Below are 72,089 nucleotides of genomic sequence, written 5' to 3'. Positions count from 1 at the left end.
GCTGCTTGCTAAGTTATCAACTAACAATTCATGCTGATCAAAAGTAAGGCTAATGTATTCAGCTTTTAGACTCCTGAGATTAGAAATATTTGGTTAGATTACTTGTTGAGCTGGGAAATCGATTGTACTTATGTTTGAAGCTTGTTTGGGCCTTCTTTCAAGTGTGGCTGAGTCTGTTTTTACAATTTGTCTACAATGCTGTGTGGCCTGAAATTCCATTAGGACATAGAGCCAATTTATTTGTGTATAATAAGAGTACCTGGACTACAACTCATTTTGTAAGTAACTGAAAAGCCTATAGCCCTCCTGTAATTCAGCTCTGCAGTAAGAAAGCTATTACACTGTTTGTATGAGATAGCAACATACTAGTTAAAAATAAAAGGTAAAGTGAGCTGGGTCAGGGTAGGGGATGGGGGTGGGATCTCTGATGTTCAAAACTATTTTCTGGCTGCTGGATTAACTGATTATTTTGATCCAAATGCAAAATCAATATATGTATATTTTTATGTGACTCAGTTTAGGCCCCAAAAGAACTCTGAAAATGAGGCTAAACATTTGGATGGAAGCTACAGACTTCATGAAGCATAGGAGTTTAGAGACACACATTTCTTTTGTTTGCTTTATAATGTCATGCTTTAGTGTGAAGCTAAAACTTTGCTTTGAAGACAAAAATGTAATCTGCTTTTCCCATATTTAAAAAGTGCTTATATTGAATAATATAAAGGACATAATTCTCTCATAAGCGAGATCCTAAAGTACTAACTTACTATTCTTCATTTATAGCTCCCTGTGACAAGGAGCACTTTTTACTTTCATTTTCTAACTGGAGTAATTCAGTCATTGAGAGTTTAGTTACATGACTTTTAAAGGATGATGGGAATGAGCCATTTAGTTAGAAGAAATAGTTACCAGTCAGAATGCCTTAGTCTAAATTCAACCTTCTTTAGGAACTAAAGGGCACTGGTCACTTTTCCGCTGATTATGAAACATTAAGTCCTTGTCTGGACCAGCTTTCCACTTCTGGTGCTATTAGATAGTGATGAATATTTCATATGGCTAAAATTATTCCCTGATAGAAGCATATGCTGCATGTACAACTAATCAAATATTCAGCCAAGTCACCCAGTCTGTAAGACAAGAACTCTCCCTGATAAGGGGCTCCGTGTTTTCCAATAACTGGTAAAATTTCCTCTGAAATTTTGTGGGATGAATAACATTGTTGTTCATCACATTTTAAAAGTAAAATAGTAACAAATAATGTGAGCTACTTTATCTCAACTATTTTATCTTTTCCTTGCTGAAAGCCTCTAATGGAATTACTGTCTTCTTAGCTAACCAATTTGTAGAGTATGTGGGTAGTCGTATTCAATATTTATGAAATGCTCATTTTCTCATAGGACAGAGCTACTGATTTTTTTTCTATAAATGTCAGAATTTATTAATTGCTACTTGAACCTGTTGCATTTTCATTTTAAATTTTAAAATAGTAGAAGACCTGATGGTTATGTGTTCAAAGCAAAACCTAAAACATTGCTTGAAAATATCTAGCTTGAAAGCTTCATTATCTAGTAGAACACACATAGTAAGTTTCTGAAGAATGAGAAAAAGTTGCAGTTACTGTCAACATAATTAGGAAGACCTAAAAGAAGTTTCCCACGATTGTTGAAATTATGTATTTTCTAATTTACTATTGATACATAATAGATACACATATTTGGGGGCACATGCAATAATTTGATACCATTAATGTTTTTAATGAGTAGCTAACCCCCTCACATACAAGACAGCTTATATTATAGGTATTTGAAAAATAAGTAGATTCATGAACTTCATATTTATTCATGGGTAGAATAGTAGAATAGTATTATAAGAATGCTTATTTGTGGAATGACACTTCTCTGCAGAACATGAGCCTGGATTTGGTGTAGAAAGTACCATGCTCTCACTCAACACTAAGCAGAAAATAGAAGGCAATGTGAATAGCTTCTGGCTATTATATTTTTAGTGGTTACATTCGATTTAAAATCACTTACCATTTAGGGAAAGAGTTTGATCCAGGGGGTTGACTAGAAATTTTAAGAGGCTGAACTCGGATTTTAATCTCAGTTCGCAGTGGCCATAGGCAACTTGCCTCTATCCCAGAGGTAACCGAGAACGTTAACTGTTGTTAACGTACTCCAAGCCAATTAAATAAAATGAAATCTTATAAAGGTTAGGCCAGGAACCACTGATAGAGCAATGTGCTTTTTTCAGGGTAGTCATTATTATTAAATGGCAGATGGAGTAATAGAAATCAATACAAAAGGCTTCAATCTTCCACACAACGATTCCTAAGCACAGTAGTGCATTTTGGTACTAAAAGAGTAGCAAAGTTTTTCACTACTTCACTACGGCCAAAGCATCCTGAAAAGCGTTCGCTGTGGTGCCTGTATCCCAGCTTCCCAGTCTTCTTTCCAATGAGAAATCATAACAGCTTTGGGAGTGGAATGCTTAGATGACTTCCAAACTGGGTTCCAGGCTCCAAAGGCTGGGGAAGGCGGGAGCTGGTTGGAGGCCCCTAAACAAAAGCTGAGGTTGTGAAGCAGGGTCAGTGTCTGGCTTCCTACACAACTGGGTCCTGTAGGGTTTGTTTGCGTTGTCGGCCTCTTAGTCATTATTATTCCAATCAAACAAGTTTTCACGATGGTATTCCATATCCCGTTTTCATCACTACGTGAAATGTAGTACTGAAAGGGCCCGGCGTCTTTCACAGAACACAACAGGACATTGATAATTGTGCAGATCAGCTCCACTTCCAATCCCAGGCCTTGTTTCTTTATGATTTTTCTCCAGCAGACTTTCCCTCATCAGGGTGATGATATCTCACTTCACATATACCACTCACGACTTCTGTACAGTATAAAATACAAGCTCAAGCATGGGTAGAGGAAAAAAAGTGTAAGGGAATGAAACGAAAACAAAGAGAAATAGAAGGAAACAAAGATCTCTGAAAGATGAGCTCAGGTTTCATGGTGGTGATGATTAGTCTTGCAAAAACCTTGTGAGACCTGTGGAAGCATTTGCTTGTCTAAAATTCAGTTTTTTTCTTTCTTTTTTTATAAAAAGACATTTCAAAAAGAGCGGCTCTTCTCTCATTTGAAGGCTTGACTCTTCTCTGAAACAGTTCGGTGAGGTCAGGCGTTCAAGCACTGAGTCACATGCGGCAGAACCTAGCACATGGCGGACAGCTGACTCCACAGAACCAGGGACTTGGGTAAGTGCCCAGCACTGAAGCCACCTGAAGGGACTAAAAATGCTGCCTTTTTAACCAAGCATGGAAGACTCAGTTTAATTTAATAATGTTTTCTTTTTAACACACAAGAGAACCTCCAGGAAAACTAATTGTTGTGGTTCCAGTGATGGGTAACGTTTGGCTTGGGAATTGTCTTCCGTGTAGCAAAAGGAAGTGAAAAACATCTTCCCCTACTTGGGTACAGGAAGATAGAAAAAACATTGTATTTTGTAAATTTCAATCCATCCCAAATATCTTGATTATATTTCAAAGGACTGCATCTTTTGGCAGTTTCTTCAATCTTGAGGTTAAAGTCAAAAGTTGTGCAGGATTTGACACACCATTGTGTTTCAGACGTGAATTCCAGCCACAGAGTTTGTCAGCCGACCACAGCCCACAGATGTCATGAATGAAAGCAAACAGTTTATATTTTAGATTTCTTATCAGCATTCGATTGGACCAGAGAAACTGGCTGGATATATGTGGTATCACCTCTCATTATGATGATGATATGATAATTGACAATAATTATGGTGTGATTTTCTTTTAAATAAAAATTATTCTAATGATTAGCCTAGTATTGTTAAAATTGACACAAAATCTCACATAACCTGGGAGAAGTTATCTATGACTAAGAAGAAACATTGCGATTTCCATTTCTTGGGTGATTTCTAAGGCTTCTTCCATTCCAGTGGCTTATTCCATTTTGTCTGTGGTAAAACCAGTTACTTTTTGGTGTTAAGGAAGAGATCTTTGATTCACATATTTGAGATAATAATCTTCTTGGCTTTCAGGGTTGTGACATTATTCATTTTGGTCCTTTGAATTGTATTCTTACAATTCACTTTAAGGGTCAAAAATAAAGGAAAATCAAAACCAGTTCTAATCTGTCAGTTTAAATAAATTGGTAGCAACCACAAAGAGGTTGAATTTAGTTAAACATCCATCTTTATTATTCCATTTTTTGCTCACTAGTTTTCCCTCATGTGACACATTTCAGAACTTTCAGAATAATTGCACCTAGTTTTGTATTTTTAAGTTTCTCTGTGTAAGTTTTTATTTTTCTTTACTATTGTAATACTTAGCTAAATGTAAAAATCTAGAAATACGTTGTGTATACTTTCATTTTAGAGATTTTCAGAAACATCCTCAAAATAAAGTAGAGTTATCATTATTGTTAACAGCTGCATAATATAGTAACAAGATTATGGTAGAAATTACAGCAAATTCTACATTTCTTTGTTTCTCTCTCTCTTGTCTTTCATGGTTCTGAGAACTAAGGGAAAATGCTACATTTCTTTCAAGACATTTAGAGCTTTTATTCCCTTAAAAAGGCCTATAATAATGCAGAGGTAATAAACCATTGCTTTTTTTTTTTTTGCAAGGAATCCTTATTTTAAACATAACTTTTGAACCACCAAACTGTGAGCAGATGCTCAGATTGTAATCTATTCAGTTATATCAAACAGTAAGTGACTAAAGATACATGTTTTCATAGCTTTTTCAATAGCTTCAATCACATTAAGTTCATGAGTAGAGAATGATAATCTTTTGTATCATTTAAGTACCTATTAAAAATGTTTGCTTGCAAGGAATTCATTTTTTTATTAGTTTACAAAATCTGTGCTTTATTTATTTATTTATTTTGTATTTAAGCTGAAATGTAAAGTAGATCAAGACTATTAATTAAGCTTGATCCGGTTTGCTGTGTTTTTCTTCATTACAAAGTGGTGTAGCTGGAAGCCAGACACAACAGCTTAATCAAGACATGATAAAGTGAAGCACTAGGGTGGATTTTACAGATTCAGAGTCACTGCTGATTATTATTAGACGTCTTAGTTGATTTCAAGTGGGGAATTATAGGAATTTCAAACTCTCAAGACTTCAATGATGAGGTAAAGAAAGGTACATCTTACAAAAGCAGCTGATCAATTCTACCAGTTTGAATGAACATCATGGTATTTTATTGTTAATGGACAATGGCCTTTACGAAGGCTTACAGAAAACTGTATTAATGAGAAAGTACTAAAAGACAATATTTGCTGAAAGGAATTTCCTTAGAAATAGATTGTGTCCTGTTCCCCAGTTTTATATGTTGTACAGTTTATAACCATATTCTAATTGTTTATAGCAGGGTCGGCAAACTTTTTTCTAAAGGGCCAAATGGCAAATATTTTAGTTTTTGTTGGCTTTTGTTATGATTGCACAAATATGCCATTGTATCTCAAAAGCAGCCAAAGAAAATTTGAGTACAGATCAACTGTGTTCCAGTAACATTCTATTTATATATACTATTCTTTGAATTTCATATAATTTTCACTTTTTCATGCAAGGTTATTCTTCCTTTGATTTTTGTTAACCATTTGAGAAATGTGAAAACAAGTTTTAGCTAATGAGCCATACAAAAATAGGTGGTGGGCAGAATTTGCCTTGCCTGCTGTAGTTTACCAATCCCTTGGTTTAAATTTTAATTTTCTAGAACTCACAATAAGATATCCTAGAACATCAAGAAATATAAAAACCAAAATCATATACATAGAGCTTTATGGAATTTTTTCTTGGAAAGTGACAAAAATATTTTTAAAATTATGAAACCAAAATTTTTAAAAAGTGGCTAAGCTACAAGAACAGCCAAGTTAAAGTTATACTAACATAATGATTTGGTTATATCTATTGCCATATCTGTGAAAAATACCAATGCTAAACTTAAAAAATATATTTAGTTTGATTAAAAATTACCTAAGGCCAAGTGAAAATGTCAATGGCTTTGTTTGTTTGCAAAGTTAGGATTCTCTATAAAATGATATTTACTTGAAACTTTCACTAATGTTGTAAGTTCTTGAATCTAAAATTGCATCATTCAAAAAGTAAGAGAGGCTGAAGCGCACTTATTGTCTTCTACTAGAACTTAAAGTGTGATATTTGCTCATATGTGCTTACCTGAGAAAAGCCAGAGTTATAACTACACTGTCTCTCAGTTGAACAAGACAGGATATAAATCTTTACATTATGTAAGTTGTATTTTCAAATTAAATCATTTTTCTTTAGATAAGAAATATCATGGAATTGGAAAGAATTGATGGCCAACTTTTCTATTTCAAATGTAATTTTTCACAATTTTCATGTAATAAGTTATAATAATTGAATAATTTAAAAAACTACTCATCTTTTAGAAATTCAAAATTCTTATCAACAGAGTACACACGTTTAAAAATTTTTTGTGCATTTGAGTATTATGTATTTGTGCTCACGTATTTGAATTCTGGCAAGGCAATTCTAGTTAGAGACCTCTTGAATAAATATTTAAAATTAAGGTAATATATTTCTGTTTTCTAAAATTCTTCATCACTTCTATTAAAATGTGTGCCACTACTGTCAGTAAAGTGAAAGGGAGACTTCATGAAAGATAGTATTGTCGGCCGGGCGCGGTGGCTCAAGCCTGTAATCCCAGCACTTTGGGAGGCCGAGGCGGGTGGATCACGAGGTCAAGAGATCGAGACCATCCTGGTCAACATGGTGAAACCCCGTCTCTACTAAAAATACAAAAAATTAGCTGGGCGTGGTGGCACGTGCCTGTAATCCCAGCTACTCAGGAGACTGAGGCAGGAGAATTGCCTGAACCCAGGAGGCGGAGGTTGCGGTGAGCCGAGATCGCGCCATTGCACTCCAGCCTGAGAGCGAAACTCTGTCTCAAAAAAAAAAAAAAAAAAAAAAAAAAAAAAAAAAAAAAAAAGATAGTATTGTTTGACTCTTTTTAGTTTACAAAAATCAAAGTTATTTATGGGACACAAAAAGTACAGCTGAGCTTTGTTTGAAAAAGCGAAGCAATTAATTAAAGCTATGGACAGAACATAAAAACACGAATGAGACTTAAAAAAAACTGAACCTGTGAACTCAGTAATTTAAGCAATTTTTAATATGAGTTTTATCTACATAGGTATAATTTCAAATCAATTTCTAGACCCTACGTCCCATTTCCTGTTGTATTAAAAACATACAAAAATAAATATAAATTATTTCTAGTGATGGGTAGATTGATTGGGTGATTTTAGTTTGATTGATATCTAGACAAAATTGAAAAGTTTAATCAGTAATGGAATATTTAAACAAGAAAGCATTATCTTGAGGACTAAATGTTGATACACTTATTTTTCCTCATTTTGATGATATGGTACTATCCTTTTTGTGCCAAGATAATCGTTCATTTCACAAACATTACTTGAAAATCTGCAGTGGACCTGGCACTCTAGTATCTCCTGAATACAAAGGTGAATATAATATTCTTGCTGTCACGAAGCTTAGAGATTTACTAAGAATGAACGAAGATACACAAGAACAAAGATGTTCTTTCTAGGAAAGAACAAAATCTAAAGGGTGATTTTGTTTTTTTGGCAAAAGAAGACATTGCCAACGTCTGGAGGAGATATTGGCAATGTCTGGAGACATTTTGGGGTATCATGACTTGCGGGGAACTATTCCTGGTATGTAGAGGATAGAAGATGCTGTTAAATACCCTACAATGCTGTGATGGCGTTATCTGGCCCAAAACATCAACAGCGCTAGCTTTGAGAAATGCCGATCTAAATGCATAGCATTTTTAGAACTGCTACTAAAGTATGATGCATAGACTCTGATGAAAATACGGAAGAAGAAGTGATCAATTCTATGAGCAAGAAGGGATTGTTTTGATAGAGGAGTGTCTTGGAAGAAGAGCTTGGGAAGTCTTGAAATGCTGAATGGAGAGATGTCTTTGTAGAGGGCTGGTGGGCTTGGGAAGAGCTGCTTTATAGCTGGAAGCAGTAAAGTGAGCAAAGGTATGGATATATAAAATAACTTATTGAATTTGGGAACTGTAAGAAGTCTAGAGTGGATAAAATGGGCATGGGGAATAGAAACCTGATATTGGGCAGATAAGAACTTTTTGTTGTTGTTTTTTACGGTATGATGTAATTGGGGCTTTCTCCTGAATGATATTGAAAATAATAAAGGGTTTCAAGCAGGGACATGACATGATCAGGCAGTCTATTTATAAGATTCATCAGCCTTGGTGTGAAATGTCACAGTTATTAAAGGAGGCACAAAGTTTTGTACCATTTGATCAGAAAAGAGCCACAGGGAGAATGAGTCTCTCAATGGGAAGAAGAATCTCTTCTTTTTTCCCTACAAATGTTTTGCTTTTGATCCAATACTTTTCACTTTATTTGTGAGGACTCTATCAGAGAAATACAATCATTCTGAATTCATTTTCAGTGGGTTCATAGTGCATTATGTTGCTGATTGGCTGACTTCTTTGGGCCTAAACTGCCATGTTATAGCATCAGGGTTCATTGTCCTTTCTTGGAAGTTCAGATTTCAGATTCCAGCTATGGAGTAATGGTGAAGAAAAAGAAAATATGTTTTCCAATAACAAGAGACAGCTGGAAATGGAATCTCAACTCTAGCCAAACCTTATTTCTCTGTCTCAGTGGTTTTTAATACCAAAGCTTATTAGAATCACTGCAGGAGCAATTTGGACGTTCATATTTCTAAATCTCCTCAGTAATTCAAGTTAGCAATTACAATGGAGACCATTTATTACCTTAACGCAAGGAACTCTCCTATAAATACAGAGTATTAATCCTCCAATTTTACTTTGGCTTCTTAAAAATTTTTTGAAAGTTTTTTTCTCCAGTAAACTTACCTTCTTAATTATTAAAATAAATTTGCATTTTCTTTTTTTTTTAAAGATAGGGTTTCACCATGATGACCAGGCTGGTCTTGAACTCCTGACCTCAGGTGATCCACCTACCTCGGCCTCCCAAAGTGCTAGGATTACAGGCATGAGCCACTGTGCGCCCAGCCTCAAATTTGCATATTCTAAGAATGTACCAATTTTTAAAGAGTAGCTTTCTGACATTGTTATGGCACAAGGTAGACCTCAACTATAATTTCTCACCTAAAGTTCATTAGTTAGGTGACTCTCCCTCAAGTAGCAGGGAGATAACTAGAGATTTCAACACAGAGTTTTTCAACGGTGGTGGGCACACTCTTAAAAAGCCTTGTTTTGTGCTGCTCAGCTCTGTAATTGATTGATTAACATGGCTGGTATGTAGTGTGCTAGCCATGGAAAGCCTGGGAAAGGCTATACGTAGCTCATTCTCTATTCTTCAGCTATAGATCACATACTCCATCCTAGGTAGCTGCTTTGGAAATGGTTTTTTGTTTTGTTTTCTTTTGTTTTTACTAGAGTGCTACAAGATAAACTGTGTACCAATGCTAATTCATCCTCGTAAAAAGTAACCGATGATGTCAGCTTTAATCTGTTGTTTACAATTAGTCATTAATTATTTGCTCTATATAAGGGGATGATTTTTTTTTTTTAATCCATCAGGAAGCAGAAAGGAAACTAAGGTTCCATCTTGGTTCTCTATGAATTAATTACAACATTGCATCAACATGTAAAAGAGACAACACTATTGCTATAAATTGTCCTTGTCTCTCCAGACTCGAATATACATATTTTTTTGCATTTCCTTTCTCTGCCATCAAATTTTCCCTTTGCAAAAAAATATCATCTAGATACAAGTTTCCTTCTAGGTACCTTCCCGTTTTTCTCCTTTAATTCACAAATGAATTCCCTATATCAATTCCCTCTGCTTCTTTACCATAATATATATTTATAACAACCATCCTCCCAAGACACACACAAATAAAGAATCAAACTCTATAATCCTAGAACTTGGAAAATACATTTTCTCTCAACATTGTTCCTGTGAGTGTTCAGTCTTGGGATGCTAATTTCCTCTTGTTTGCTTCTTCTGAGAAGCCAATCAAAACTTGTCTGTGGGTGGGAAGGTTCAGTCCCTGAATACCATGTTGCTGTCTTGCTCTAAACCAGTAGCTTTTAAACTTAACTATGACTCAGAGTAAGTAAGATATGTTACGTAGTAATCTAATATATACACACCTATAAATACATAGAAAGCACATATATCTTTTGTAAATACAGTACATACACAGTGATCTCTAATATGTTCCATTCCATTCCAATCCTTTCTATTTGCTCCTGTACTATTCTGTTTCATGGAAAATGCTGTTCTTGACTCATCAACCAATATTCTAGCACATTATTCATTGCAAATTATTGTTCTAATCTAAACCCATGATTTTCAGCAGGGCCTGCAGAACAGAGAATTAGGAAAACTCTCCAGTGGTATGTAGGTAGTTTGAAAAATAGCTGTTTTTTTTGTTGTTGTTGTTTATTTTTCCATTACTTTGATTTCTTTTTAGTAAAGACAACTAATTTATTTAGATGTTCAAATATCACATATGGGGGAAATTCAACTATTTTATGTTCTTCAAATACATAATCCCTGCTCTTCTTCAAGTCCCATTTGTATTTCATCTTTGTTTTATGGCACTGACCAAGGAATAGACCAAACTAAACAGCTACTGTCATCCAATTGGCAACTAGTTGTGTATTTCCGGGTGACGTCTTTTTGTATAAGTGTTTGGGTAGAGACAGTTTTGCCATGATGAATCTTGGTTTTCATGCTGTTCCTGGTAGAACTTTTGCCAAAATATTATTAAAATGATTTATTATGTATTATAATATACAGAGAAAACAGGGGTCTTCATGCCTGTAAAGATTTTTGTTTAAATTTGCCAAAAATCCTGATTTACTAGTTGTAATGCAACATTATCTGCAATCTCAACCAAAATAATACATTCCTCTGCTCACCTCCTCCCTGCCCCTGGCCCCAGCCCCACTAAAGTAACTTTTCCTTTGACAGAGATCCATTTCTAGAGCAGCTTACCTTGCCTACTGTGGTTCACAGCTACTTCTAGAGCTTGCCTGGTGTTTCAGATTCCAAAGAACATTTTGGTTACTAAGATAGGAGCTGAAAGTTGTGGTAGAGTTATGTCTCACATCCCCCACTCTGATTATGGTAGGGATATAATTGTCTTAGAATTGTGTTCGTCTCATCCAAGACACAAACACTTGTTAGCTATCTTCCTAAGTAATAATTTTCCTCCTCTTCAATGAAAGAATGCCTTCATTCTCCGATATCTTGACATCATTTACTCTGATCATTTAAATAAGTTATTCTTATTTCTACTCATATGCCTTAACCCTACTAGGTAAAGGATTCAATATCCTTTGCAAAATTCTATAACTTAGTTATAGTTATTTAGTCCCTTAGATCAGGTAGGTCCTTATTTTACAGATAGCAAGAGAGGTAAAGTCAGTTATTCAAGGTACCACAGTTAGAATAAATTATCTATAGGTCACCCGTTTTTAAATTACTATTATGATAAATTTCAAATATACAAACATTGAAATAGCATAATTAGTATTATCTTTAACATTTTGACATATTTCCTACACACACACACACACACACACACACACACACACACACACATTTTTAAAAGAGCCATTTCAAAACAGAAATACTGCTACTACTAAAAGTCAGAATTCAGCTAGGCATGGTGGCTCACATCTGTAATTCCGGCACTTCAGGAGGCTGAGGCAGGAGGATCACCTGAGGTCAGTAGTTCGAGGCCAGCCTGACCAACATGGTGAAACCTCGTCTCCACTAAAAATACAAAAATTAGCTTGGTGTGGTGATGTACTTGCAATGCCATCTACACAAGAGGCTGAGGCAGGAGAATCACTTGAGCCTGGGAGGTGGGGAGGTTGCAGTGAGCCAAGATAGGGCCACTGCACTCCAGCCTGGGTGACAAAAGTGAAACTCTGTCTCAAAAAAAAAGTCAGAAATCTTACTTAATACTTTCCTTTTAATTACTAATTTTCAATGTAGGAATTTGTATAATGGTTATCTCCATTTGTCCATGAGTGATTTTATAAAATCCATAAAATAGAAACAATTAATATGGGGCTAATTGAAGTGTTTAAATGTAAGGGCTTAGATTTTAGGTTCTCTCAGATTTCAATATTGATTGTGAAGTAATACTTTTGCGTATATATGCAACTTGATCCAACTGGCTAAATCTTTTGTGGATCTGATTTCATCATGTCCAAAAGTACATTTTGTAGATGTAATTTTATTCTAGGAGATGTTTTTAGTTACCTTCTTTTATATTACTTATAGCAATCATACAACTATCTAAGAAAAACATTTAGCCACTTGGCATCAATTTCCAGATATAAAGAGCACAGGCAGCTCTGTTTGCTTCAACGCCTTCCTGAGTGATGTCATGAAGTTTAATATTACATCCCCCCAAACAAGTCAACAAATAATAATAATAATAACTCATGAATGTTAGTGAGAACAGGGTTGCAAATGTGCTTTAGGCAGAATAAAGTACTATTATAAAATACCAGCACCCGATTTATTTTGTGATTATTGTTTCCTAAAGGCCTTTGAAAAACAAAAATGTAGACTCAAAAAAGGAATAAAATAAAAACATACAAGCCATAGCAACTTATTTTTTTCACGTGATTTTAGTTTTACCATTTTTTTCTGGAAGGCAGGGCAAAATCATCCAAAAGCAGAAGGGCTAATGTTTTTCTTTGGCAACATTGAGATTAGGTTGTAAGATCTCTTGCTGGTGTTCTCTCTTGTACAATGATAAGAGGTAGATTTGAGGGTTTTGGGAATGCATCACCTGCCACCTCTTCAGTTGCCATGGATGAAGCAAGAAGACAAGGAAAGATCTCTAAATCTTTTTGGAATAGTACAGCGTACGTTCTGATACAGGAGTTGGTATTTGAAGGCAGGTCCCAGGGAATGTATTGCCATTTTATCCCCCTAGTGCCTAGAGTTTCATAGGCACTTTACCTCACTCATCATCATCTCACTCATCTTCTAGGCCAATACTTCATTTCACATGTGAAGTAATTGGCAGTAAGGCCCAGCATGTGACATCCCCAAGTGGATACACGTAATTAGTCACAGAATGAAAATTAGAGTCCAAGCCTACAGTTATATTTCTTCAAGGGTGTGCTCGAGTATATGGCATAAATGACATGTTATATGAAATACAGAAAACATGAAAACACAAATATCTCGGTGAGCCTCTAGAAGTTGTTGGCAGGCTCAGCCCACTGTTTATGATAGTAAAACATTGTTTTCTTTTCTGAAAAACTTCCACTATCCCTAGATCATAAAGATCATTTCCTATACTAACTTTGGCAAGTTTTATCGTTGTTAATGCAATTATTATAAAGCTGAAGTGTTTCCCTTTGATCATAATGTTTTTGAGGGAAGAAACAGATATTCTATGCAATGAGTGAAGTCACGTCAAACTGGTGTTTTTATTAACAAACTCAACTATATATTCTCAGAAAAAAGAGAAGTGCAATTAATGAAAATAGTATGTGTAGTCTTTCTGTTGTTCCAATGAATTTATTTATGACCCTGTATAAATGTGAGAGAATATCAAACTGATTTGCTTCCACTGGTTTCAGTTCCCATAGAACTCTCTTAGTGTGAGCATCTCATCCTGTAGACTGTGATTTTACTGCTTAAAGATTTGAATCTTACATCTAACAAGGCTCCTGAAGCAAAGCAACCACTTACTTTGTGTTCACTGTGAGATGTTTTTGATGCCCTACACTGAATTATTTAAAAATATATTCTAAAGTGTTAAGAATTAATAGTCCAAATAGCTAGGCTCAAATCTAGTTCTCAAGATTTTAAGTCGGAATTCTGATTTTTAGACAAATTCAGGGGTACCACCCCCGAAAAACAAGCCATCTGAAACGCTCTGGAATGCTAGTATCGCAGCACGCGCAGCTGGACCCAGGACGGTCCAGCTCAGTGTGGGGAAGGGCGGCCCCCACTATCGAGGCTATCAACAATAATTTTTAAGTGGTCTTTGAAAAATGCTGCATTTTATATGCAAAAGGAGCTAATTGATGTACTGAAAAAAAAATCAAACATACTGCATTTTTAGTACGGGCAGTTTAATATGTTTACAGGAGTTTAATTATCTGCTTTTTAAAAATCTCAAGCATTTAATCCTTAAAATTAAAAAAATTTAAATTTGTTAAATCTTAGGTTTTATTAAATAGCTTAGGCTTTATTATATATATATATATATATGTATGTGTGTGTGTGTATATATATATATATATATAGATAGATAGATAGATAGATAGATAGATAGACTAACCAGATACTTAAGTAGGTCAAATTCTCTAACACATTTGAACTGCAAAAAAAACCAACATGTGTAGATTCTTTAACTTTAAAACAATTATCTAATTGTTGATTCTTTTAAACCTATGCTTACATATGCCTGGGTTAAGTGATGCTCATCCACTTGAAATGCATTTATCTTCTAAACTAACTGAAATTACTTATTAGTCAAAGGTTTTGGCTGGGTCCATGACTAGATTCTTATTTGCAGCCATCATACAGTGTAACCCTATTTATAGTCCACATGAGGACTTAATAAATGAGGGCAGCTCCTTTCATTGATGTTATAGCCCACACAACTCATCTAGCGCATGTAATCAAAGTATCTAACATCCCTTAGATACAAGTGACACATTACCCAATTCTCTCTGCAACCACGCAGCTTTTAATGTTTGATTAAACTTTGCATTTCTTGATTCTTAACATATTTGAATAATTTGCCATGCCACTTTATTTCTGATTTGACAGGATCTTGCATTTTCTCCCATTCTTCTAGTCTGGTAGGACCATGAAATTCTTTTTTTTTTTTTTTTTTGAAACGGAGTTTTGCTCTTGTTACCCAGGCTGGAGTGCAATGGCGCGATCTCGGCTCACCTCAGCCTCCGCCTCCTGGGTTCAGGCAATTCTCCTGCCTCAGCCTCCTGAGTAGCTGGGATTACAGGCACGCGCCACCATGCCCCAGCTAATTTTTTGTATTTTTAGTAGAGACGGGGTTTCACCATGTTGACCAGGAAGGTCTCGATCTGTCGACCTCGTGATCCACCCGCCTCGGCCTCCCAAAGTGCTGGGATTACAGGCTTGAGCCACCGCGCCCGGATGGACCATGAAATTCTTATAGATTTAAAATGGTATCTGAGGAGTGGGAATTTCTATATACAAGAAAGTAAAGGAATATAACAACCAAATGTAATACATAATCCTTTTCACTTAGTTATAGTATCTCTTTGGCCTCTTTTGGGGGGTTCCTGGATTGGAGGGAAAAGCTATGTAATATATTTTTTAAGAATTGAGACAGTTTCACCATGACTTGGTATTGGATGCTCTTATGAATTGATTGTAATTTTCTTGAGATTGATAATGCCATTGTAGTTATGTGGAGAAGGGCCTTATTCTTGTGAGATGTGTGCTGGAATATGGATCAAAATGTCTAAAACTAACTTCCAAATGATTCAGGATCCACCACCACCACAACAGATAGATGGATGGATAGATAGATGTGTATGTGTATGAATAGATACATAGATTAAAAAAGATGAGAAATATAATATCTGATTGGAATGTCCATATCTCAAGGCTATATTAGACTCTGTTATAATCCTATTTTCTGAGAATATAACTTGTGAATCCTTCTTGATTCCTTTTTCATACTCGCTCTGCACTTAGAATTCAACAAGTCCTATTATTTCCTTTTCAAAATAATATGTTAAATATGCTTAATTTAATGCACCCCTGGTATTATAACCCTAGCACTCAATTCAAAGGTCGTCAGTGATTTTCCCCTCCACTTAGGAGAAAATCCTCTGCTGCCTACATGGGCACTTAACTTCTGGCCCGCTCCTCCTAACTCAGGACGATGGACTTTATTCTGCAAAAGTTTCACAAAGTATTGACTGTTTTGACATTTGAGGACCTGTGGTCACGTGGCGCACACTACCTAGTGTGCCCTGCTCCCGCCCTCGTCTGACTACCTCAAATCAGTCCTTCAATAGTTTTCAACCATCGCATTTCTCAGAAAGTCTTTCTTTGACACCTGCCATCTAAATCAGGTTCTTCTGTGCTTTACTTTTCTTTCATAGCATTTGCCTAATGTATTTGTAAAACTTTTTTTTAATGTTTGTGGTTTTTAATTTAATAACTCCCTCTGTCTTTAGTCTGTTAGTTCTGTGTGGCTAAAGGCTATGTTTGTTTTGCTTACTACCAACTCCCCAAGACCCCGGGTTCAAAATATGTGAAATAAATAAATAAATACATTAATTAATTAACAGAAATCTCAGAGAGGAGTACTATTAGAAAGGGAGCTGTTTTAGTCTTAGGAAGGGTTGACAAAGATGTGAAACTATATTTCCATTATTCATTGTCGGTCCTCACAAACATACTTTTGAACGTTGGGGAGTGAGTTTATATTCAGCCAAATGATATTGGCATTGTGTCCCTTGTGATTGATTTCTGTGGTATTCCTTCTCATAAATATTTTGCCTATCACCTCTACTGAGAGAAATATGTTTATTCTGAAATAATCATACCAATAGTCAAATTTTAATTAGAAGGAAATGAGCAATTAAGATAACTAGTAAAATTATTTTATTATTAATTTGTTTGATTACACCTCATGAAAGGAGGCAGGAAGTCAATACTCTAGTGTATCTTCAAAGATGCTTCAGAAGAATAAAATATGCAAGTATCTTGAAAAGGAACCTGGTGAATCATTAAGGAAAAGCTTTTAAAGGAACATAGTTCAATCTATCATTTCACTTACTCCCCAAAACTAAGGTGCTACAATAAATGTTCTAAACTAAACACTGTAGATCATTTAAATGCTGTAGATTACTTGAGAAAACCCTCAACAGAAAGACAAATGAAGAAGGCAGGCAAAGGGAAATAAATGAACACTCACTTTGTGTCAGAGAAAACTGGAGTAGGTTTTTCTCTAAGGAGCAGCCTTTAGCATTCATATTTCCTTATGGTATACATCAGCATCTTAAGAGCCATAAAATTTCTCAATGTCTTCTTGATGGCTAAACATATTTCCTTCTTTGTTTGAGGCATTATTCTGAAAGTACATGGTGTGTTTTATTCTTTGTTTAGCAAGACAAGGACATTCTACACTAAAGAATGTTTATGTACATAATAATAAATATTTCCGGTGAAGGTCTTATATTTTCATTTTAAAAAATATATATGTTGCATCTGATGTCCATGTGCAGGATAAAGATAAAGAATATAGACCTTCAGTCTAGACACCCCATCAGAAACATGTTTCTTTATTAAACAGTTGTGATCCTTAGCACTTTAAAACTAATGATTTAGGGCCGGGGAGATGGCTCATGCCTGTATTCCCAGTGCTTTGGGAGGCCAGAGTGGGTGGATCACCTGAGTTCAGGAGTTCAAGACCAGCCTGGCCAACTTGGTGAAACCCTGCCTCTACTAAAAAGACAAAAATTAGCTGGGCGTGGTGGTGGGAGCCGAGACTGTGCCATTACATTCCAGCCTGGGTGACAAGAGCGAAATTCTGTCTCAAAAACAAACAAACAATAAATAAAAAAAAAAAAACCACTGATGATTTTGGAGGGCAAGTTAATATGTACTTTTCCTGGAGAAAAGACTGTGTAACATGATGATTCTTAACTGGGCAATACAGTTGACCTACTTGCGTGGCTTTAGTGCCTCTTTACCTGGGTTCTATTAGTTGCGTCCAGTGCTGGATTAGAGCTTAAATTTTGATGTCTGTTAAAATACACACATGTTTTTCTCCTTTTACCAAAGAACTTTTAATGTTTCCAGTAGTTTAAACCTTAATGAACTGTCATGATCTTTTCAAGAGCAGGCTTGAGTAGGTGACGCAGAAGCACCAGATAGGAGGCCATGCACCTGCAGGAGAGGCAGCCTGTGGAAAGTAGCTGCTCAGTAAACGCAGAGGAGACCCAGCAATGAGAGGATCAGGACATCACTGATGCCAAATAACTCATTTTATATTTTCGTGAATCTGTATGATAAAAACTCAGCTTTAGCTGAGTGGGAGGAACCTGCATAAATCTTGGATCGATGTTTAACATTTGAAGGAGGACATTTAGTTTGAATTTTCTCTTTTTCTTTCCAACTATAACAACAGATCAGCCGACATCAAGGCAATAAAATTAAGGAAGTTTAAAAGTTTGATAAATCATTGAGCTCATTTGTCCCTGCACGAGTTATTTCTTGAGAGCAGATAAAGGCACTTTTGAACATGTTCACTTTTTTCAGGTCACGGGGGTGCTATTTAATAAATTACTTTTCTCAGGCACTAAGAGCCACCTTTATTCATCTGAAAAGGTTAATGCAGATTTTTAAAGTGTCCTGGTTATTCCCAAAGAGTAATTTATGCACTAGGAAAGTCTGTTTTATTTGGGAAGTACCTAAATAGCAAGAAGAAAAAAGAAAGTGAGGTACAAATTATAGACACGTAGATCTGGTTGTTTATAATCAATATCCTCTCAGAAGCTTCATTTATATGGGTTAATTTTATACATATATACATACATATATAGACCACTTTATTTAAAATTTTAATATTTCTTCCCTTCTACCTTAGAACTTCCTACTATTCTTCTTGCTCTGTTCTTCATAGCACTTATCACAAATAGATTCTTTATTTTACTTATAGATTTTGGTTTCTTCTGACTTCCCTTAGAAATTAGAATGTAAATTCTATGCAGATATGCAGATAAAAATTTTTCTAATTGCTGTATCTCAGCCTCCCTTCATCCCCTGGAGAATACCAGACTCATATAAACATTCAATAATGATTTGATCAGTGTATACGAGAATAAATGAATACTGATCAAATTTACCAAGAAATGGCCAAATTTCCATTTTATTTAGCATTATATGCATCGTTTTCTGGATGGTGGTGACACATCATAGTTGAGAGTGACTTCTGGAGTCGTCTTGGGCGTGAATCCTGAATTTAACACTGGCCATCTGCTTAGTGTTGGGCAAATGAGTTCACATTTCTGTGCCTTTGTTTTCTCATCTCCAGTATAAGGAGAATAAATTGCCTATCTCATAGTTACGAAACATGTATAAAGGACTTAAAACATTCTAGTACACGGGCAGTTCTTAAAACTTATAAATATGATCATTAAATCAATTTTTGAAAAGAACAATATTCTTTATGCACTCACTGCCCAAGTGAAAGGGTCATGAAAATTATGTAGATATTAAAACTATTTTGTCTCAGTAATCTGAATCATTTAATTCAGAGCATATTTTAAGCATACATTATTAATATAATTTACTTTCTGAAAATTAGTAGGACATTAATTTTATTTGTTTGACAAACTCCAATCAAGTCAAACAGAGTAATGTAATAATTCCAAATGTCCAGCTCATTTTTGAATTCTGCATTGCCATTTACTATGTCTGTGACCCCGGGAGAGTCAATTAAAATCTTTAAGCTTTGGTTTTCACATTTTTATAATGAGTAAAAATTAAATCTGTGTAATTAGTTGAATATTAAACATAGCACAGTGCCTGGTACATACAGCAAGAGATCTCAATAAAAAGATTAAACAAATAATATTTTATGTTAAAATCTAAAGAACAATGTTTGTGAACTAAACATTGTAAATCTAAAGAACTATATCAATTAATGTAATTGAGTAGGAATTGAAAATGAATGCTATTTTTCTGACTCCAAATTTAATTCTAAGCAAAGAAATTAAGAGAGTTACATGTTGGAAGAAGTTATTTCTTTGATACGAAAGATATTGACAAATGGAACAGCAACTCACTTAGCATATGACTGTCTATTAGTAACAGTTGTTGAGATGAAGGTGTCTCTTTTTCTCATAAACGCTCATGAATTTCTTAAAATTCAACATTGTACTTATAATCCTCCTTTTTCTCCCCATCCCCATCACTTTAAACTTATAAAGGTTCTAAGTAAGAAACACATACAAAATTCTTGTGCACACATATCTTCAAGGCCATTATTATCTCAGAATGTGTGATGAATATTTTGTAATATCGGAGGTATGAGGCATCTTGTAAACCACTATTAGACTCCAAGCAGAGGCACCAGTTGCTACACTTAGATGTGGTGGAGAAGGTTAAAAAGGATTGTGCTCGGATTCTCTATCAAGAGTTTGCTGGAGCCACAGTAGGACTGCGAGCACCTCAGATCATTCCAGAGTGAACCACAGGAATCAAGTCCTTCACTCTGAAAACAAACTCCACTAAACCGTTGTAACCAGATCAGGACTAAAATACACATGTCTGGAATTGCACCTAAGAGCTAGGGAGCCTGAGCAGCCAGGAGAATATGTTTTGAGGAATGTAAAGAGTGCTAACATAATCCCCCAATCCCAAACAATTCAATTTCAGAAAAGAATTTAGGGACTGTGGTAAAATAGCATCTCTAAGCTTGCTACTGCAAGATGATGCTCAGGTTTTCGATGTGCAAAGGAAATGATGAAGGTAGGGTTGAGAATGGGAAATCTGCAAGATAAGAGTTCATCAGTTTGTTTTAACTTGTAGGTGAACTATAAAGAACCTCCAGACATCTTGAAAATGTCATAAGCTCTTCCAAAATGATAGATTCAAAATATGGATACTGCCTCTATAAGAGATATGGGTGTCCTTTTAAAATCTCTTTCCTAATGGGCCTTAAGATTAAAACACAGATCAGCATAAATCTCATTGTAAATCAGGTAGATATTCAACTAATTAGGGATGCCACTAGCCCATGAGACACTTTGGATTTTAGCTTAGCTCTAGAACATATGGCTAGTCCAAAGAAATTCAGACCTAGTCACCGTTTTCCTCCATTGGATGCCCTAGTGGAGGGTACAATCTGCACATCAATATGCAGTGGCCTTGGAAATAAGATTTCAATGCCTTCTGTATGTCAAACTATAATATTCTTTATGTACTTATACTTTATAAAGTCTATGATCATCATCATCTTTAAATAACAAATCTAGAGAATGGCTAAGAAGGGATTTGTTTGAATCCACACCTGCTAACATAAAAATCAATATATTTCTGTTAAAGAAAGCTACCTTCTACTTCCACCTCTTACTCATTAAAAAAAATGGTTAGGGTATTAATCACCATGAAAGTGCTGTAGCTTTTGTGAAAGAGTGTGGGACAGTGGCATGCCTTTTTAAGATGACCTCAGGTGTGATTTAAAGCCTTAAGGCTAAGAGTTTACTACTTGGTCTCAGTGAGCTGTTTCAATTAACATGAGATTTTCATTCATTTTTGGTCAACACAAACATGTCTAGTTTAGGCAATAATTATTTTTTCTGTTTTCACAATGAGAAATAAAGGCTTCTCTCTGTCTTTTTTTTTTTTTAAAGTAATTTTATTCCTTATAATGCCCTATTACAACATGTATCTATAAAGCAAATTTTATTAATTATGTAAAAATTTATTTGCTCATTATAAGATGAACAGATCTATTAAAAAGCTAAAGAAAACAGCTAATGATAAAAAGGAATCAAGAAAACCTTAAATTTGTTTAATAACAGATTAAATTTAGGTAGCTTGTTCAACAAACTTTATTATCAGGAAGACTTTGGGTTGAATTCTGGTTCCTCCACTTAATTTTCATGTCATTTAAACTTCCTGAGGCTCATTTTTTTTTCTCTGTACATGCAGTAATAATTCTAACCTCATGATCATTATAAAACATATAAATGAGAAGCTAAGGAAAGTTATCTGGCACAAAGTGCCTTCTTTGTGCAAAGTATACATTCAATAAGTGTTATTTTCTCCTGTAAAGAAATATATTAGCTAGAAAGCATTTCAGAACCACAAAATAACTCACCAACTTAAATTCCTGATTCTGTAATTTCTTAGGAGCCACCTCTATGTTGGGGACAACAGTGTGCGTCTAGAGTCTCCAATGCCTTGGGACCCATCATGAGAAGGAAGTGGTGGGCATGGAATAAGTGTGGGTACAGTGGAGTATATTGCTTAGAAACAGGCTTCTTTCTTTTCTAGTGTCTTCCAAAGACCCGAAAAGAACAAAGCTGTCTTAATTCTATTTGAAGTATCTTGAGGAGCTGGATAATGATGGCATACGTATGGTCAGGGGAGCCTAGGGTCTAGGTCAGTCAGTGGTGTGAGCCCTTTGCTTATGGACTGTCACAGGCAATCAGAATTAACCAGGCATGTGGCTGTTCTCCCCAACATCTTTAGGTCTGTTTCTGAGTAGTATGTTGTAGTGCTGAAGGAAGGAAGTACCTGCAGAATTAGTATTTTTTTCAGTCTATTTTTGAGAGTAAGCATGCCTTTCTTTCCCACATCCTCTCCGAAGTGACTTTATTCACTGTAAACTTGTTATTCTGAAATGATGATTCAAAAGCAAGATGTGTTTCCTTCCCTTTTCTAAAGACTTGATTAATTATCTAAGGGCAGGTCTTTAAGGAGAGCTAAAAAACCATTTTTCCTTTCAAACTCAAGCTTTTAAAATGCACTAAATTATTTGGGTAAACCATTTGCAATGTTTTTAGCTTTTTATGCATAGACCAAAACCACCAACCCCAAATATTTTTTTTTCAGTGCACAAACTATGCTCTAAGTTAGATATTTCTAAAAGATGTGTTAACTCTTATCAGCCCAATAAACGAGCATCCAAGAAAAAGAATTATTAAACACAAGACTGATTGGTGTTTAAGTATTAAAGCCCATTTCTATTTAACTGTTCAACCCACACTGATATATTTAAAAACATCTTCCATTACTTTCACCTAAGATTCAACATTTTATTATGTCTGTATCAGCTTTTACTGCCCACCAAGGAGCAGTCATAGGAGGAACTGCAATCTTGCTCACACACACAGTATTTTCCAATTCTTCCTTTTGCTTTATCACTATGTTTCCTAAGAAAATGATACGCAAACCATGGATTTTGAAAAGTAGCAGTAGTCTGGAATTCTTCTGTTGGGGGAATTTTTTTTTCTTTCTGTTGAGGGAAAGTTGTTATTTGGTCATTAAAATTATTGAGAGTCCTCTTAGAATCAAGGATTCAACATTTAAATTCCTCTGACTTTATATTTGTTGGTATTATAAAATGTAGACTCATCTCCAAATTAGTCAGTCTGCCTAGTTATGCTGTTCCAATCTGCTAGACACTTGGTTTGAGTTCTCCCCATGCATAATAAAGAATTTTCCTTTTGTAAATTTTATGATTTATACCTTAGCTCTTCTACTATGGAAATCTAGCTTTGTCTTCCGTAGCCAACTGAAGCCAGCAATGAAAACAATATTGAAATATTATAACCAAAAGATCTGCCTTTATTACTGATAATCCTCAGTTATTTCCTGAGCTTTGGCTGTATGGATGTAGACTGCTTATCCAACAGTGAGCTGAGATCAGCCTCAATTTTTCCAGCAAGTAGGAGTGAAGGAGTAAGTAGGAGTGTCCACATGACAAATATTTCTTTTCTAGGTTTTGCAATGGAACAAATATGGTTGCTGCTGCTTCTAACAATTAGAGTGCTTCCAGGGTCTGCTCAGTTCAATGGCTACAACTGTGATGCCAACCTCCACAGTAGATTTCCTGGTAAGTGTAAACCTAATCTGTTCTCTAATTGCTTCTGGAAGAATGTTTATATTTGAAGAGCAATTCATTTAAATACATATGGAGAATGGAGGCCTATCTCTTTACATTAAGTGGATATTAACAAATGGCAAATGACGAGACATTTTTCTGGAGCTGTAAATTACATCCACATTAACATACGAAGTGTTCATCACAGTTATGATTATAATGGCTGCTCCCATATATGAAAAATATTGCCTCATGTATAAAAAATTGGGAGGTACTAATTTCATTCAAAATTTGCAAAGTTTGTGCCTTTTCAATGAATTAATTCAGACTTTTAAAAACTGCTCTTATGTGCTAATATATTTACATAGGAATAATCTTAAGAAAATGATTGTGAAATTTTGTACAATAAAAAAGACCACTATTTCAATGAAGTGATGATTACCACCAAAGTACACAGGTCAGTTTCAGAATGAATTTCCCAGGAACCCATCAGCATTATGACAAATATGAGATTTTGACAATATTGATGGGAATGTCCCACAGGTTTCTAAAACCTGCACTCAATAAGAAGTTACTCAATGTTTTACCTAAGTAGTCATCATTTTATATTAGCTAAAGTTATGGAACCCCAGTTCAACATTTACAAAATAAAGATGAGATGACTGAAAACACTTTTCGAAGTCTGTCATGCAAACTGAACCTCTTTGGGCATGGCTTACATTCTGAAAACCTGCCAGTCCTTCCGTGTTTGGAGCATGCCAGGAAACTGCAAGTCTGCAGAGAGCAATCAGTAGGTAGTTACAGAGATGAAGTGCCATTTCTACAACAGAGCATACGTCAGAAGTTGTCTGAATGTCTTCATGAACTCAGACCTTGGATGTAAGTGCTTGGTTTGTTAGGTGAAATATGAAGGTCATGGTGGGAATGACTAAAGGAATTCTAGAAAAATATGCTAAGGCAGGGTTGTGAATAGCTTTGAATATCACAAATGAGCTTTTTATTTACATTTATTATTATGGAAAATTTTAACCATATATGAAAGTAAATGTTAGTAGGAAGAACACTTATACTGATCATCCAGCATTGTCAGTTATCAACACATAAATTTTCTTTGATCCCTGTCCTTACCACTCATGGTATATGAATTTATAATACATTTATGAATAATAATAAACGTATTATTCATGCTTTGGTGTTTATATGTGATGGAAAAGAACTTAAAAATCATCATCCTTTACGTATATATCCTATCAGCCCAACAGTAATTTCTTAATATCATTAAATTCAGCCAAGTTGCCTCTAAAATCTTCATACCGAGTATTTGTTGATATAGCTTTTATTTCATTTTGTTTTATAATGGTTCTGTCCTTTGCTTTTACAAAATGCTGTTGAGCTCTTTCAGCAGTTTGCTCATTTGTCTTGTAGAGTTCTGACCCTGGATTTGGCCAACTGTAACCCTCAGGTGTCATTGGACACTCTCCTCTTTCCCTGACGACCCTGTAAACTAGTTAGAGCTAGAAGTTTGAATAAATTTAAGCTCCCTTATTTTGGTGAGAATGTGTGTTATATAGTGTAATGAAAAGTGTTTTCTCTTCATTTTGTAGGCAGTCGAGAGTCATGGAATCTTTGTAAACGTACCTTTTAAAAGGTGTGATGTGGAAGAGACATTAGGAGAAGTATGAGAGATAGAATCGAGTCAAAATAGACTAGAGGCAGAGAGAAATATCCTGACGGCAGTGGTAGTGGAAGCACTACAAGGGGGCAATTATTAAGAGATATTTGTGTGGTAGACTCAGCAGGAATTGAGAATTGATTTGATTTGGCGGGTAAGAGAAAGGCAAGAGTAGAGGATGTTTTGAACTGGTACAAGTAGATGATGATGCTGTTGATTGATCCAAGGACACGTGCATGTTTTAGAAAGGAAGTTCAAGTTTGGAAATAATGGGCTTGAGGCATTTTGGAATGTACAGTGGCAATTTCTTTCTATTCAGCAGTAGGAAATATGGAGCTGGGCCTGAGAAGAGGGATCAAAACTGACGATAGCTGTATGAGAGCTGATTCCTCGTGCAGTGGGTAATCAATGAGTAGGAAGTAGGAAAATAAAATGTATGAAAATAGACTGCTAGTTAGATAACGTTTGTTTTTAAAAGAAAAAGAAGGAGGAAGAAACAACCTGAGCCAGGAATTGAAAACAATTCCTGGGACTACAGAGGCCTGAGCATACATGAGTAAAGGGAAAGTTTTCAAAAAATGGAACTACTAATAAAGAAATAATTGATGAAATGAGAAGAGAAAATATTGAAGTGATCAATGGTACAGGGGAAGGAGTTAACCTTGGAAAAGTAGTAGTTGTTTGTTTAAGAGACAAAGAGAGATAAAGACATGGTTGGAGAAGGTGAGAGATGCAACTGTGTGCACTCCCTCAGTGTCGTGGAAGGCAGCGGCTCTCATTGGAGTCACTGGGGGCCTGGGAAGGATGGTCAAGCAGTGACCCTGTTGTGAATGGATAAGAAGGCCAAGTAATAAAAAGATTGCTCAGCAGAGAAGATCTGGCCGGTGTGGGAGTTATATACTTGCAAAGGTGAATAAGGAAGGTTAAAGAGCGATGAATTGACTAGGACAGGAAAAAGAAGTATTTATCATAAAGTGGATTTTTAAAAAATCATGTTAAAATGCCTCTTTGTGATGGCATCTACTGACCACCTGCATCAAAATCAGATGGGTTAGTTGTTAAAAGTGGGGACTCCCCTGTTTCACCTCAAACAGGTGAGGTCATAATCTATGAATGTGGTCTTGGAAATCTGTGTTTTAAATTCTGCAGGGGAATCTAACGTACATTTATGGTTAAGAACAACTAATAGTGTATTCTATTATTTTCTTGAGTCTATTATTCCAATTAAAAGCACAATTATTTGTTGGAGAAATAAACCTAAAAACAAAATTTTCCAACCCAGAAATCCTCTCTGCCTAGATGGTAGAGAAAAGTAGAGAAATAAAAACACTTTCGTCATTAAATAAGCATTAAACTAGACTGTGATGTGCAGCATAGGTAATTGGTAAGAGATTACAAAAACAGGAAGAAATCTTACCCTTTTATACAGCCAAGCAGAGACAAATCATTACATATGTTTTCAATATAGAGAATAACGAGTCCTCAAGTAAGAGGACTTGACGGGACCATTTGTCACACACATGAACCCCCACTTTACGTGGTAAGTAGGGTGACCATTTGTGTGAGCTGACTTATTTTCTCCAGAAGAAAAGTTAACTTCTCATATCTTTATGAAAGGAAGTAGTTTTGCAATTTGGAGCAAGGCTCACATCAGAGTTAGGCTCCTACCCCACCGCAGAAACTGAGACATAATGTACCCTCTCCCTTGATGTTTACATTTCAAAGAGATGGCTCTCAGATCCTTGAGAAAGACATTCCTGAGTCATAAAGCTTACAAGAATCCAATCTAGTTTTCAAAAGGATTGGTACACACTTCAAAGAGAGGAGACAGTACTTCTAATTACAAGTTTTCTAAAGTAAACGCTCTAAGAAAAAGGGAGGGAGAAGTCTCTTCCTCTATTTTCGAAGATATTTGTACTTTATATTTTTTCTGACACACATTAGCACTTTAGATATTATCTGGCTTAGACCACAAACACCCAAACTTTCCGGACGTATATTCATAAACGCATATAGCCATTACCACACACATGCACATGTGCGCGCGCACACACACACACACACACCACACAGTTACAATGTTAAAATTTGTATTTAAAAAACACGAAATTCATATTTTAAAGAACAAATATTAACGAAATTCAAATAATGCTGAAGTCCCAGGAGAGACTTTATATTTAGATGCGAATTATTTAACTCATTTTTTTGGAGGTTGTTTGAGAAAAGATCAGAGTGAGCAAATAAAGCCTAAAGATTAATTGCTTACTGCCCTCTTGACTCTCAGTATCTCTTGCACATTGGGATCACTCTTGATGTCATCAGAAGCTCCACAAGCTACTCAGAGCATAAGCAATGGGATGGAATGAGAATGAGCCTGGCAAAGGAAAGGAGCTATCTAAATGTAAAGCAATGTTAATAATGATGAGAGTAATCATCTCACCCTAACTGACCTTTGCTGTTTCATGACATTAGAACTATTTTCTTTAATTTCCATGGCATTTATCGTGGAGCCAAGAGAAGCACCATGGTCTAATTCATTTAAATTTAAAGGAATGCTATTTAATTTTAGAGGGAGTTAACTCTTGGTTATCCAAGCTAATGGCAAAAAGCAGGCTCATGAACCATCAAAATTATGGTTGTGATGATTCTAGAATAAAACTCAAAGTGTAGTTGACTCTTAGAATACCAAGGAATTATTTGGTTTAAGTAAAACATACAGAGGAATGTACTTGGCCTTTGTGACTGATGGATATTTTCTGAAATCAGTCCCCCTTATTTGGAAGTATATGAGAATTAGGCTAAACTTTCTGGCCTCTAAAGAAATATTTAATGATAAAGGCATATCCAAGGAGAAAAATGGGCTTATAGCACAAGGAACTTCAAGGTTTGACACTGTAATGACACTCTGACATGAACTAAGTAGTCATGGGAAGGTGGATATGAGTCAGTGTATCATAACATGTGATTTGACATTGTGTTGTAAATAATACTATTAAGAAAACAAGCACTAAGTTCTATGTATTGAGTACCAGGCACGTCACAAAATTCTTTCATTTCTTACAACAAACTTATAAAATCTTTTTAAGACCTCTCTTTACAGTAGGAAAACTGAGGGCATGATTTTGTTAAATATTGCAAATCTACAAATTGGTAGAGATATAAAACTGGGATTCTTTCCCTTAAACAATGATGTATAAAAACGAAATTTGAATACTCAGTTTAAAAAATGATATAGGTATGGAGACTGTCAATGGAAATTACCACATTTAAGGATATGAAAAGCATGTGTTCGGAGAATTTGTTTAGTCTTTTCAAGACCTGCTTGACTAAGGAAATCTTTTTTTCAGTAGTATTTTTAATATTTTAATATTCAATGGACACAAGTGTTTCACAGGAGGTAAAATTGAGAATCAATGATTTAACAATAGAGTTCATGAGTGAGTTCAGCAGAATGAACTGTCAAATTTTGTGTTAGGCTTTGCTTAACCATTGCATTGTTCTCTGTCCAAAGTAAGAGAGGTTAGCAGAATAATTATCCCAGGGAATATGTTCTGGCCCTCTGTGTAGAAAGGAAAAGCCAATTCTCCTTTTTTTTTTTTTTTTTTTTTTTTGAGACGGAGTTTCGCTCTTGTTACCCAGGCTGGAGTGCAATGGCGCGGTCTCGGCTCACCACAACCTCCGCCTCCTGGGCTCAGGCAATTCTCCTGCCTCAGCCTCCTGAGTAGCTGGGATTACAGGCATGTGCCACCACGCCCAGCTAGTTTTTGCATTTTTAGTAGAGACGGGGTTTCACCATGTTGACCAGGATGGTCTCGATCTCTCGACCTCGTGATCCACCCGCCTTGGCCTCCCAAAGTGCTGGGATTACAGGCTTGAGCCACTGCACCTGGCTCTCCTTTATTCTTACTTAGTGATAGTTTTTGGTCTCCAAGTTGTCAAGAGGATGCCTGCTTTCCACTTTCCACCTGTGACTGCAATTTCTACAGCAGATGAGGCAAAACAACAGATCCAGGCAGCTATTGCTGATCCCATTCTGATTTATTTACAATGGTAAGGTGCAGTGGAGAAGACCACAGTTATCAAGTTCAATTGCGGTCTTCTCCCATATTTTAATAACAGTGTTGCTTATTGTGCGAATTTTCACCTTTTCTGTTTTTCGTAAATAAAGCCCATTTGCCTTTTTTTTTTCCTGCCTGAAAAAGATGACCAAACTTTTCTGGTTCCAAAGAACATGGAGCAGCAAGTGAGATTATAAGTCTGCGAAGCTTGCCTCAGACTGCATATGAATTTCCTACAGCACTGGGAACAACAGCTTGCATTTGCTAACGAGAAACAGATGTTGTGATGAAAAACTGAGGTAGCACAAAACCTGTTCAATATACAGAGGAAACTTGAATTCCTAATCCACTTTAAGTTCCTCATCAGCTGTTGGTATTTTGGGTAGATGAAATACCAACACCCCTTTAGGACTTCTAGCTCTTTTAGCACCAAAACCTCAATCTTATATAAAAACTTGGTAAGAGCAAATTTTAACTTCCAAAAATGAGTAAAAACAACATATGTAGCATCTGTTCCCTAGGCAATGTGTAAGCCTGTGTAGTACCAAACATTGCCACTCTCATTTTAGAGATGAAAGCAGAACTGATATATAAATTATTATTATGATCTACAAAGATGATATAAATTAGTATTGGAATATTTATTGGAGCCCAGAATGTAAATTATTTCCAGATGAGATTTTCTACCATGCAACAAAGCACTCTGCAGCATACAGAAAAGGTTCCTCTCACTGTATTGAATAACTTGCTGTTTATACTATCAGTTTTAAACCAATACTACTTTTAAGTGCCTACAAAACAGTGCATCAATACTAATGTGATGATACTCACAAGAATCTCTGCATCGGAACTGAACAGAGCATCCTGCCTGCTCGCTGTGGACTACCCAGCCCACCCTCATGCTCTCCAATTGCTTTCGAGTCCCCAAGATGGCATGTCACACATGCTCAGCAAAGATCCACTTAGGTTCTTTGCTCTGGACTCCTTGACCACAGTGCCACAGGCACCACCACTGCCAGAAATGCTTTTCATGAAAACACTGCTCCAGTCGGTGTAGCTGCCTTTTGACATGGGCTGCTCTGTTTCCTCCAGGTCTTAAACTGCTATGGTTTACAGAATGAAAACGAGGTGGTGGTAAGAGAAGAGGCCGATCCTGTTCCCAGTTTTGTTTTACACGTTGTCACTGGAGCACTGAAGTAGGCTTACTTAGATTCAGCCTCACAGAGCATTTTATGAGACTACTTTCCTTGAGATTCAAAACCAGTCAGTTCTTTAGACAAGAAAGAGATTCAGATGCAATTCTACTCCCTTCGTGATTCTTGTCTCTCTCCCTCCTGTCCGTTTTACAACTAAACTTTTCTCTCCTGTAAGCATGTAAATCAGACAAATAGATATTTGGTAGGTGGCTTAAACCCACCAGGTGAAATCCACCTATGAGCTTTCTTCTGTCCAGTCAAAATACAAAGCTGTGACTTAGCACCTGACTTGACTGAGAAGTAACGTCCACATCACCTGGAAACTTGTAAGAAATTCAGAAACTCAGGCCCCAATTCAGATCTGCTGAATCAGAATCTGCATTTTTATGATTCTTTGGTGATTCATCTGCATGGTAAAGTATAGGAAGTGCTGATTAGAACATGATACCCGTGATGGTCTGCTAGCTTTATGTTATTACAAAATCACACAGTATTTACGGTAACCCCAGCTGGCCATCATGCACCTTCTTACTCCTCATAGTAACAGGTATCAACAAATCTATCACTGTTAGAAATTCATTTTTAATGAGGCGAGGTAACTAGTCAACAAGTCTAATGCACTTAGAGAGATAAACTTCATATAAACAAATTGCAATAATCTATTAATTGTATATAATTGAATGAGTTGCATTTTGTCAATCTGAAGTTAGACATTAAGGATTTTTATGCTCATTGAAAACTCTGAAAACAGAGGTATCATCATAGGCAGTTGGCAGAATCCTCATAGATGAACACTCAGGATGAACCCAAATCAACTGTGCATTTATTTTGTTTGTAAATGTTGAAACTTGATATTAAAGACTTACAACCCACAGAGGGTTGTTTATTAAAGAATTGAAATAAATGTATTTTAATAAACATTTGCTGAGTATTTGTTACATGCTGTAGGAAAACCTAGAACTCTGTTAGTTTATAATTTAATAGGAAAGCAAATATTCACTCTCAGGCATAATGTGAGACAGTAGACCCATAGTTAAAGTCAGATGGGATAGAACATGAGAGGATGGTCACACACCATTGGAAAAATTACAGACAGGCTCATCAAAGGTCAACTTTGATATTATTTTCCTGCTTTAAGTTTATTTCTCTTCTTATCTGAATACCCTCACTGGTAATTTCAGCTATTACTGCTGCTTATTATTGATATACTGAGTCTTTGGTGATTCTCAAATTTGTATTTCTTATTTTCTGTCCCCAAATATTAGACTCATGTTTCCAACCACGTGCTGCACATTTCTGCTTGAATGTCTCATGTGTAACTCAGCCTCTCAAAAACCGAGCTTATCATCTTCCTCCTTCCTAAATTTTTTATCTTAGGGAATAATCCACCCATGCACCAAAGCTAGAAACCTACACATCAGTGACATCCCTTTTTCTTCATGCAATCTTCTGATCACTTTTTTATAGAATCTAACCAGTTGGAACTATTTTATTTCTTCCTAACAATCCTTTTCAAACACCTCCTTGCTACCAAGACAAGATAGTTTATAATGTTGCTTACAAATCTGTAGTATATCATTATCAGACTGTATTGTAATGGTTTATTTTTCTTCTGTCTTCTTTATTCAGTAAGCTCCTTGAAGAAATGGGGTCTTTTGTCAATGTTGGTATCTCAAAGTCTAGCACAGAGACTGGCACATGCTATGTATACAATAAATGCTTTCCTGAAACACGTTGTCGGTATGAAGTGGGATGTAGCTTACATTTTGAAAATAAGTAGAACCATTTGCCTCTAGACTAGTAGTAACCTGGTGGTACTGATTTTGCATGTTCGATTCTTATGCATCCCATGTTTTTTTTTTTTGAGATGGAGTCTCACTCTGTTGCCAGGCTGGAGTGCAGTGGCACAATCTTGGCTCACTGCAACCTCTACCTCCTCGGTTCAAGTGATTCTCATGCCTCAGCCTCCTGAGTAGCTAGGATTATAGGCACCTGCCACCCCACCCAGCTATGTTTGCATTTTTAGTAGAAATGCAAACCGTGTTGGCCAGGATGATCTCAATCTCCTGAGCTCATGATCCATCTGCCTAGGCCTCCTAAAGTTCCGGGATTACTGGTGTGAGCCACTGCATCCAGCCTCCCCATCTTTCTTCATTTACACTATGCACTGATCTGCAGAATTTCTTTTCGTACAGATGTTTACTTTTTCAGATCAATGATGAAGGAACATCTTGAGTCATTGTTCTATAGTGCTGAGTACCAGCCTACAGTCAAAGTTTGGAGTGTTGCCATCTTTGTATTAATAATTGTATTAATCGTACTTATTACCCTGTTTTAATTGTACTTTAAGTTCTTGGTACAAGTGAAGAATGTGCAGGTTTGTTACATAGGTATACACAATAACTGGAGAATATTCAACGTTCTGATGCTAGTGAAGGGAAATGAAGGTTTCAACAGTATTGAGATGATCTGAAAATGAGGCAGTCTATCAAAAGCCTCACCATTAGCCTCATTTGAATGTTGTTAGCTTTAAGCAAGTTGAGTATAAAATTGCTAAAACAACAACAAAGTTAGACCTACTTATTAGATATGTAAATTATATACTGCAAATATATTTTCAGTTAATTGTGTCTAATGGCAAAGGTGTAACTAAATATTTTAGGACTAGAACTTCATTGGGGGTAAAGAAGTTGAATGAATCCTTATTCATATATAGAGGACTGGATCAGTTCCTTCTTTATGTCCATTTGTGTGGAACCGCATTCTATGAACCCCAAAGCAGGGCATATTTTATACATGGAGAGACAGATGGCTGATGATGTGACAGGATATTTAAAATTTGCAAAATTTTAGAAAATCTGAGATACAGAAAACCATTGCCAGAAAGAAGGACAAGAGAGTACAGAACATTATTTTTACCCTATTCAGTTGAATATTCCATTATTTTTAATTTCTATGAAAAGCCTAGCTTGATTAATATTAGGGAAAAAAACATTGCAGTTTTGGAAATGTAACTGCACATAAACTCTGTCAGCAGGCTGCCATTTGACATACTTAGTATCTTTAGACATAAAACATTAAAAATCAAACGGCTAAAGATATCTACTCATTAGGTTGTTTAATACTCTTGAACATCATAATTCAAGCCAGGGATTGGACAGTAAAAGGCTTAAAAAATGTAGTTGTTGAGAGCAACTCTTATTCAGTAACTGAAAAAATACTCTCTCCTTTTGGCAGAAATTGTCCTTTGGCAACAGAAAGTATCCTTCTTTTCTCCTCCGCAAAGCCTCAAAAATGGTGAAGTTGAGCTGAATGGATGCCTTAATTCCTCCAACCAGGAAAAGGATATGTTTCTCTGAAATACAGTGAAAAGTCCTTAGAAAACCAGGTTAGGAAAGATTTGAACAGATCTCTTTTCTTACACTGCAAAAAGCATTTAGTTTGTCATCATATCTTGAAGTGGGATCAGCTTGTAGCAGATTCAGTTTCCTTGCTGGAATTACAAATTGGGTATAAAGCAGGAAACAGAGAAGAGCGCTACATCTGGTCACAGTAATTATTTGCCATTTGTTAAGATATTTTAAGCATTAATTAATCCCCTTAAACAGAGCTGAGGAAACTAGTCTTTAGTTGGTTTATGTTGAGAAGTGATACCTCTCTTTTGTGACAGATTTATTAATAGGCATTCACTTTGGTACATTTATGGTATATCAAGTAGAGCAATGATACTTGTTTGATTTCACCAAGCATAAAATGAATTTGTGGTGAACTCTCCAATAACTGAGGATTTGATTTGACATTCAGGTTGATGGTATCTTAGAGAGGCCATTTTGCAGGTAAAGGTTCCTTGTGATCTCACCTGTGCCTAACACATGTCCTCATTGACTTCTATTTCTTCCTTTGTGTTTTAATTACAAATGGATGAGAACTACCTGGCTCCCAACCAGCCAGAGCATATTTCATTATTCACATTTGTTCCCTCCGTGTTACAAAATTTCCCCTCCTTTACCTAGCTAACTCCTACTGATACTTCAAGACTGAGCTAATGGCATCTTCTCCGGGAAGCCATTCGTAACCAGCTGGTCTGGCAAATCTCCACGCAATCTTTACCTCAATGTGGGTCACGCTAATGTAATGTGTCTGCTTCCCCGAATGGACTGTAATATACAAGAGTCCCCTTTATCTGCAGTTTCATTTTCGATGATTTCAGTTCCTGTGGTCAACTGTGGTCAGAAAATATTAAATTTTCTGGAAAATTCCAGAAATAAACAACTCATGCATTTTAAATGGCGTGCCTTTGTGAGTCGTGTAAAGAAATCTCATGCTATGCAGCTCCATCCTGCCCAGGACGTGAGTCATTCCTTTGTCCAGCTTATCCGTGGTATGTTGGCTCCCTATCGACTAATCAATTAGGAGCCATCTTGGTTATCAGATTGACTGTTGCAGATTTGCATTGCCATGTTCAAGTAATCCTGATTTTACTTAATAATACTTTATTCATAATAATTATTAGTATTATTGTTAATTTCTTACTGTGCCTAATTTATAAAAGCAACTTTATCGTATGTATGTATGTATACAAAAAAAATATAGTATATATAAGGTTCATTACAATCTGTGGTTCAGGTACCCAATGGGAGTCCTGGAATGCATTCCCTATAAGACAAGAGAGGGAGAGAGGGCTCCTTTGCTTGGAAATATGACCACTATGTTTTGAATCCTCAATGCAGTCTGTTGCTCCAGTACTTCATGTGATTAAGTAGCTAATTACTCACTGGAGTATATTGGTTAATATAAAACCTTTCCTGCCTCTGGGACTTACAGTTTATCAAGAAAAATATACAAATACATATAATGATTCTAAGGCAATACAATAGCATAAAACAGAGTGGCATACCTTAGACTTGGGATCATGTCAAATATTTGGGTAAATAAAATTTGAAACCTGAAGAATGAGTAGAAGTTACTTAGGCAAAGCCTTTGGGGTAGCTGCAGCATTGCAAATAGAATTTTTTTGTGTGTGTGCACACCTGTATTATGTTTTAGAAATGTCCACAGTACTTTAGTGAGGAATAATTTACATATAGTAAGATGTGACAATCTTCAGGGTACTGCTTGAAATGTTAACATAGGTATATACTTATATAACCTCCACCCAAATCAAGATAGAGAACATTTTTATCTCTTCCCCAATTTTTCTTGTGCCCCTATTCTAGACAATTCCACCCCAGAGAGTAATTACTTTTCTAATTTCTATCGCTCAATATGACACATTTAAAGACATGAAAAATGTTCAGAGTCACATATTTAGGTAGCCAGGTTGATAGAAGAGAGAGAGAGGGAGGAGAATGCAGAGGTAGGCAGGTAACAAATTGTGGAGAGTCTTGAGGATCTAGTTCAAGATTTGGGCTTTTGGCCTATGTGAAAATGTAGCTGTTGAAAATCTGAGCATGAGGGTGACAGGACTGGATTGATGTATCAACAGCTGTGCTACTTGAAGGACATTAAGACTGGAGATACAGGAACCAATTAGGAAGCCAGTGCAATATTCCAGGGGAGAGATAATAATGGTATGAGCAAAGGAATAGCATGCAGATAGACAAAAATCAGTGATTTAAGATATATTTTGAAGTTTATAGATGCTCATAAACATTTGTTAAAATAAACAGTATTATTTTAGAAAAAAGTATCATTTAAAAATTCAATTTGCATTTAAATAGTTAATGTAGCTGAAGGCTATGGAGATAGTCCCTTAATTTTAAATGATGTTTATTATTTTCTAGGTTGGCAAAGTATACCTTATAATTAATTCATTATTTTTCCACCAACGAAGGGAATATTGCATAGAATTTTCTATAACACCTAGCATATTGCCTTTTGGCCATGAAAAAGATTTTTCATACTTCTTTATAGGCAATTTTAATGAGTTTAAACTTATTACAAAACATAGACATTTCCATATTGCTTATTCACATTCCCCAAATGTGACTGACTTTGCTAGAAGAAAAATACCAGTATGTATATATCTTTAAAGAGCTATGCTATTGAACATTTCTACTATTAGATTATGACTGAATTATTTAAGCTAATTAATTCTATGCTAAAAACCTTGAATGAAACTTACACACTACTTAGGTGGACATACCACCATTCACCAAAAATACGTGTTATTTTGTTTGATTTTCCTCCTTTGAACAATCAAGGTCATCTCCCCATTGAAAAGCATAATCATTTTTTGTTCGTTTGTTTCTACATTTTGAAAACTCGACACTTGTTTCAGACTCTTTATCCAATTGGTATAACAGAGTGATAAAATGTGGTAAAATTGCTCTCTTAGTTTTCTAGGGATGCTGTAACAAAGTGCCACAAACAATGCGATTTAAGACAACAGAAACTTGTGTCCTGGGGTGATTTAAAACTCAGAAATGTATTGCTTCACAGTTCTGGATGTCAGAAGTTCAAAGTCCAGGTGGGACCATGCTCCTGCTGAGAGTCTGGGAAGAATCCTTTCTTGTCTCTTCCTAACTCCCAGTGGTTTTCCTGCAACCTCGGTGTGCCTAGGCTTGTAGCTGCCCCATTGCAGTCCTCTGCCCTCACACGGTCTCTCCCTGTGTCTCTCTCTGTCTCTTCGTTGGATGCTTCTTTTAGAAGGACACCAATCATATTAAATTACAGGTTCACTCTACCCCAGTATTACCTCATCTTACCTAATTTAATCTGCAACAATCTATTTCCAAATAAAGCCTAAGGTACTGAGGGTTAGGGCTTCAGTATATCTTTTTTTTGGGGGGGACATAATTAAACCCATAGCAGTTACCAAAGCTGCTGATGAATGTGGAATAATCTGCCACTAGGGAATTACCTACCAGTCACTCACTCCATTTCCTTTATATATTTTCTACATTACTACATTACATATAGAAAAATAACTAGAGATACCAAGAGCTCGTGTGTGTGTGTGTGTGTGTATGTGTGTTTGTGTGTGTGTGTGTGTGTGTGTGTGTGTGCATGCTCACTTCTATGGACATGGATTAGACCCCATCACTGATAACAGATGGAGTCGTGGAGATCAATGCAAATTGTGTTTTACATTTCCATGTTTAGGTCATTTTTTTACTGAGGCATGCATAGTCATTGCCAAAATTTTCTTAGAGTGAGCTGTGCATTTTGTTCATGATATCAGCACTATTTTTCATTCCCTTTCTCTCCAGTGTGATTTAATTTAGGCAAAATAAAATTGAATTCTGATGGATGGCTTTTATTTATACAACCCGTAAGATGGGTTACCAAATACCAAAGTGCTTGACAATTTGGTTTAGGGTGGATTTCCACTGCTGCCTCCTTACGCTTGGGAATATGCATCATCTGTAATGATGCTCACTACTCTTGACAGGTGATCTGAATAATCCGGTTGCTCTAGTTCTGAATTTCCTCAGTAACCTGATTTGTTTCCATTCAGTTCTCTGGTCATTTGGCAATATTCGATCGATACTTAATGTACATTCACTGGACACCAAGCACAAGAAAACAGAGGTGAACCCTAATCTTTACACTCAAAAGATCTCTCCTTAAATAACTAAATAAAGGGCTATTTTTCTTGGTTACTTTTCTTAATAGCTTGCACATTGGATTATGGTGTATCAAGTATAAAAATGAGTTCAACAGACAAAGGAGATGAATAAATAGGGGTATGTTAAAGTTATTCATGATTCTGTGTTTGTGATTCATACCTGTTTTTGTATATTTTTATTTCAGCTGAAAGAGACATCAGTGTCTATTGTGGGGTGCAGGCCATTACGATGAAGATTAACTTTTGCACGGTACTTTTCTCGGGTTACTCGGAAACAGATCTGGCACTGAATGGAAGGCATGGGGACTCCCACTGCAGAGGGTTCATCAATAACAACACCTTTCCAGCAGTGGTCATTTTTATCATCAATCTCAGCACCTTGGAGGGCTGTGGAAACAACTTGGTGGTAAGATTAGTGTGAAATTCTGTGCTAGGTCTGGGGTCATAAATAAAAATCTCCCCATTTCATGAAAGAATAAGATGCCCAATCTATCTCTTAAGAAAAAAAAATACAGTGAAATTGAACAAATAACTTTCCTTTGCCTGTTTGAGGCATGCACTCCCGAATACACAATTCTATCTTCCAATAATGGTTCTGTTTATAGTAGTGGGGCAGTCAAGGGGCCTGAGGTCAGCTGTGCTCCTCTAAGCAGCATGATTTTGCATGAGTGACGTTGATGGATCTGTCTTTACAGTGTAGCATTAGCCATATTCCCCATGCTTTATAAGAAAGTATCTGACCATTCAAACAATGTTTGTTCCAGTGAGTCTGGCAGTGAGCCACTTGGCTTGCTGAGTTAGTGACCTCATTTAGAAAAAGGATGAAAGAAAGGGACGCTTGTAATCTTCTTTCATGCTTACCATTGAATGATCAATGCGAGTGCTTTGTAGCAAGGGGCTGTCAGTATTTCTGGTACAATATTCTTAAATGTGTGGGACTGTCCTTTGAATTTCAAAATGTTTATCATATCCAGTTTTACCATGAAATCCCAGTAGCACACTCTCTGTAATCATTGTGAAAATGGAAACATCTCTTTAAACATTTCCACCCTGAATTAGAAATACTAGTTTGTAGCATTCATTTGTTTATGAATGCGTTGAACACCAAAATAGAATTGAATAAGGAATTGACTTTCCAGTGAACTAAAATTAATTGAAGTGAGTATATTGTGATTTGAAGGGAGTATTAGTTGAATAGTTATACTGAAATTCATTTACTATTTTTTATTTTGCTTATTTAAATATAATCGTATTGGTAAATTAACAAATATGAAAAAGGAAATGCAATAAACATGATCACTTAGCCCAGGGAGGGAGATATTGACTTTTCTCTTTACAAGTTATTATTTTGTATTAAGGAGAAAGGATTGATTATTCCAAGGCCAGGGTTTCTAAGACTTGGTGGGAGATGGAAGACAGAGAAAATAGATTTCTCTGAATCTTCTTTATCTTTTCCCAGAGGGCTTTTAGAATATTGTGCCCATGACCATTTCTAAACCTGCAGCTTGAGTATTGTTGACTCTTTTTATTAAAAACGTTTATTCAACTCTGTGAGTTGTGTGCAGAGAGGTTATAAAGTGGGCCTAAGGGAGAGTGATGCAGGTTGATTATTACAAGTCCCTGTTCTGTGTGGAGGGAAAGAGCCTATGTGGAGATGAGCAGCATTTCCACATCTCCCACCATGCCCTGAAGCCTTTCCTTCGCTTTCTTGTCTGAATGAGTCATCTTACCCTGCTGCCTAGAAAGTGATTCAGGAGAAAAGCAAGGAAAAGTGTGCAATGCGTGTGCTGTTTACCTTTTTAAAAGGCTAAGTCTGCTATAAAAATTACTAGGCCGGGTGCGGTGGCTCATGCCTATAATCCCGGCGCTTTTGGGGGCCGAGGTGGGCCGATCACCTAAAGTCAGGTGTTCGAGACCAGCCTGGCCAACATGATGAAACCCTGTGTCTACTAAATATACAAAAAATGCTCCAGGCGTGGTGGCGTGTGTCTGTGGTCCCACCTACTTGGGAGGCTGAGGAAGAAAAATAACTTGAACTGGGGAGGCGGAGGTTGCAGTGAGCTGAGATCATACCACTGCTCTCCAGCTTGGGCGACAGAGTGAGACTTTGTCTCAGACAAAAAAAAAAAAAGAAAGAAATTGCTGTATGTATGTATGTGTGTCTTTTTTTTTAATAGACAGAATTGGTTTGTTTAGCTATTGAATCAAGTAAGTACTGGGAGGAGGGGAAGATTTGCTTATCTTTCATTTTTTGCCTTAGATTCTACCAGCTTTGGCAACTGCTCTAAGGGAGTTCCTGCATGGGAAAAAATTAGGTAGGCTACTAAGTCATTGGATTGCAATCAAGATGTTTTCATTCGTAAAGATTCTTGTCCCATTTATAAATTAACGAGGAAATTGCTACAGCTTTACTCATGTGCTGTTAGGTTCATGCATTAAGTTTACTGTTGTTGAAAATCATCATAGATCTTAGTAATACAGTAGTGTCTGCTAAAATATTTATTGAGTGCCCTCTTGCATTTGACAAGGTAGAAGAAGCTAGAAGAACTCTCTGGTATTATGAAGGTCAAAGAATTATTGATTATTCCTAAAATGGTGGATCTAAAATTTTAGTAAGACTGGAGAATTCAGTGAAAGATAAGCAGACCCAAGGAAATATACAGGGATAACATTTTTACATAACTTCTGGAAGTTCATGAACCCCCAAATCTATCTATAAACTATTATCCTAGAAGTTGATAAGCATCTTTATGAACCAGGAGAGAAAGACCCTGAGAAGACTAATCCTCAGAAAATGTATGACCTTCATTCATTTGTTCAAAAATCATTTCGGGGGCCCAAGATGCTGGTAACTGTGATATGCCGAGTTTGCAAAAGTGGACAAAATGGTCCCTGCCCACAAAGAGCGTCAATGATGGTTAAGGGAACTTCCCAGAGAACAGGCTGCCTTTGCTCTGCCTACTAATATGATAGAGATAAACACTGCATGTGGGGAGTCAGGGGAAATTCCTAGGGAAGGTGAGATCTTGAGGAGGATGTCACTTTCACCATAGGATACGTTATTGGAAAGTGGGGAGAGTGACAGACAGCATTATTGTCAAAAGTTGGAGCCTGGAGATATGAAGCTAACAGGGAAAAAGGATCAGATTAACAGGGTTTTTTTTTTTTTTTTTTCAGCCATGCCAGAGAATTTTGCCGTCACCCATAAGTGTTTTCAGATTACTTATTGTAACCCTCTGAACCTATAATCACTCTTCTTTCTTTTTTATAAAGTATAAGTAAAATGTCTTTGGTAAATATGAAGTTTCATTTATACATGTCCCTTATAAATTGCATTTGGATTGTATGATTTCAAAACCTTCTCATTTTACAGTTGAACTAGACCCTAGAATTGATCTTGCTTACTGTTTTATTTTGCATATGAAGTGCCTGGATGTATATATAACCATTCAATCATTAAACCGCATCTACCGTTCTAACAGGTATCCACAATTTCTGGAGTCAGTGCTTATGGAAATGCAACTTCAGTACAAATAGGAAATATTTCAGGATACATTGATACTCCAGACCCACCAACAATCATCAGCTATCTACCTGGGCTTCTTTACAAATTTAGCTGTAGTTATCCATTGGAATACCTGGTTAATAATACCCAGCTTGCTTCGTAAGTTTGCATTTTATTCCTGCTTTCTCATGTTGAATTTTTGCTTCAGTCATTTCATATCTTTCAGGGACTTAGAAAGGTAGCAGGATTTATTGAAAATAGTTAAACTGAAATAATGTAATGGGAAGCATATTAGGTCATATATATATATATATATATATATATATATATATATATATGAATGATGATCCATAAGAAACCCAAACCATTTTTTCCCCAAATTAAGCTAATTCAGACTAGCCACTTGTCTTTCTTGGGTTATCTTCACTCCCTTTGCCCAAGAGCTTTGAGAGCTTTTGCAGCCCTGAAAACCCTGTAGTGTCCCCAGTGTGTTGGCATTTGGTAACTACATTGCTGAGTTTTGCTTGGCTTCCCTTTCTACCATATGCTTTCACTGCTGGGCTCCGCTGCCCCAGATCCTGGGATCTCCATTCCTCTGTTGGGCGGTCAGCTGGATGGGTGCTGATGATTCTCCTAGAACCATGGCATCGCTGATGGACATGGAGCTCCAGATATGGACTGAGGGTTTAATTTAGCCTTTTGTTTATATCCATGTATTCATTCTTTCCCAAAGCACATACTCCAGGAGAGGACAGTGTCCACATTACAATATAATCGCCTGGATTTATTGAATATTTTTGACAAAATGGGATGATTAAGTGAATGCTTTCTCCAATTTTAGGATTTGCTATTATTAAGTCTCGGTTATTGCTTAATCTTAGTGATGAGGAAATGTGGAGGCTACATTGTACTTTAGTGAAAAAATATTCATAGCTGGTTTTAATGGTACAGTGATGACAAAGGCCTTGGTCAGAAGCAAGGCTTTGATGTGGAACATGAGAAAGGAAAGGCTTTGAGTCAAAACAATATGGGTATACAGGGAAACGTCTCTTACTCTGCCCCCACTCTCCCCACACTGAACACATTCCTGAGCTTTATTCAGATCCAGGGAAATTCATTGATCATTCAATTTCTCCCTTACCCACTCTTTACCATCCAATGTTCTGGCAATGAACAAAGTAGAACAAATTCTCTGATCTCATGAAACTTCTATTCTAATGAAATTGATGAAAGTGTATTTGTATCAGATTCAAGCCTTTATCTGCCGAAAGTCTAAGAGTAATGCAAAACAAACAAAAAAAATTACTTTAAAAATAAAATGATCATAAAGCACAGCTTGTCTTTACTTGTTCCGTCTTGCTTTTTATTATTTTATCCGTTCAGAGATTTAAACAGTATAGCAACTCCAAGCATAATTAACAGGATGTCAGAATTATTCAGGAGTTTTAGTGCTTTAAATGTAACGTCTAGATACCGCTTTTACTTTAGCATCTCATGAGTGCTTTCCTTTTTCTAAATGTGTTTTAGGTCCTCAGCTGCTATTTCTGTGAAAGAGAACAATGGTACCTTTGTCAGCACCTTGAACCTTCTCCTTTATAATGTAAGTTGATGGGTGAAGGATGTTATTTTCTCTTTCACTGTTGTGAGGAGTCATTTCTGTGAATGGCTTTTATATAAAAATCTACTGAAAGCCACATTAACCCTGTTATGTCTTGATAACCATTATCTATTTTTGCTATCATTCTCTTATATCTTAGTGATAAGGTGTAATAACATCTCCGCTAAATTTTCTTAAAGTTGATAAGTGATTTAAATTTTATTTCAAAAATGTGATTTTAAATAATAACTTCAAATGTCTATCTACGTTTATGTATTTATTTGTTTAATTAGGTAGGGGTGTGTGAGTAGCTATAGTTAGCTTCAAGATTTGGGAACCATCTTGGTTGAGACCATCCTGGTCAACATGGTGAAACCCCGTCTCTACTAAAAATACAAAAACTAGCTGGGCATGGTGGCGCATGCCTGTAATCCCAGCTACTCGGGAGGCTGAGGCAGGAGAATTGCCTGAACCCAGGAGGCGGAGGTTGCGGTGAGCCGAGATCGCGCCATTGCACTCCAGCCTGGGTAACAAGAGTGAAACTCTGCCTCAAAAAAAAAAAAAATATTGGGGTAATAATTTTTTTTATGTGTGATACAAAGATTTCAACAGTACAAATGGTGTTTCCCTTGAAGGTATGCTTGGTGATGAATGTGTTAATATTTTTGACATGGGTTTTGGCTGATAACAATTCTGTCACATCTGAAATAATTTCGATTGACTACATAGCATTGTCTAAATTTTTGTCATGTAAATATTGACAGTGGCAGCAAAATGTAAAAAATACATGGATTTCTATTTATAACTGTAACATTAATTCCCCAAATGATATTTTCATGTTGATTAAAAATTTTTATTCATACATTTTAATTGCCTGATTTAAATTTCAATTTTTCAATCTATCAACCAACATTTTTGTAAATTATGAATCTGATTTTTGCATTATTATTCATGCCATCATGGCACTGAGTTATAATTCATGCAACTGATTTCAAAGTCAGTGCTTTATACTTTGAATATAATGAGCTATAAATATTGTAGTAGGACATTTTCCAAAGGCATTAAAAAAATCATGTTTATAAGTTTGCAGTCTGACATCACAGAGTTCTAAACAACAAATTAAAATGTGTTAGAATCAACATTGCCTTTCTGTCATTTCTAAACTTTCTTCTGCAAAGAGAAGCTGCCAAGATACTTGGTTCTGTAATACTCAGCAAATGTGCGCCAATATCTGTTTTTGATATGGCCAGACATCTACTATTGTTGTTAAGAATATTTATAGAACTTTAAACTGGAAAATTTCTGTCTGTTAATTTACATGCATAAGATCTCTGAGGTAGAGTTGAGATTACTAGTTGGATTTAATATTATTTATTGTAATTGAGTGAGACAAGGATGAGAATTCCTGATTCTAAAAAAGAAAAATATATATCCATATGACATTTAATGATACTATTATATTCTGTGAAATTAAACTATTCTCTCATTGAAGTAGCAGAAAATCAAAATTTAGAAGTGTGGATTTCAGGAAAACTTTGTTACTAAGGTCTTTCTTTTATTATTAGAGATGGTATTGTAGCCTGTTGCTAACAAAGTATGAACCTTCAAGGAATCTCTGAAATTTTAATGCTTAAAAATGTCTATAATTTGATGATAACCTTAATATTTTAATTATACAGTAACCAACTTTTTGATACTGGACTACAAGTGAAATAGACGTTGTCCAAATACTTATTTTAAATCAGCTATAGAGCAGTTTTAGTTTGACAGAAAAGTTGATCAGAAAATAGAGATCCTTCCCACACATAACCACCACCCTTGGACACATTTTTTTTTTTCTATTATGTACATCTTCTATTAGGGTAATACATTTGTTAGAACTGATAAACCAATATTGATACATTGTTAACCAAAGTCCATAGTTGACATTTCTTTTATGTTTAGGCTACTCTTCCTCTTGTACATGCTATGGGTTTTGACAAATATAAAATGGCATTTGTGCATCATTTCTGTATCATATGGAAGAGTTTCAATACCTCAAACAAAATTTTTTTAACACAGCGTCATCATAGTATTTTCCATGTTACAGGATATTTAAAAATTAGTAATTTACATGAGAAAAAAATTGGGGTATACTTTCATTAGTTGATCCAAAATCATATTTATCATTTGTTTGGAATATTAACATGTAGCTAGCCAGATGTGATTTTTATTGTAGCATTCCAAATAAAATATTATAATCTTTAGAAGCCATTAATTCCTATTTCACACCCAAAGTTTTTACTTCTAACCCTTGAGGATAATGAAAACTTATATTATATTCTTACTGCTTTCATTTTATGATTTGTTATTTGGAGAGGAAAAGTCGTACCCAATTCGATGTAGCACCATAGTTTATTTTATGTGTTCTGTGATTTATGTATAAGTATCTGAGGGTAGATTATATTTAGAAAACCAATGACTTCTATCAACTATGTGATTTTCACTGCAAACTACTAGTTGAACTGTGTCTTTATTTGGCGTGATATAAATATGTCAGTTTTGTTCATTGTGGAAATGGAAAGTAGGGATGCCTTTGTGTACTGGAATTCTACCGAAAAGTTAGATTCTTCTAAGAGACTGGACCATCAGCAAATTTTAGATAAGGTTATTATAATTGTGAACATTTTGAAACTATTGGTGAAAAATTAAAATGGATATAATTGATTTTAGGACCAATATATTACTGAGCAAAAGCCACCATACAAATTGAAGTTGAAAATTACCTCTTAGAAGAAATTTCAGTAGGAAAAAATTGATGATTTATAATTAGACTATGGCTGGATCATACACCACTTGCAAAATGACTCAGCAATATAATATTGTAAAGAAAGTAAGCATTCTTCTGGACAATATTGATGCAAATATAAGATGAAAGGGCCGTATAGTTAATGAAGTGTAGATTACTTAGAGAATTTGGAAAAGGGAGCCTGAAAGATAATCATATAAAAATACTCCCTATCAGACATGGTTAGAGGAGCCATTATCATTTATCGCCAAAATACAGAAACCAAAAGACAGAAAAGGATCACTTTTTAAGTATAACGTATCTCTTATCTATTTGGTTTTATTTGGGAATAAAATTTTCCATATTCACATTTTTTTTTCAAAAGTAAAGCATCCAAACTATTACTGTTTAAATTATACAATTCAAAATACATTGCTTTCTTCCAAGCCTTTTAAAGAGAGTATGGTTGATATGTTGTCTTTCCTGATGACTTTAAGATTTTATAAGGAGTATTAAAAACTTTTCTTTGCTGCCAAACAGCAATGTCTTCAGAATTACTAAGTTTAGAGAAACAATTGGCCTGTGTGTTAAATGATGTAACTGCTTAAACTTGGAGGGCTTTTCTGGTTTGATTTTGCACTCTATTTTTTCTGGTTTTCTTCATTATCAAATTATACCTGCCACTTCTTAATTTCTACTTTGATGCTTTAATCTACCGTGGGTTTGAGAATGATACAAATAAGCTCTCTAGAATTGGTCTAAAATAAGGGTTGAAAAGCAAAAATGAAGTCCTGAGATACCCTTTTATGAGTGACCCCTAAGGAATTTGTGCAGGAACTATATGGCATGTATTTTAGCAGCTTGGAGAGTGTGTTTGTCTCAAAAGCTGACTCTTGCCCTATAAAAAATATAATGTGCATATACCTCATTTTGGTTTCCTGTGTATTATTATTTAAAGTTCGTATCTTGAAGATATTGTTATATTCTAGAAATTTGGTTCTTCTGTACTTTCTCCTATTATGCCTAGAAGAAAATTTCTGTTCTTGTATGACTTTGAAATTGTCTTACTTTGGTTTTCAATTAAATTTTAACAATTTCAAATTGCCAGGTAAGTGATTTGGGGGAAATAAAATATTAGCAGAAGTATAAGACCTACAGTGTCGACAGCAAAGGGCTTAAATTGAAGCAGATGTAATTTAAATAAACTGAATATTAGCCTCTAGTATAATTCAAATAAATGAAATATTTATTTAAGTAAACTAAATATTGACCATTGAATATTAACCAAACTGAATATTAACCAATAACCACTGGTTATAATTTAGATATAATAACTAATGACCACTGAATATAATTTAGATACACTGAACATTAGCCACCATATATGATAAACTATGAAAAAAAAGATTTATACATGGAATCAATTGTTACAGGGATATGGCTTAGTAACAGTTCTGCCAAGAAACCAGAGGGTTACCTAAATCCTTTTTGGATTGATTCTGTAGATTCACGTTTATTTATTTTCTCTTTTATTTTCTGACATTGTTGTTTTGAGTGGTAAGTGTGCTGTTGTTGGGAAAGTAATGATAGATTGTTTATTGTTTCATCATTAGGATTCAACCTACAATCAGCAGTTAATTATCCCCAGTATAGGATTACCTTTGAAAACCAAAGTATTTGCAGCTGTACAAGCCACTAATCTGGATGGCAGGTATTTTCAAACTCTTATCTTTTTTAGGTTAAAACACTTTCACTGCCTAAACCCTCATGAGTCATAAAGTTAGCCCATTGACTTTTAAACTCAGTTTGAAAAATATTGTCATTACCACAGCATTTAGGCATGCTACTAAAAAGAAACAACAAATGACAAAGTTTAAGAGGTGACACTCGTGTTTTGTCATTACTTGGAAAATAACAAGTCTTCCCATAAAGAAGGCGAGTGGTTCCTGGAAGGCAGCATGGGGAGATCTGGGATGCCGGAATGTTCTATTTCTTCATCAGAAAGATGATTAACCAGATATAGTCATTTTTGTGAACACTTGATTTGCTTGCTTTTCCATATGTACGTTACTCTTCAATATAAATTTATTAAAGAATGAAAGGACTCTTTGCTAAGAGTCTGTGTCAAAATTACATAAAATGGTCCCCAGTAATATCTCTGTTAAAAAAAAAAAACTATTAAATTTTAGATAATACTTAAGAGAATTCAGAGCAATCAAACTGAAAAGGAACTCAAGCTGAAGATCTAATCCTGCCCTACAAAAAATGTAATGTGAAATAGTTTATTTTGGGTTGCTCATGTATTATTATTTAAACTTTGCATCCTGAAGAGATTGGTATACTCTAGAAATTTAGTTCATCTTTATGGTCCCTCTTCCAGTCCAGAAGAATACTTCTATTCTTGCATGAGTCTTCAAAACTGTCAATTAGCAATGCAGGATTTTTTCCATTTTATTGGCATTTACTTCCCATGGATTAGTATTTTTTTTTTATAACATCAGAGTTGGAATGGGCTAATATATAAATGTGAGCAAAATCTACCCTTCTCGGGGAAGGCTGTGGTTGTGTACGTACCTCATGGCTTTCTCCTCCCTAACACAGTATCTTCTGTGGACTCCATAATCACCAAACCACGATTCTGGTATATAATTGATGCTCTAAACTCCCTTGCAGTAGTTGGTATTATAATATCTTCTGATTCTGTTAGGGACAGTAATGTCTAGAAATTAAAGGCTATTGTTTATTGTGAACACATAAGCAGCTATGTAGGTCATTTTAAAGTTTGCTTCTCAGACTTTGACCATTCAGTTGTCTTGTACACAGTTTTTTTTAATGACATTAGCCTTGACTCTCCTTAATGTGAAATTGACAATTTGGTGCGGATTTTTTTAAACACTGAGTTCAGGAGACAGTTATTACTTTTAAAATTTTTTTATGGGTACATAGTAGATGTAACTATTTATGGGGTACTTGGGATGTTTTGATACAGGAATGCATGTGAAATAAGTAGGATGGGGTAGAGAAAGTTTTAATAAACAAGAAACCTCTGCAAATAACAAGTTATTAACAGTTATATTCCATGGGATAGGAAGTTTGTCGATATTTACTTCCCTTGTATTAGTAACTGACACCCAAAAGGAAATTCTGACTCTAGATTATATTTGCTTACATTCTTTCAGATGGAATGTTTTAATGGATTATTGCTACACAACCCCATCAGGAAACCCAAATGATGACATTCGATATGACCTCTTCCTTAGGTAAGACTTAGCTGTCTAAGTATTGTATATCAATACAATACTTTGTAAATTACAAAGCATTTTGTAATTACAAAGTCAGGTAAATTACAAAGCACTTTTATAGCTTATGAATTTCAAGTTTTACATTTTGAACTTTGAGTCCTTATAAAACTGAAAGTATAAAAGCTGAGAGTACTTTTCAACACAAAATGCTGATAAGGCTATTGCTGAATCAGAGTTGTAAGTTTGGTCCACCAAAGATGTTTTATTCATGTTTAGGAGATACGGGAATATATCACTGTCTTAGGAAAATCATGGTTAGGATATTATTCTCAAGAAAAGAAAGGCAATTGAGGTTACTATTTATCTGCAGCTAGACTATCTTGTCTGTCGAAAGGAGAGTAAAATTAAAGCAATGGTCTGGATAATTTAGACCCCAAAATACTTTTGTTCATTTATCAGTATTTAGGATAAAACTATAATATAACCTACCAATCCTTCTTTTATTAGAGACAATAACTTCAACCTCGTTCCCCAATAGACAGTGATAGAGTGAAGGTAATCTACATTTGCGGAAAGAGGACATTGGTCATAAAACCATTAAATCATCCTAGTTCCTTTTCAGCATTTTTATCTGACAGCAGAACAGACTTGAGAGTCAAGCAATGTCTTCTAATCATGCTTATAAAATGCAGTTGACTCGGATCACTGCAGCTTATTGACACATGTTGGAAGTAATATAATGGGAAACCAAAAGAATATACTTTATTGGCTAATCAAGGGCAAGACGATGTACAGAGGGTATGGTCAAACTGTTACTCTTACGTATCCTATTTCTGGAAATGTTACTTTGGGTAAAATTTTTGGGAAAAAAATGTCAGTATGTATCGAAAGCCTTAAAAGTTTCATATTCTTTGATTCCAGCTTTACAAATTGTGAAGTGTATTTTTAAATATTTATGATGTTCTGGTCTATCAGTGATATTTAAAGTAGTAAAACATGGGAACAAATTGTATATTCGGAAATAAGGGAAGAGCTAGGTGAATTATGGACAACCAGTAAGTTGAGAGTCCATATGGGTATTACCTTCACATAAAGTTACATATTAGATAGAAAAAATGGTTGGCTTTCCTTACCTTCTTCCTTTTTGCCTTATTGGTATTTCTATCTTTGAAAATATGTGATTATTTAACATTTAAAGGTATTACAATATCAAGGAAAAGGATCATCATATATAATTGTATGTATACCTTTAAAACTTTGGAGTCATGAAACTGTCTTCTGCCCAAATAGTAGAAACCACAAAATAACATACTGAAAATTTCATTACATAAGAATAAAACTGTACACACACTCACACACACACACAATATCCAAAGCCAAATAACGAATTGACAAAATTTACAACTTATACAACAAACCGGTAAGTACTTTTCTTTTCTTTTTTTTGCACTGAACTGTGGAGTATATTTCATTAATATTTATGTAAAAGTAAAATCTTATTATTATTGTTTTAATAATAATTTTATTATTAAAATAATGTTTTATTAAACAAAATTTAATAAAATTTTGCTTTAGGTTCTGGGCTGCATGTGCAGGTCTTGCGGGACTGTTACATCGGTATACATACACATGCCATGCATGGGGGTTTGCTGCCTCCATCCCCCCATCACCTACATTAGGTATTTCTCCTAATGTTATCCTTCCTGTCCACACCCTGCTATCCCTCCGCTAGCCCCACAACCCCCAACAGATCCCAGTGTGTGATGCTTCCCTCCCTGTGTCCATGTGTTCTCATTGCTCCATACTCACCATTGAGTGAGAACATGTGGTGTTTGGTTTTCTGTTCCAGTGTCAGTTTGCTGAGGATGATGGTTTCCAGATTCATCCATATCTCTGCAAAGGACATGAACTCATCTTTTTTTATGGCTGCATAGTATTGCATGGTGTAGATGTGCCACATTTTCTTTATCCAGTCTATCATTGATGGGCATTTGGGTTGGTTCCAAGTCTTTGCTATTGTAAACAGTGCCTCAGTGAACATACGGGTGCATGTATCTTCATAATAGAACAATTTATAATCCTTTGGGTATATATCCAGTAATGGGACTGCTGGGTCAAATGGAATTTCTATTTCTAGGTCCTTCAGGAATCACCACACTGTCTTGCACAATGGTTGAACTAATTTACACTCCCACCAAAAGTGTAAAAGTGTTCCTATTTCTCCACATCCTCTCCAGCATCTGTTGTCTCTTGATTTTTTAATGATTGCCATTCTAACTGGTGTGAGATGGTATCTCAATGTGGTTTTGATTTGCATTTCTCTAATGACCAGTGATGATGAGCATTTTTTCATATGATTGTTGGCCACATAAATATCTTCTTTTGCACAGTGTCTATTCATACCTTTCACCTACTTTTTGATGGGGTTGTTTTATCTTGTATATTTGTTTTAGTTCTTTGTAGATTCTGGATATTAGCCCTTTGTCAGATGGGTAGATTGCAAAATTTTTTTCCCATTCTGTTGGTTGCTGGCTTGCTCTAATGATTGTTTCTTTTGTTCAGAAGCTTTTAAGTTTAATTAGATCCCATTTGTCTATTTTGGCTTTTGTTTCCATTGCTTTTGGTGTTTTAGTCATGAAGTCCTTGCTTATGCCTACATCCTGAATGGTTTTGCCTAGGTTTTCTTCTAGGGCTTTCATGGTGTTAGGTCTTATGCTTAAATCTTTAACCAATATGGCGGTAATTTTTATATAAGGTGAAAGGAAGGGGTCCAGTTTCAGCTTTCTGCACATGGCTAGCTAGTTTTCCCCACACCATTTATTAAACAGGGAATCCTTTCTCCATTGCTTGTTTTTGTGAGGTTTGTCAAAGATCATATGGTTGTAGATGTGAGGCATTACTTCCAAGCCTCTGTTCTCTTCCATTGGTCTATATCCCTGTTTTGGTACCAGTACCATGCTGTTTTGATTACTGTAGCCTTGTAGTATGATTTGAAGTCAGATAGTGTAATGCCTCCACCTTTGTTATTTTTGCTTAGGATTGTCTTGGCTATGCAGGCTCTTTTTTGGTTCCATATGAAGTTTAAGGTGATTTTTTCCAGTCCTGTGAAGAAGGTCAATGGTAGTTTGATGAGGTTAGCATTAAATCTATAAATTACTTTGGGCAGCGTGGCCATATTCACGATATTGATTCTTCCTAACCATGAGCATAGAATGTTTTTCCATCTGTTTGTGTCCACTCTTACTTTCTTGAGCAGAACCACTCTTCTTAATGCGTAAAAGAATTTACAAGAATAAGAAAGAAAAAAGCCAACAACACAACAGAATTTGGGCAAAGGACACAAACCATTTGCAGATAAAGAAATACAAATGACTCTAAGTTATGTGAAAAGATACAGAAACTCATTAATTATAAGACAAATATAAATTAAAATTATAGAGTGATAGTTCGTTTTTACTCTCAAATAAGGAGTAGTAAAAACTTTTATCCATACACCTTAATGATGCAGCTCTGGAGAAGTAAGCATCATTTTCATGTATTTCTTGTGAAGTCCAAAATGGAACAACATTTGTAAAGGGCAGTGTGGCAATATCTATTAAATGATTCTAGAGATGGATTTTGTAGATAATCCTATACATGTTCAACATGATATATCGCAAGGCTGTTCATTATTACTTTGTTTTTAAAAAGCAAAAGATTCAAAAAATGCATGTACATGAATAGGAAACAGATTAAATAAACTCTAAAACATGTCCATATGAAATACTATACAGCCGTGGAAAAAGAATGATGAAGCTTTCTAAATATTGATACAGTTAGATCTCTAAGGTAGACTGCTACATCTTTAAAAGGCAAGGTACAAAACAGTGTAGACAATATGTTATAATTTGTTTAAAGAGGGAGGACAATAAGAATACATTGCTTCTGTTTCTGTTTTCACATTCCCTGGGAATTAAGTAAAAATAAGTGAAAATAAATTTGAATGAAAATAGATGTGAAAATAAGTAAGATCACCACTGGCAGGTTTCAATGTATTTTAAATTATTTGGAGTTTTGAACTATATGAAAGTATAATTCTACAAACTATTATTGCAATCAGAAACTGATCTGTTTAAATTTTATGATCCGGATTATTTTTGTCATATCTGTTGAATTGGCTTATGCGCTTATTAAATATCTGTAACATGGCATGGTTCTGTTAGCTCTTAATGTAATGGCAGATCCTTAACACTGTAGAAATTAATTTACAAGTCCCAGTAGGTTAGTACTTTCCAGTGATGTCCTGTTTGCACATCCCCTAAAATTTAGCTGTGACAAAGATCCTCAGACCACCGTCATTGAGAATGGCCGAAGCCAGCGGGGCCGGTTTTCATTTGAAGTGTTCCGATTTGTGAAACACAAGAATCAGAAAATGTCCACTGTGTTCCTGCACTGTGTTACCAAGCTCTGCAGAGCAGATGACTGCCCCTTCCTTATGCCGGTATGTTTTTAAGGAACTTAACTCTTAAGTTTTTGAATTGTTCTGAGCTGAACCGTTGTCAAATGTCAGAAACTAATTTCTGCATAGAAAGTAGATAGGTGTTAGATCAAATAGTTTGATGTAGGATTTATTCATTTGTCTAGTAAAGGTCTACTAAACATCCTACTTTGTGCCAAGCATTATACTGAGGATAAGAGATGAGGTATGCACAAATTCTGAATTTAATTATATTATCCTTTAGGATCATGAGATGGTCACAGAAGAAAGCAAGATAAAAATCGTATGGTGCAAAGGCAGACAAATACACAGTTTGTAGTAAGAGGTAGCATTCACAATCGTGAGAGAGATGAAGCAGAGGAGGTGGAGAGGATTGGTGGAGGAGATGAACTTCAGCTGTTACTCTGAAGATGGCTGAACCCCAAAGAACCAAAATCAAGAGTGTGGGAGACGTCACGGACCAAATGATGGTCAAAGACACAGACACATAAATTAGGGTGATCAGAGAGCTTCTAGTTCTTCAGCAGGGTTTTAGAGCAGAGTAGAAATGATTGGGGAGGGAGAGGACTGGGTTGGTGCTAGAAAGGTAGATTGTGGCTGGATGGTTAGAAAATCACTTAGATTAAAAGTTAAAATTGGCCGCACGTGGTGGCTCACGCCTGTAATTCCAGCACTCTGGGAGGCCGAGACGGGCGGATCACGAGGTCAAGAGTTCGAGACCATCCTGGCCAACATGGTGAAACCCCGTCTCTACTAAAAATACAACAACAACAACAACAACAACAACAACAACAACAACAACAACAACAAAGCTGGGCTTGGTGGCGCACGCCTGTAGTCCCAGCTACTTGAGAGGCTGAGGCAGGAGAATTGCTTGAGTCCGGGAGGTGGAGGTTGCGGTGAGCCAAGGTCGCACCACTGCACTCTAGCCTGACACCTGGTGACGGAGTGAGACTCTGTCTCAAAACGAAAGAAAAAAAAAGTTAAAAGCAATAAAAGGTGTGCATCTGAATTGCATGCAGCCACCATTAACGTGCAGATCTATTTAGTATGAATAAAAAAATTCTATTCTGACCAGCTGTCTAGGGTCACATCATTATTAACCTGAGAAAAATGAAGGCCATTTTAAAATTTGAAATACCATTAATATGTTTATGTTTATGTTCAATTCATGCATAAATGGGAAGCTATTTCTTCATGCTCATTGATCCCTTTGGACTGAGAAGCTGTGTCAGATGGGGGTAAATGGTGAGTCCACATTACCTTGAGTCCGTGCTGACCAACATTTCCGGGAAGGATTCATTAAAGGCTTGAGAGAAATAAAAGGAGAAAAGTTTGATAAACACAGCACTTTTTCAAGAGAGCCATTGAGCTATGTAAATTTATGAGGCAGAGCAGGGTGACAGCAGGAGGAAATAAGAAATGTGGCCCCCGCCAGGGTCACAAACACTGTACCCGTTACATGCAGAGTAATTAAATAAAGTCATGGAAGGAAACGAATAAAATTAAACCCGTGGTATCTCTTCCAAAAGAATCTGCTTTGCAAATGGCCATAGAGAGACCATTCTGTACTGGTGTGGAATTTCATTTGCTTTTCCTTAACACCTCAGATCTGCAGCCACAGAGAGAGGAGAGACGCTGGCAGGAGGACGACTCGGAGCCCCCAGGGCCCTTCGGGCAGCGCGGTGCTCTCTGCGGGCCCCATCATCACGCGCAGCGGTAGGGCTGCTCCTCCTTCTGTGTGTAGGGACAGACGAGTCCAAAACGCCTCGTTCCCTGGCTTCTAACGGGAACTCAGAGTGGTTCCTAAACGGCACTGATTAACTGTGAGACAAGACAAATGGCTAAGCAACTTCAATTTCACAGTGGTTTTCCTGTTGACTCCACTTTGACACAAAGGGCAATATTGTTTTTACTGCATTTCCTGTTCACACACACACACACACACACACACACACACACACACAATATAAAGGGATACAGAATTTGTAGATTTAAGTGAGTGTGAACCCAGAGATAAAACGGAGATGCAATGTAAAAAAATCAGAAACTAAAGCCAGAAAAGCTGGTTCTAGCTTTAGCTTTTGTTCTAACAAGTTACATGACTAGAGATTTTACTTCATTTCTCTGGGCAAATGTTTCTTCATTTTTAAAATGAAAGTTTTAAAAAGTAGACTTTAAGATTCTTTTTTTCTAACTCCATAGTTCTAAATTTGTGCCGTAAAAGAGAACAATTCTGATTCAGATTATATGCTAATAATGTTTTCTCCATTTTCTATCAACCTTAATGCTGTTACTACGTTTAGTTATATTTTCGGTACCTTTTCTCCCATGCTGCTCATCCCACAGACAGAATAAAGTTTTGCTTGAAATAAGCAAAACAGCAAAAAGTGGTTTTGGCCCCAAAAATTCAGACAGTTGCTTTAATTACTTTCTTTCCTGTGTTCATGTAGACATAACATTATTTAGAAACAAACTAATCGTTCTTTTTAATAATGCAGAGATGTATTAAATATGAAATTTCAAACTTAGTCCGTACTCCCTGAAGATTTTTGGTATGCGCTTCCACTGGTTTAAAAATGACTCGTTTGTGGCTTGTGAAAGGCCCAGTCTTGATCTCTATCTAGCTGTGAGAAATAGCTCATAGAATTTCATTTAATGAAAACTCAGTTCTTGTTGCCGATTGTTAGGATTGCTTTCGGGTAGGCATAAGGAAAGAGATTCTCATTTCCATGGAGCTTATCTAGAGCCAGTTTGGTGTAAGAAAACAACTATTAAAGCGACATTTCTTCTGTTCATCTTGGATGGATGGCTTTTCCTCCTTAATTACCCTCGTACTTCCTTCTTGCCTGTGCCAAATTAAGTATTACAAATTTTAAATAATTTGTTAGCTGTATTCATCCATTCTTATGCTGCTAACAAAGACATACATGAGACTGGGTAATTTATAAAGAAAAAAGAAATTCAATGGACTCACAGTTCCACATGGGTGGAGAGTCTCCACAATCATGGCAGAAGGCGAAGGAAGAGCAAAGGCATGTCTTACATGGTGGCAGGCAAGACAGTGTGTGCAGGGGAATTGCCCTTTATAAAACCATCAGATCTCATGAGACTTACTCACTATCATGAGAATAGCATGGGAAAAACCCACCCCCATGATTCAATTACCTCCCACGGCCTGTGGGAATTATGGGAGCTATAATTCAAGATGAGATTTGGGTGGGGACACAGCTAAACCATATCATTAGTATAAAATAATTTTTTAAAATACAAAAAAAAAATTCTAAGACTCCCAAAATTCCAGTAAAGATAAATAAGTACAAGTCTCTAATTCTAACATAACTAACCAGCTGTCCAAGTTTATAGATTTCATCCATCCCATGTCTAGTTGCCCAAAATATCTGTGTTAACACCACTAAGAGGTATCACAATGCCTCTGATGGCATGCCTGGATTTCTTTCTGGTTTTCAAACCCCTTTGCACCTCAAGAATGTCATTTATTATCCAACATGCTAGAGCTGTCCCTGAGTCACCTTGGGTTTCTCCACTGGCCGAGCACCCAGAGGAGCACACTCACACACTCAGGGTCCCCTTGAATCCTCTCTCATTCTCTCTGGAGTTATTTTGAGTAATTTTTCTAAATAGCATTTTGTCATGGTCTTCATTTTTTGGTCATCAAGGTGGTCTCACCACTTAGAGGAACATGTATAACAATGTTTACATTGTAACACTACAATATCCATGAAGAAATATATGCTTTAACATTCCACATGAACACAGAACTCAGAACTCAAGCCATATCCATCCACAGGCAAATCCTGTACAAACTTCATGTTCAGCTTCATGACCAGAACTACCCTCTTTCATTAGTTCCATTTTATCAGCTAGAATTTATCTCTCCAGGTCCTGGGGCCAATTTTATATAGACAAGTCCAGTGTCAGGCTTGATTTGCTCTCTCCCAAGCTCTCTGATACCTGGAGGTTTTGCTCTGTTTGCTCATTGAACCACTCCTTTTCCCTTGACATCTAGCTTAGGTCAAGTTCAGTAAGTTGTTAAACTTCAGAACTCCTGTTTTGTTTTGCTTTTTAATGAAATCAAATCTGTTCTGGCTATTTTTTACCCAACATTGTTGATAGTTTTTTTTACTTGACTTAGGAAAATCTTCGCATCCTCAAAAGGCAACCCACAAGAACAATTTTCCAAAGTATTTTTATTTAAAACTTCAGAATGCTGTGTTTTCACTCATAGGCGGGTATTGAACAATGAGAACACATGGACACAGGGAGGGGAGCATCACACACGGGGGTCTGTAGTGGGGGAACTAGGGGAGGGACAGCAGGGGGTGGGGAGTTGGGGAGGGACAGCATGGGGAGAAATGCCAGATATAGGGGATGGGGAGAAAGGCAGCAAACCATATTGCCATGTATGTACCTATGCAACAATCTTGCATGTTCTTCACATGTACCCCAAAACCTAAAACGCAACAAAAATACATGCATATATAAGTAAAACAAAATAAAATAATAATTTTTTTTTTAAAAAACCCACAAAACTTCAGAATGCTAAAAATGTTTAGATAGGGAAATGCTTATCAAAGGGTCAATTCTGGAAATCCAAAGCACCACCAGAAAACAATACCTAATTGTTTTGTTTACTTAAATTCCGGTGGAGAAACCCAAGCCATATTCTTGTCCAACTAGTATTGTTGAGTTTTGTGAGTAGTTAACAATTCATTTGCACATACCTGTATAGTCCCTACATGGGACGAGCACTGTTCTAGGAACTGGGAGTATGATAGAGAGCAGGCGATAGACTGTCCTCAGGGATCTCAGAGTTCAGAGGTAGAAACAGACTATTAACAAACATAACACTGTGAAAGGAATAAAGTTGGAGCTTATTGACTTAAAATGTGTGGTCCATTTTATTACATAGGTTATTGGAGATTTTTTAAAGAAATAGTTTTCTAGTTCTAAGAGAAAAAAATTATTCTGCATATATCTTTGGTGGTTGTTTTTCTATTTATTTCAACTACTTACATGAGACAGCAGAGAATGACAATTTATCTGCCACTTCTGACTTTCCAATGGCTGCGGCATTGCTCCTATGACCTTTCTCCTATAGGCTCTCAGATGCTTAAATATACTCCTGGAGAGCCCAAAAATTTGGTATTCCAATCAGTTCTAATTCCAGAAGGCTTCAGGTGTTTCTTTTAGCATTTATGTACATGTCATGACCAAGTGGGTTTGAGGGAAAAAACAAGTCTCCTGAAAAACGTCTACCTTCCCTTGCAAGGCTAGGCAGTGCTTTGATTTTTTTTTTGTTTGTTTGTTTACAATAATACAAAAAATTGGAGGCTACCAGAAATAGCAACTAGATAAAGCAATTCTCTCTACCTTTATCCACTATCAAATACAATTCTAAATAGTATTCGAATATCACCGTTTTCCATTTCGACCACCTGCCAAAGATAGTATGCTTTCATTTTTCAGAGTCCTGGAATCTGGATTTTGTGGTTCCAGTCTCATTTGGAAAAGGGAGTGTCTTGTCCCAACACAGGGAGATTTTGTCCACAGCCAAGTCCTCATTAGCGACGACTGAGATATTGTTTCTATAGAAGTGTTGGTGGTAATATGGGAGAGTCGGGGGAGTAGTTTCATTTTTGTTAACCCTAGGATGCAGAAAATAGCAGGGAGAGCATCTAGTCGTAGTTGGGACACTTATTAGAAAGCAGCTTTCTAATTTTTAGTGGAAATTATTTTAAAGCAATTAAGTGTATTTCTAAAAAAGAAATAGCTTTTAAAAAGAAATGTTGGAGCCTTGTATATTCTTCTCCTGTGTTCCAGTGAAGCAGTTCATCTTGGGAAAAGAGCACATGGATATTTTGGAGGAATTGATAATAGTCCATTCATCCCACCTGTTTCTCTGAGAAGGCAGTGTTAAAAAGTAGTGTTGGTTAGAGGTTAGGATTTTTCTCGATGTTCTATAATAAAAATATTTTTTTATTTTTCTTTTTGTCCTATAGCAATGCATTGCAGCATTCTAAAGAATCCTGAGTGCTGTATTAATTTTGAGCATTATACTTCAGGATCAGACAGCAGAACCATCGTTTCTGCCAAAATTTATGTCTCTGAAAATAAATTGAATCAGATATTTTATAAATACCTCACCAGGTTCTCTCATTACTTGTTTTAAATAATAATCCTAAAGTTTCATAGCTTAAGATATTCATCTCCATAACCAGAAATATTTTTCATACTTGCTCAGCTTATATTATTTTAGAAAAAGGGCTCTGAAACTGAGCTTTGTTTTAAGCATATGTTTGCTCTGTCATAAAGGCTGTGACAGATGGAAATTTCTTTATCTGTAAAATGGGAGTAACGATAATATCCAAACCATATGGCTTCTGTGAGAATGAAATGTGATAATATATGAAACAGCCCTTCATGAGCTATGTGGTTTTATACACATATTGATTGTAATAATATTTATAGTCCAGGAATAAACAGTCAATGGCATACATTTTATGGTTCAAATAACAAACACAAATATTAAAACACAAATATGAACTATGAGCTTGTTCAGGCTCAAGGGTTAATAGCATATGAGGACAAATTGGACAACAGAAATCGGGAAATCAGGTAATATGCTCATTACATCTATTATTGTCTTTGCCAGGGAAAAGTGAAAAATCAACAGCTTCAATCTTTTCCTTAACAGATGCAAATGAAACTACAACTCAAGCTCAGGAGTCATGTTTTCCTTTCATATAGTTATTAAGTGTAAATTTATCTTCTTGGAACTTAAAATGATGTGTTTGCAGATTATGTTGGGCAAATTGGCAATACTTAAAATAGAGTGGCACTAAATAATGAATATTCTGTAGAAAAGAATAATAAATGGCAGGTTACAGGGCCATAAAAAATGTAATAGCTGTTAACAATTACTGCCCCCGCTGACCTGACTGGGGAGCTAATGATGAAGCAAAGTTGGCAGGCAAGAATACAGCACAGTATATATTTTATCGATTATGTTTGCATACCCAGGGCAGGGGCAGGATGTGGGCTTGGGGAAGAGAAAGATGGTGAAATCCAAGACATAGGAATCAGGGCATGGAAAAGCAGAATGGTTTAGCAGGATTTTCATTTTTTGCCTTACTCAAGGAGGTCATGGGTGGAAGTAAGATGTAGGTACAAAGTAATTATGAATCAGAATAAACAAAGGTAAATACTTAGAGAGATGATGTCACTTCTCTTTTCCTGTTTTTCCCCTCAGATGAGACTCCAACCAACAATTCACAACTTGGTAAGATAATTAATGTATTTTGCTATGTTCTTTATGTTTTTCATGATCAGTTACAAAGTTACAATCGTCTAAGTGTACTAAGAGTTTTACAAGTTTGGTGCATTTTAGGTAACAGTTCACTGCGGATGTTTGAACTCGTATGTGATCTATTGGTCAATTTTTAGGATTTGACAGCTTTTGTGTATTTTTGGTTTTGGCTGCCCATGGACAGCCTCTAAACCTTACAATTCTTTGGTACTGGGTTGAATTAGAGTCAAATAGATTGTAACAAAATTCAGTGCCATGCTGCTATGCTATAAGATGCCGATGAAAGGTTTTGCAGGTAAGATTGGCGCCTTTACAACTGGGTGTGTTTCATTCCTTGCAGGATTTCCAAGTGTGCCTCCTTTCCAGCTGAACGCCATCACCAGTGCACTGATATCAGGAATCGTCATTCTGGGAGCTACAAGCTTTTCTCTTCTTCTATGCTCACTGGCCCTTCTGCACAGGAAGGGACCCACCAGTTTAGTGTTGAATGGCATAAGAAACCCAGTCTTTGACTGACGGTAACAGGTCCTTGCTCTCTGGAGAAGGCTTCACTGACTAAACTCTGTGTGACTGCAGTCAGTGTTTCATCTGAATTTCGTGTCAGTCAGCATTCAATATTTGTAGGTTTGATAAATTTCACAGTGTAGTGTGTCAGTGTAATGATAGTGAAAGAAGTTTCTAATATTGCTCTTGTCACTTATGTGTGTGGCCAGCCCTATTTTTATGCCACCCATGAATATACTGATAATAAGTGAAAAATATTCAGGACTTACAGGATCAGTAATATTTCATTTTATTTCAATTTTCTTTTGATGGCTAAAAGATAAAAGGTGGGAGTAGACCAAAAATGAAATGTGTTGCATTTCCCCCTTAAGCATTAAAACCCACTGCAGTGGCATTTAGATTGGTACATGTGGTCTTAGAATAAATGTTGCCTTTTGTTTTAATCCAGATATTCTCAGCTTGGGGACGTGTTTTAATTGGACTGGCCAATTTGGATACCTGAGATTTAACTACTCATTCCATGACCTCCTGTGTTTTTGGCTGATTTCCGTGTCTGACAATATTCACTTAAAAAGAAAATCTTGGGACGTATATCTTAACCTGGGGTGTCCTTTTGCATAGAAGATAGTGAAAGTACTTGTTAGCTTCCTAGGTAATACCAAGTGGCCCTAGATCATTATTCATTAGAAGAGGAATGGCTGTGCTCAGTTTTCTTTTTTTGGTTCACTTGAGAGCATCAGCACATGTTAATTCTCCCCTAGGTAAACAGTTCAGCTGCTGTTGCAGCTGTGCTTCCAGCAGTGAGGTAACTGTGCAAAGATTATTTTTAATTCAGGAATCATTACACGTGAAAACAAACTGTAGTTGTGAAAAGAGAACATTATCGTCAGCTCATAAGCATCCTGTTCCTGGAAGGATTTTTAACAATTTAGATTCCCCTTTTCCTGAAACAAAAGGAAACTTAGGTGAAGTGCAGTTTGTAGAACATTGTTAGAATCTACATAAAAGGATATTATTTTCTCCCATATTTTTGATGCCAGGCAGGCAATACAAATAATCAGGAGATGGTTTCTTTTTAAGGCATCTTCTTGTAGGTGTTATAATTGCCATGAATAAACAATATTTGCTTCTAATAGTAAACTGCAAGAAGCATTTGATCTTTTGTCAGTTTTGCAAAAAAGAAAATTTTAAGCAGTCCATGTTCTTACAAAAAAAAATCAATCTTTTCTTTGTTCAAGCTACCTATGCGCTGAACAAATAAAACAATTTAATAGCCAACATCAAAACCCAGCCTGTGAAGTTGCTAGAAGTGCTGTGATAACTATAAGCAATTGCTGTAATAACTAATTTCTATTCAACATTTGTGACCCATTAGTTGGGACTTAATTTATTATACTCCATGCAAATCATGAAGCAATATTAGATTGCTTTAAATGAAATGTCTACACTATGAGTTAGTAATTAAATCAATCATCAAGTTGAAAAACAATTTTTTCTCCAATTTGCGTGAATATTTCAGGAGAAAGTGTTTATATTGCAATAATTAGCTATATAATCGCATCAACTTTGTATTTCAAGGTGTAGACGCAAAGTGAAGTAAGATCTGGAAAGTCTCTTGATAATTTCTTCAATGCAAAGAAGTTTAAATCACATAAAAAACTAATCTACTTTTCCTTGTGTTATTTCAAAATAACTTTGAAGTGACAATTCTGAACTTTTTCTGTGTTAATATCATTAACTGAGCATACTACTAATGTGATCCTATATGTACATGGATAGTGTTGAGATATGCTAGTAAATCTATTTCAGATACTTTAAGGGAATTGCCATTGATTTTAGGATTAAGTTCTGTGAATAGGACATTATATCATTTAAGCTGTTTTGTCAATTTGATTTTTATGCTTTTGGAATGGACTCTGTTTCAGCTGTTAACCTTTTAAATTCTATACACCATTTTGTAGAATTGAATAATGGACACATATCATTTGGGAAGCAACATAAGTATCATGTTTTTTGCCACCTTTCATCATAAATGGAAGCATCAGAGTTACAATGAAATAAACCAGGTCTGGTTTTTTTTTTACAACTTTGTTCTTGTAAACCTGCAGTTATATGGAGTATTTAGTTATACTGAATTTTACAGTTATTATAGTGTGAAAAACCTTACAAAATATGTGCAAATGTTTCTTCAGTTTTAATACCTCAAACTGTTTTTTTGCACTTCAGGGGTAAGGTCTGATGACATGTAAAAGGTGATTGTTTAATAAAATAATTGTAAATGAATATCTTTAAAATGTCAACCTTTTTTTTTTTTAAAAAAATTCTCCTTGCTGCTTTTTTTTTTTTTTTTTTTTTTTTTCTTTTTGAGATGGAGTTTTGCTCTTGTTACTCAGGCTGGAGTGCAATGGTATCATCTCGGCTCACTGCAACCTCCGCCTCCTGGGTTCAGGCAATTCTCCTGCATCAGCCTCCTGAGTAGCTGGGATTACAGGCACCTGCCACCATGCCCAGCTAATTTTTGTATTTTTAGTAGAGACGGGGTTTCACCATGTTGACCAGGATGGTCTCGATCTCTTAACCTTGTGATCCGCCTGCCTCAACCTCCCAAAGTGTTGGGATTACAGGCATGAGCCACCGCGCCTGGCTCCCTTGCTGCTTTTAACATCCTATTCCCACTTTCACAAGTACAGAGGTCTCCAATTTATGATGGTTATATTTACAATTTTTGACTTTTAAATGTGGGTTTATTGGAGTATTAAATGCATTGTTGAACTGTGATTTTTTTCATGTATGATGAGTTTCTTGAAACATAATGCCATTGGAAGTTGAGGAGCATCTGTATTGAGAAAGATTTAGTTTAAAATAAGCTGCCTAATGCAACAGGTAATGTTGGTGATCTCCGTGGGCAGATGAAGTCTGCCCTCTCAATACCAAGCCCAGTGTTGGGAGAGACGTTCTTGATATCAGCTAAAGGTAAGGAAGTACATTTTTTGTTGAGTTTGAGTTTGTTGAGTTCTAACTAAAATAGAACTTACAAGTTTAAAAACTTTAATTGGAACAGGAAAAACTGGAAAGACCAGGAGCTTGGCTTCCATCCAGACTTTCACGTTCTCCTCACTGGCAGCAGGATCTGGCTGTCTTCCTCTGTCTTGGGAGGGAGTTGGTAGGAAAGTGACACAGTGTTGAGGCAAAATCCTTTTCCTGATCCAGAGATAATCCAGTCTCACACAACTGGGCACTCCCCTCCACCCTTAAGTATTGGCAATTAGCTTTGGGAGCCTCACAAGACATGATAGTTCATGAGAGGCATTGTTGGATGCAGAAAATTTAAGGCCATTTTATAAAGCCTCACAGACAGTAAACTTCCAGAAAATAGAGCAGGCATTCATGGGAGACCCTGGTTTGTGAACACAGGCTATGAACTTAGTATGAAGCATAGTTTAAGGAACTGCAATGGGATAGAGGGTCAGTCTACATTTATTTTAGTTCCATATGTATAAGAAAAAGAGAAAGCTAATCATAGAGCAGTTACCTTTGGGAATGAGGTTCTTCAATTATTTACAAGTGGGGAAACATTTGAAACAAAACAATCTAAAGTCATAATTTGGAAAAAAAATTTAAAAATACTTGGATAGTAAACAAAACAAATATCAGAGTGAGATGGAGCTGGTGTATCAGTTAGGGTTCTCCAGAGAAAAATAATCTGTTAGATATTGGTATATATGTTACATCTTACACATACAATATGTATATGTGTTATATGTATGTCATATATATATATATATATTTATATATGTTGTGCATGTGTGTGTGTAACATAAGGAATTGGCTCACATAATTATAGAGACTCGACAAGTCCTAAGAATAGAATCACAGTTGACAAGGTGGGGATCCAGGAAAGCCGATGGTGCAGTTCCAGTCCAAAAACTGGCAAGCTTGAGACCCTGGAAGACCTGATGTTCAGTGCAGTCCAAAAGCAGAGAAACCAGTGTTTAAGTTTGAAAGGCAGGTAGGCAGAAGGAAATCATTATGACTCACAGGAGGATCAAACTTTTCTATTCAGGCTTTCAACTGATTGAGGTATCATACTGCTCAAAGACAAAACTTCCTGATCAGTCCAGTGATACTGGGCAATTAATAAACATGTTACAAAATCCGACAGCGCAATTGAAATGATTTAAAAATATTTACTGTCTGGAGGTAAGGATAAGCATTCGTGAATTTAGGGTCCTCTTTTGTATTAGCTGAATAATATTGATCAAATGGAAGAAAGTTGGGGCCATGAGTATGTGGGGAGTGATAAACTCTGAAGTTATGCAAAATTATTCCACAGCATCAAGAGAAACAGAGTACAAGGATGCGTGGCCAGGTGGTATTTATTGGACCCATATCCTACAGGGTTGGCATCAGGGGTGGTGGTAGCCAAGGAGAAAAATAATGACATCAGCCGTGACAACAGGCTAGAAGCAGTAAAGAACATCAATCAGCATAGCTGAGATGATAGGGGGCAACAGGGGACTGCTGGACACTGGGAAAGGAGACCACTGCTACTTCTTAGGAGGAACTTAGTTCTTTGGTGGGAGACAGAGCTAGAATCACTGACAGCTGTTACCCACATTCCTCATGATGGCTTCCTGTCCTCCCGAAGTTCACAGGTAAGTGGAAAGGAAATGAAAAAGTTATGTCTTCGTGTTTGTGAGGATATCTTGCCTGACGGTGACACAGTCTCTGAAAATTTGAATAACACAAGAAAACTAAAATAGCCTTAATTAATGCCATGTTTTGCTGAGATAGCAAGAAGATTGGTTTGGGGGCTCTCTGATCATGTAGACTCGACATGGTCTTTAGAAATCTCTGCTCTATAATCTTCATTTAAAAAATGCTTTGTGTTCCTGGCAAAGTGAAATTGAGAACTCAGAGTGTTATCTGCTTAGTTCAAATCTCCAATTCCCCTTTCCCTCAAGTATCTGGATATTTCCTTTTTTGCTTAAATTGCCAACATAACTACTTCAATTTTCTCTTTCATTTTCTGTGTAGAAAGGAGCAGTGCTATCATTAAATAGAGCTGTAGTCAAAGGCAATGAAGCCCAAATTTCGAGGTTAAAACTTGATCCATTTTCATGAGGAGCATAGCTTTGTTAGCATTGCCCGGAGCAAAATCCGTTACTGAATAATCCTGCTGGTTTGTCTAATCAACTAACACTAGAAGATCTTGGGAGAGCTGTGGTTTGACAATTTCAGGCAACCCTGACTCAAAGTTATACGGTTCCTGAAGCTATTTCTTCTCCTGTATGTAGTTTTGTAACTTATATATCTATTGTTACAGTAGTGAATAATTGCCTAAATTGAAAAATTATTCTAGAGGAAATATAGTTGTATTTATCAATTGTTTATGACTTGGAGATTAGAACTTATTTATTTAAAAGCTATTGTTTCGCTAACATATTTTTTGTGGCTGATAAAAGGAGATGGCAGAAAATGATGGAGGATGCTTATTGTAAACAAAATGGAACCCAATAATTTCTTTTGAGTGCTGTAAAGATAAGTCATAAGTGCTTCTTTGGTATCCCATCTCACTCTCTAAATACAATGTGGAACAAAGGCGATTCATTATTGCTCACCGAAAACTTTAATGTGGGCTGGGTGTGGGGGCCATTCCTGTAATCTCAGCACTTTGGGAGTCCAAGGTGGGCAGATTGCTTGAGCCCAGGAGTTTAAGATCAGCCTGGGCAGCATAGTGAGATCCTGTCTCTATTTAAAAATTTTGAAAATTAAAGCTTTAAAAAAAGCTTAAATGTTTTCTTTCTACTTTGTCAATGGATATATATTGAGAGTTGCTCTTATTTCACAAACTAATCAACTTGGATGATTCATGCTTCTAAAACTTGATCAGAAACTCTTTTGAAAGTTACCGTGAATATTGTGATTACACTAATAGGACCTATGGTTATTTTTCAAAGATATTCCAGGCTGAAGAAATGTGCATGCATTTGGCCTTGGATTCACAGCTGGATGTGTAAAGAGCTTTGCCTGGTTACTATCACAGTGTTTTCCAAATCCACATGGCCCATTCCCCCAGGACGGTTTCCACAGACCCATAGGAATTCTCCTCAAACTTGTCCTCCATGATTTCCATAATTTCCTTCTCTTTGCAATTCCTGAAACCTTCAAACTCACAGAAAATGGCAGACAGCAATGTAACAGTCACAGAAGTTTCACCATCTTGGCTTAACAAATACGCATATATTTTTTCTTGTTTTGGATCTATGAAGTAAAATTTGTATTTAAGTTGAAGTCCGTTCTGTCCTCCTTTCTAAACTAATTTTTCTAACTATGTATCCTGTGGAATCACTATCAATAAGTTCCGTGCTTTCTTTCCATCCATTAAAAAAATGACTACATGTGGGTATTTTTCAAACAACGGAGTTTTAATGTTATCATAGGTTATACTTCCTTATCATACTGTATGTTTGCTTTTGTGTGCTGACTTTTGAAGTCAACAGCATGTCATGTTCCTGAAATTTCTTTACCCTGAGACAGATCAATTTCATGACGTTTTTACATTCCCGCCTCAATAACTTCTGGCTTGAATTACGTTCTAACAATGATTACTTTGTATATTTTATAAGAAAGGCCTTTTCTCTCCCTCTCCCCTTCTGGCCTTCAAAATCGTCTTGGTTCTTTCTTGCGTCTTTCTTTTACGTATGGATTTTCAAAGCGGATATCATGAGAAAAATTATGTTAAAACTTTGATTGGAATTACATTGAAGTTGTAGATTAATGGGAAAAAAACGCCACATTTTTGATACTGAAGGATTCTTTCCCATCATCAGTCTTGTTCTGTTGATCCATTTATTCAAGTCTGCCTGTAATGCCTTTAATTGAGTCTAGTATTTTCTCTATAAAAATCCATAATACCCGGGCGCTATGCCTCATGCCTCTAATCCCAGCACTTTGCGAAGCCACGTTGGGCAGATCATGAGGTCAGGAGATAAAGACCACCCTGGCTAACACGTTGAAACTCTGTCTCTGCTAAAAATACAAAAGAATTAGCGGGCGTGGTGGTGCGCACCTGTAGTCGCAGCTCCTCGGGAGGCTGAGGCAGGAGAATCACTTGAACTTGGGAGGCGGAGGTTGCAGTGAGCCAAGATCACACCACTGCACTCCAGCCTAGGCAATAGAGTGAGACTCTGTCTCAAAAATCAAAACAAAACAACGCTTCACAATATACAACCTTGGTTAGAGTTATTTGTAGGCATCATAGGTTTTGGCAGCTATTATAAATGAAATCTTTTCTGGGAACTAAACTATCTAATTACATATTGCTGCTGGATAGAAATGTTAGTGATTTTGTTTTTATATTTTATTTACCACTATTGACAGAGTATTAAGTGTGTATTATAACCCTTCTGACTGTGGATCTCCCTCAGATTTGCTCAGAGAACCCAAATGCCACAGTGAGGCTCTGGACCAAACACTTTCATTCAAAGTACACTTTATTTTTCTCAGTAACATCCTTGGATTTTTTTAAAAATTATTATTATTATTATTATTATTATTTTAAAGACAGACTCTTGCTCTGTCACCCAGGCTGGAGTGTAGTGGTGTGATCTCTGCTCACTGTAACTTATGCCTCCCAGGGTCAAGCGATTCTCCTGGCTCAGCCTCCCGAGTAGATAAGATGACAGGTATGCACCACCATGCCCAGCTAATTTTTGTAGTTTTAGTAGAGATGGGGTTTCGCCATGTTGCTTAGGCTGGTCCTGAACTCCTGACTCAGGCAATTCATCCACCTCGGCCTCCCAGATTGCTGGGATTACAGGTCTGAGCCACTGTGCCCAGCTAGAATTTTTTATTTAATCACATTTTATTGTCTTTATGTCTTACATGAAGGTTTTTCAAAAGGGTTTTTGGAGTGCTACTAAGTAGTGTTAGTCATTCAGGGAAGTGTTTTGTGTCATGGGGAACTTCTAGAAGTGTTATTAGCCCAGGGCTAGTTCTGAATGTCAAACTCTGCCTGGCAAAAGTAGGTGAATGACAGTAATCAGAGGACATTGCATTTTGCCAGCTCTTACATGAGTCATAAATGTGATGGTATTTGTGGATCCGTTTGGTAAATACATAAATGTTGATTATTATCATGTTTTTTCATCAGACTTACCTTATGTTTTAAAATTTGCTTTCAGAGGTGGGTAGTAGTGTACCATGAGGCAATGAGGATGAGGTACATGCTGCATCTGTTGTCCCTCAGCACTCACCCCAAGCCACACGATGTTGACAGGGATGGGGAGTTCCATAGGGAAGCAGTCCCTGTACTTGGGTCACTTAAGGTACTAAGATGAGCCATCTGTCTCTTCTAAAGAGGAAATCAATGGTGTAGCAGAGGGCAGGCACATCAAAGGTGATGGCCAGGATCGGACTTCTCAGCCCACGTTTGCTGAGGGAACAGATGAAGCAACAGACTTGGGAAGTCACAGACTGGGCCACTAGGTGCCCCATAGTGATGCTGGTGAGTGCTTGACTCAGTGTGTAATGTTTTATTTGATGCCTGCATGATGGTGACTCCTGTTTCCTCCTTTTAATCTCTTCGTGTTGATAGGACATTGGGAAATACTGAAAGGCTGGTTGCCTTTATATATTTTTGTATAAAGGTAGTCACTTACAAATCACCTGCTTTTTTCAGTTTGAAAGATAAACTCGACAAGTTGTTAAAATTTATATTGCTTTCCCATAGATTGTCAGAGAACGGTTACAGGTTACATTAAAGTTCCAAATCTCCTGACCTCCTTAAGAGATAAAGGAACTGTAAATAAATTACATTGAATTTCTCTTAAAAGCCTTATCTTAGGGGATTAGTAACAATATCACATTTTACAGAAGCCTTGAGATAATAAAATCTCCTTAGTGTAATTGAAATCTAAGTATTTATCTACTAGAGAATTATATATTTTAACAGCTTTTAAAAAATTATGTTCTACTCTTAAATCTGAATTTTTAAATTTGTATTAAATCTTTTTATCGTAAGGCAAAGACAGAAGGCAAAATCTACATTCAGTTTAATTCGATCTCATAATTTTTTTGCAAAGTAGATTTTTAAGAAAAATTATGAATTATAATTGAATCACCTAGCTTTTTCTATTATGTAAATTATATTTTTAATCTATATGTAATAGGGGAAAACTAAGAAGAAGGGAATGCTTATTATTTGTAGATACTTTTTACATCTAGTACATATTGTAGTGACCTCATGAAATAGATGATAATTTCCTAATTTACATAGAAAAATTTGACCATATTTTATTTGAATATATTGGAAGTATAATATGCCAAGTTTTATTAATTAGTTCACCTTTTGGAGTAATTGTTCTTTTAACGTTTCAATTATCTCCCTCGACTAAGTTCTCATTCACCACTTGAGACATGAGAGGAATGGAGAGAATGAGGAACTCCAGTTTACAGAGTTGATCAAAGTTCCTTGTATATTAATAGGTGTGTGTTAGTGTGTGTGAAAGATAAAGGTTGAAGAGGTGAACATTGATTACAGGGAAATTCATTAGCATTAATATAGTTTTATAGATATTGTACCATTAATAGGCAGCTGAGCAAACCAATAACAACATCATTTAGCTGTTTAGTAAAATTTTAATTATTATAGGTAGCATTAATACGTGTTAGATTACTTGACTGTTAGTTTCATGTCAATTTACTGTCAACATTTTTGTATTGGTTAGAATTAGAGTCCATTGCAAGTAGAAGAGATGCAAAATGGCAATAACTTAAATAAAATAGAAGTTCCATGTAAATGTCTAGGGCAGACATGCAGCTCTGCCCCATGATGCCCTCAGGAGCAAATGCTCCATTGGGCTCACTGCTCCACCATCCCTGGCCTGTAGCACTTGTCCTGTGGATCAAAATGTAGAAAGATCCACAAAGAGTCTAAGGGCATCTACCATCAATAGTTCAAGAAAGGTTCCTGGAAGCTGCCACAGGACATTTTCCTATTGCATTTAGTGATATAGTCACCTTACCAGCAAGGATATCTGTGAAATATGGTGTCTATTGTCTGTGTCCTTGTGCCCAGCTATCAACAGAGGCTCTGTTTTACATCTGTGTTACTCACATAGTGTCATCATTTACTCATGGCTGTAAGATGTTATGTACATTGATTCATATACAAGGATGTTTATTACTGTATTATCTTTAATAACTAAAGTATTACATAATACATGTTCCCAAATACAGAATGGGTAGATAGATTAGGATTTTTTTCTATGATATGGTAATATCATTGAAAAATCAGTTATAAAAACTCAGCAAATAAGAAAATGTTTATTTTATAGTATGAAAAGAAAAAAGCAGGATAAACAACTTGATATGGTTTTGCTCTGTGTCCCCACCCAAATCTCATCTTGAATTGTAATCCCCGGGTGTTGAGGAAAGGACGTGGTGGGAGGTGATTGGGTCATGGGGACAGTTTCCCATGCCATTGTCATGATA

General features: G+C 36.1%; 1 protein-coding gene across 1 annotated transcript; it reads left to right on the top strand.

The window, feature by feature from the left end:
* The first annotated feature begins 23,578 nt into the window (after positions 1 to 23,578).
* On the top strand, positions 23,579 to 63,232 carry ZPLD1 (zona pellucida like domain containing 1). The gene is made up of 10 exons (XM_039477602.2): positions 23,579 to 23,686; positions 38,356 to 38,576; positions 41,653 to 41,834; positions 43,203 to 43,275; positions 47,653 to 47,750; positions 49,219 to 49,299; positions 53,590 to 53,761; positions 55,369 to 55,477; positions 61,032 to 61,061; positions 61,429 to 63,232. Exons 1-10 carry the CDS (start codon positions 23,581 to 23,583, stop codon positions 61,602 to 61,604), a joined length of 1,248 nt encoding a protein of 415 aa, XP_039333536.2. The 5' UTR covers positions 23,579 to 23,580; the 3' UTR covers positions 61,605 to 63,232.
* The last annotated feature ends 8,857 nt before the right edge of the window (positions 63,233 to 72,089 follow it).

This window comes from Saimiri boliviensis, chromosome 8, assembly GCF_048565385.1.
Source record: "Saimiri boliviensis isolate mSaiBol1 chromosome 8, mSaiBol1.pri, whole genome shotgun sequence".
Lineage (NCBI taxonomy): Eukaryota > Metazoa > Chordata > Mammalia > Primates > Cebidae > Saimiri > Saimiri boliviensis.
Note: the sequence above shows the minus strand (reverse complement) of the source record. Positions and strands in the feature narration are given on the sequence as shown.

Bases quoted from the DNA above. Each gene is read 5' to 3' on its own strand.
- ZPLD1 (XM_039477602.2), top strand. From the start codon at position 23,581: ATGGAACAAATATGGTTGCTGCTGCTTCTAACAATTAGAGTGCTTCCA. The intron at 41,835-43,202 runs GTAAGTTTGCAT...AATGTGTTTTAG, and splicing joins AATAATACCCAGCTTGCTTC to GTCCTCAGCTGCTATTTCTG. The intron at 53,762-55,368 runs GTATGTTTTTAA...TTAACACCTCAG, and splicing joins ACTGCCCCTTCCTTATGCCG to ATCTGCAGCCACAGAGAGAG.